This window comes from Uranotaenia lowii, chromosome 2 (genome assembly GCF_029784155.1).
Source record: "Uranotaenia lowii strain MFRU-FL chromosome 2, ASM2978415v1, whole genome shotgun sequence".
Lineage (NCBI taxonomy): Eukaryota > Metazoa > Arthropoda > Insecta > Diptera > Culicidae > Uranotaenia > Uranotaenia lowii.
Genome location: NC_073692.1, coordinates 51,331,655 through 51,402,952, shown reverse-complemented (window position 1 = coordinate 51,402,952; position 71,298 = coordinate 51,331,655). Strand labels below are relative to the sequence as shown.

Sequence of the window (71,298 nt, the reverse complement as noted above, 5' to 3'; positions counted from 1 at the left end):
GATTAATCCCCCTACAAGTGAGATAAAATTTCTAACTTCTCTGTTATAGGTTTTAGCTCTTTGATGCCTTCAACAAACTTGTTAAAAATCAAATTTTCTACAACTTTGTCTCAGATGCCAAGTTTCTAAAATAAATATTATCCGAGATATCGGCCAAATAAGAAACTTAACCTCTAAAAATCAGTTTTTTAATAATAACTTTTTTCAGTAAATTTTAAGTTTAATAAAATGTTCCACAAAGTTATTTCTCTTACTAAAAAACACCACTTTGTTGAACATTTCAAGTTTGTAAAATGTGATACTGCAGAGCTATGTTAAAAATATTACCGAAAATAGGGCTTTTTCACGCCTTATTTTACAAACATCGGGCAACATCGGGCAGCCCGCTTTAGATGCAAAATAAAGTCGAAGATTTCGTCTACAAGATGCAGGTAAAATCGTCAGTATCCACTTGTATCCAAGCAAGATACATCAATTTTACTTTTCCATGTTTGCATTAAAAAACAACGATTTCTATGAAAGCACATACAGCGCATTCTACTAGGTACGTGTGTTTTTCTTCTAGCTTTTCCCTGCGCGATGTCAGAAGAAGCAAAGGTTTGGAAGCGCATTTGTATTATTAGTACAGGTTATTGTGTGTTCAATTCAAATAGATATCCTCTACAAGCTGGAGATGCTAATAATACAAATGCGCTTCCAAACCTTTGCTTCTTCTGACATCGCGCAGGGAAAAGCTAGAAGAAAACACACGTACCTAGTAGAATGCGCTGTATGTGCTTTCATAGAAATCGTTGTTTTTAATGCAAACATGGAAAAGTAAAATTGATGTATCTTGCTTGGATACAAGTGGATACTGACGATTTTACCTGCATCTTGTAGACGAAATCTTCGACTTTATTTTGCATCTAAAGCGGGCTGCCCGATGTTGCCCGATGTTGCCCGATGTTTGTAAAATAAGGTGTGAAAAAGCCCTATTTTTGGTAATATTTTTAACATAGCTCTGCAGTATCACATTTTACAAACTTGAAATGTTCAACAAAGTGGTGTATTTTAGTAAGACAAACAACTTTGTGGAACATTTTATTAAACTTAAAATTTACTGAAAAAAGTTATTATTAAAAAACTGATTTTTAGAGGTTAAGTTTCTTATTTGGCCGATATCTCGGATAATATTTATTTTAGAAACTTGGCATCTGAGACAAAGTTGTAGAAAATTTGATTTTTAACAAGTTTGTTGAAGGCATCAAAGAGCTAAAACCTATAACAGAGAAGTTAGAAATTTTATCTCACTTGTAGGGGGATTAATCAGAAAAATAATAGTTTTTTATTATAGAGCTGATTTTACAGACAAACTTCTCCGAAGACACTGATATGCTAAAATGTGACCTTAAAAAGTTATAAGCAACGATCACGTTTTTCGCATTTTGGACCACTGTGCAATGGAACCAAATTGAATATGATAGAGTTTTTGAGTACGAAAAAATGAGTATGATTATTAGAAACGCTTAAATTTTTCAAGTAGAGGGGGAGGAAAAATGGAAAACTAAATTTAAAGATGAAGTTTCACAAAATAAGATGAAATCATCTTTGCATTGTAATTTGAAGCTCCAGCTTCAGTTCCCGTTCTAATATGCTGAAATTAAATACATTTACCATTTTTTCTAGATGGTGTAGCAAAGCACACCGGGTCAGCTAGTTTGTATATGAAAACGAATTTTCGGTAAAATGGACTATAAATTGTTATTAACGATTGATATTCAACTTACATTACCTATCATTTTGCACACTAAATTTAATATTTGTGGGCTTTAAAAGGACTATTCATTATTTTTTCAGCCCTTCAACGCAAAGTTACTCGCTGGAGTAAAAGATCGCAATAATTTATTGCTTATTAATATGAAAGTTGCAGGCACCCCCATCGGGACAAGAGAAACTGCGATGTGCGTATATCGATCATGGAACAGATGCCAAATCGGGTCGAATCCTCCAATGGCTGCTGGGTTCGTCGAGATCATTTTCCCATAATGCAATATAAGGTTCTCGTTCCCGAACGAGTTTCGAAATTATTTAACAAAAACCAAAAGTACCTATCTCGTTAAGGAAAAAGCGGGTATCGATTACTAAACAACCAAAAAAGGGTACAATGTTGTTTTTGGATATAACGTTAATGAAAAGCTCCTTAAAGAACGGCAAATTTCAACATTAACTTTAAATCATAGCATCCTCACACCCTATAGCTATACTATAGATAGGCACTAATATTTCATAGATTTTTTAATCAATATTTTTTCTACAAAAATTCCAATTATGTTTTTAACGTTCCAAGTTGACTGACGTCTAGTAGCACAGACCTTTGGTTGATAGTCACTGAAAGTTTGGTCCAGGAAAGATCCACTCAAGCTAGCGGTCTATCAATATTGAGCGATGATTAAAAATTCAGTTTACCAAGTAGAAAATAAATAATTCTTGTCCGCAAACAACATTCGCGCACCGGTCGAAGACGGTTGTTTATTATTGTGATTGCCAGTCCAAACAATCAGCAACGTTCGGAAGCCAACAACTTCATTCCGCTGGTTTCTGGCTGCAGACTTTAAAGGTGAACAGAATATTTTTAAGTGATTTTTCTCAATAATGTATGAACATTAGGGTGTCCCAAAATTGTATGATGTCTGATACAGCTTGCTTCAGATAGAACTGGAACAAAAATAATTGCCTGTATTTCAGGTATTTTTTATTGAATTCAAGATCTTTTTTTATACAAATGTAGCATTTTCTCCATACTTGTAAGGAAAAATACGGATAAAATGTTGCACAGTATTTCTCAATAGGACGGAACTGGGGACATTTGGGTGGGTATAGGTTTTCCGGAACAAACTGGACCCCTTTCTCTGCAAACCATTCTTGAACTGTAATGACAGGTTGCCAAAACATCGTGGGATCGAATGAACGGTAAAATTCGTTTTTGGAGACACTCTTTTTGGTATAGTTCCGACGTCATTGTCTTATTCGTAACGAAAGCTTTCGATTTTTTTTTTTTACTACAGCTGCAAGTGCCCTGCCAAATCATAAATTTTTGTGAAAATTTGTCGGCAAAAATAAATTCAAACTTGGTTGGAATATCCCCCGAACCGTTACTAAGTAAAATTTCTGACCTGGGATTTGTCCGAAGTCAGCCTCATCTTCCATATGATTGATAAGGGTGTGAAGAGCAAACTTTTGTATGAGGCCAATTAAAAAAAATTATGTTTAGAGATTCCGCAATCGCGATTTTTGAAATAAGTCCACTTTTCCAATATTTAATTTAAAAAAAAATTATATCATAAAAATTTTACGAAATTTATAAAATTAATTTTCTAAATTTTACAAATTTTGTGAAAATATTAGGATTTACATTTTTTTCTTTAAATCAAATCTTTACAAAGTGGTCTTCTTCAAAAATCGCGTATGTGGAATCTATCTAGACATGATTTTTTAGTTGGCCCCATACAAAAGTATCTTCTCCACATCTTAATCCATACGAAAGTATCTTCTCCACATCCTAATCCATCATATGGAGGTTGAGCCCCCAGATTACCAGACATCATGCAATTTTGGACACCCCTATGAACATATATAGGTATGCGACAACTGAAAATTTAGTAAAAAAAATAGTCGAAAGAATATTTAGAAAATGTTTGTACAAATCATTGGAAAAATCGAATACCTGTTACTGTCTCATCTTTGAACACATGGCCAAGAAGTGTGAGCAAGTTTTCAAGTTCATGACCAGAAATGGCATCGGCTGGTGACTGACACAGACAGCGGAATCCCAGGCGATCAGAGTCAAAGCACGATTGACGTTTGATAGACATTATCTGACAAAGGTCTTCTAGCGCGGCCATATACGCAGAAGTAGCGCGCTTCCATCAACGAGGCAGACTCATGATACTTTCCACCTTAACTTGGAGAGCAGCCGTCAAGTCAGAGAGTCTCAAACAAAAGCTGCACGATCTTTTGGTGGGCAAATCCGCACCATCATCATCATCGTCGCCGCCATTATTATCGCACCTCTAGTGGGAGTCATTGAAGAAAACTCGGCTATGAAGTCTCTAAACGGAAAGGATGCCACTTAAAGTGAGAAATTTATTTTCAAAAAACATCATAACAATTGGACCCATTAGGGCTGTCTCTCAATGATTCACAATCAAGCGTGTGCAAGATTTAACGAAAGAGGGTCTATCGGATGCTCGGACCAACAAACTAACGAATGCCTATTTTCCCGGGTTTCTCAGCGGTTCGCGAAATAAATGATGTATGAATTCCTTCATTCCTTCGAGGCCGCGAAACATCATGAGCAACGAAAAACTCCTGCCGTCGATCGTCGCCGGGCCGGAACAGCATGACCTGGTGCCAGGCCAGGCGCGAGAAGAATCGCACGTTCAAATCAAAACCTCTGTTGAGCGCGGAGGCCAAAGTTTGGCGGCTCAGGTCGTCGTCGTCGCCATTTGGCGGCTCAGTCGGGGCTGGCGCCAGCAGTAAATCGCCTTTTTTTAAAGGTTCCCTCGTCCCGGTTTTGGCGGACGGGATCGAGGAAAGAAACGTCCGAAACGGGACTACTGACATTGCCGTGGGCTTATTAAGGTGTGTTTTTTTATGTTTTTCTTGTTGTGATTCCTTTTTGGCCCCCGCTTTGTGAAAACGATACTTCCCTCCCCCATTCATTTGCGCTACAACCGTCTTCCTGGCGCTCAGCCTTTAATCGTTTGTTCTTGAGATGGTGTCAATTTCTTTCGACCGGATCCATCCACCAATTTGGTAAGTGATTCGATTTTGAGTTATGTAATGATCTGCGAGCGAGCAACAAGTGCCTAATCGGATTACAAGTCAGATTTTCAAAACAAAGTCGATAAATCTAATCTTATGAAATTAATAGTCTGAAAATTATACTACCAAATCATACAGGGAGAAACATTTTTAAAACTAGACAAAAAATAAATAAATGTTAACTGTAAAAATGTAAATATTAAAATCATCGCTTTATAACCAATGCTCTATGTTACTATTGTACTGATAACAATACACTGATACGGATATTTGTTTTTAAATTTGGATACAAATGACTTGAACGACGACAGCAATTAGCGACGAACCCATCATAATTTGGATAGAAAAACCTTTGATATTTTTTTCCTTCCTATAATCTAGAATGCTTTGTTGCTATTGTTGTTGAATAGAAATTATTGTTTCTATGATAACTAACAGGGATAACTAAATTATATGTTTCTTGATTGAATACAATTGGATGCAAACTGTTTATCCTGCATTCCTGATGATCGATTCTCAATATTTAAGAGCGGTGTTTATAAAATTGAGCAAGAAACAATTTTCACCATTTATATTATATAATCTGCGGTCTTGTTTGTTTACAATTTTTATGAACAAATATGCGAATTTTTCGAATAAAATTAACATAAAAATTATATGATGAAAATATTCATTTTGAAAGTATTTTCATGTTTTCCAATAAAAAATAATTTTTAGAAACTTGACGTTTAAGACAAAATTGCATGAAATTTAATTTCAAGTTTTCGACAATAGCATAAAGATACGATCAATTGTCAAGAAGAAAAATGAGAAAAGGAATTAAAAAAGACAAAAATGACGAAACAAATTTAAAAAAAAAAGGACAAAAATTAAGAAATTATTATAAATATCAAGAAAAAAAAAAGACAAAAGAAGAGAAAAAAAAAATTGAATATAAAAATTAAGCCAAAGTGACAAAAATGAAAAAAGTACAAAAATGTTCAAAATGGCAAAAACGAAAAAAATTAAATTTTTGTCAATTTTTGTCATTGTTGCACTTTTTATGATTTTTATAGTCTTTTTTTATTTTTGTCGTTTTTGTCCTTTTTCCATTATTGTTACTTTTATAATTTTTCATATTTCACTTTTTTATAATTATTTCGTAATTTTTGTAATTATTTCTTAATTTTCGTCATTTTTTTCTTCTTTTTTCCGTCATTGATTATTTTAATTTTTTATTTATATAATTATCTAGATGTACCGCGACCCTTAATTTTTTATAGATTGTGATAAATTAACTTGTGCCAAATAATGAGAAAATCACATTTCAAATTGATAAAGTGTTATACGGTCAAAATTTGGTCAATATCAACTTGACGTATTTCTTTCAATTTTGCATTTAAAAAACCTGAACACCCCTCATTTTGAAGATGTGTGTGTGTGTGTAGAATGTTGCTCCTATTTTGATTTTGAAATTCACTCTTCAGTTATCAAAATGCCGTCCAAGGAAGAAAAGCAGCGTATCAAAATTTTGCTCGCGCATCGCGAAAATCCGAGCTACTCGCACGCAAAGCTGGCAAAATCGCTAAAAGTTGCCAAATCAACCGTTAAAAATGTAATTAAAGTGTTTGGGGAACGTTTGTCGACAGCCAGGAAGTCTGGATCGGGGGAAAACCGAAAACCGGAAGCCGCTGAGACGACAAAGAGAGTTGCGGGTAGTTTCAAGCGAAACCCTAACCTCTCTCTCCGAGATGCCGCAAATAGGCTGGGTGTATCGTCGACAACCGTGCATCGAGCCAAAAATCGAGCCGGACTATCGACTTACAAGAAGTTAGTGACTCCAAATCGCCATGATAAAAAAAAATACGACGATGCTGACGAAATTTGACTGCGTGGTAATGGACGACGAAACCTACGTCAAAGCCGACTACAAGCAACTTTCGGGACAGGAGTTTTATCCGGAAAAAGGAGGGGGAAAGGTAGCAGATATTATCAAACACATGAAACTGTCAAAGTTCGCGAAGAAACATCTGGTTTGACAAGCCATCTGTACCTGTGGCTTGAAAAGCAGCATTTTCATAGCTTCCGGGACTGTCAACCAAGAAATTTACGTGAAAGAGTGTTTGAATAAATGTCTGCTGCCATTCCTGAAGAAACACGGTTATTCCGTACTGTTTTGGTCGGATTTAGCATCTTGCCATTACAGTAAAAAGGCCATAGAGTGGTACGCCGCCAACAACGTGCAGGTGGTTCCCAAGGACAAAAACCCTCCCAACACGCCCAATCTTTCGCCCTTCGCCTTTCGATCTTCGCCCAATTGAGTACAATGAGATACAAATGTCAAAAAAAGAATTCAGTTTGTGCACTTATGTACCTTCAAATTTAAATGTTGCGGATACGACTCACACGGAGATTATCATGGTGTGCAAAATTGAAGGCAAGGATAATTTATTTCGTAAGGCTGCCCTCGTTTAACAACTTCTGTTTATAATTTTTGAAGCTGATTGTTTACTATTTTTCAGCCCGCCTACTTTTAAAATGATAACCCGTAAATTATTTCAAATGGATGTTTTAATTACCATTGAATCAGAAAACAGCTATGGTTCAAAGGTAACTTGCTCAGCTTTCATTTCACAGGTTCAGGTTCAAATCTACATGCAAGAAAATTTTTCAAGTAAGTTTTTTAATTGTTGATAATAGAAACAAATATAAATAATAATATAGCAAATCAGAATTAAAAGCAAAAAACAACTTCAGAACGCTTTATTGTTGCAAGATTTTTATTTTTTCAAAGTTCCATTTGAAGCTGAATAGACTTCTGCTCAGCTTTGTTTATGGAACTTGAAAGTATCAATAATAACTTCAAAAGTCAGCTGAGTAGAATGCTATGAAGCCTTCAATCAGGGCTGAGTAAGCTTCTAAGAGACCATTCTATGGAACTTTTGGTTACTTGAGCGTTACATTCGAAGTTATGTAAAAGTACTTTTTCTTTTAGCAAAATGTCATATTTTGAGCATTCCCTCCCTTTTTCCATTCTTCCCTGACCTATAATTTCGTTGAGTTAAGGTCACCTTCACTTATCTTGATGTGGCTCGATCCACTGTGAAAGTTCGAGTCGGTTCTTTCATGTGATTGGATGCATTTATCTCATATACTGCCCGATCCTACGCCAATCGCAATTACTTTTGGTATATATGATCTATACCAAAAGTCAGATAAAACAGGTTCAAAAACGCTTACTCAGCCCCATCATTTATACATATGAAGAACGTTTTATGCAGCTCAAAATTTAAGTTCTTTTTGATGCTTTCAAGTTTCAAATCAAATCTTAATGATCTTCTATTCAACTTCCAGCGGCCTTTTTATTCAGCTTCAAAAAATCCTTTAATGAGCAAAAATAACTCTCTCTATCTCAATTGCACCCTTGGCATCGGTTCATATCACCTTCTCTTATAACAAGTTCCGTTTTGAGCACTTTAGTGCCCTTTATGTGACTTTAAGTCCCTTACAACGTACTTATAGATCACTTTTGCAACTTTCAAGTTCATTAATGACTACATGCGTTTTTGGTTGCAACTTGAACAATTTACGGTTTATACTTACGGTTATCTTATTCGGAATAACGAGAATTTGATTCTGCGATTTTGTCAGACGATTTGCTAAATCTTCAATTTGCCGAATCTTCAACTCCAACGCCAAATCCGTATGGATGTACAGGTGTGAAACTTTGTGCACATATGCGGTGGGTGACGACGCAAAAACTGCAAATATTTGCCTGCGGAGTATCATCCGCGCTTGGTGGCCTGGCAACTAGACTTCAAATGAGGAACTTCATCGCCAGTGTCATCAAAGGGCGCTAGAAATCGAGATTCGGGAACGTAAGTGGAGATGGATTGGGCACACGCTGCGAAGAGTTGAGAACAAAATTTGCAGAAAGGTACTTAGGCACAGATGAATCATCAGTGACTTAGGTACGTATATAACATAATATGCATCATATTTTATGAAGGTAGGACAAATATTTAAAAAGTTGAAAAAGTCTAGCCAACCTAAGAAACGATGTAAAAATTCTGGAATTCTCAAACTTTCTATGAAATAAAAGCTTTTTTTAAGTCTTCTCTTTTGGGCATTAGAGAAATTTTATATGAATAAGAAAAACCGAAATCTGTAAAAAAATTATTCCGATTGAAGTTTGTAAAAAACTAAAAAAAAATAAAACCTGCGTTAGCGAGACACAGGGCCGTAGGAAGAACCGACTCATGGGGGGGGTTTTGGGGACCTATGATTTTTTGCCCCACTATTCACGAATACAAAAAAACAAATTATGTTTTTAACTTTGTGATTATTTATTTTTAAGTACTTTGTATTTAACCTTTTAGTACTTAAGTACTTTTTAAGTACTCAAGTACTAAAAAGTGAGCAAAATTCGCTTTCATTGATGGTTAAAATCTTTGAATTTGTTTAAGAGCCTGGTAGATCAAACTTAGTCGATTTGGGCATAAAATAACCTTTTTTCAGGACCTTTTTTATTTGCTTTTAAAATATCAAATACTCAAATCAATATACTTTATCTCTCTCTTATCTATATTAAATGAGCAGAATTTGGTTTATTGATTTCTGAAATTAAATGCTTGAGTTTTGGTGAACTTAATAATGTTAAATAATACACTGGGAAAATATGAAATTTTGTGCAGATTTTTTGGATGAAGATGTTTTTTAACAGCAAATATTTATCATAAAGAATCAATTCCATAATGAAAATCCTGTGGATGATTCAAAAAAAATCGGGTTTTTCTGATAAAACAAAGAAATCAAATTCTCCCCTATATTTGTGATTTTAAATTGAATTGTGTTTACAAGCAAATTTTGTTTAAGAAATTGAAATCTGCAAATTGAATTGACACACAATCTGAACTCATTAATGACCACAAAGAAATCTATGAAGAGAAACACCGAAACACCGAAATTTGGCATTCTATATCTCAGAAACCTCTGGACTAAATTTTACAAATTTAGCATTTTTAAGTTAGGATAAATGTTGAGTCCAGTTTTGTTAAATGAAGTTAAACACTCAAATTCAGTTCATTCGGGTTATACTACGAAGTGTGGCACACTGTTGGCAAGCGAAAAGCGAGATGTTTCGTATTTATTTACACTATTCCGTATTACAAATTGAACCTTTTCCTGAATTTTGAATCTGCATTCTGAATCTAAATTCTGAACCAGAATTCAAAAATTGTGCCTTGAATCTGTCTCCGAATTTCCATACGATTTCTGCAATGTACAAAAACAATGTAATTTCCGAATTTTATTTCAGATCAGAATTTTATGAGCTAAGTTTTAGAGCCCTCATTCAGCTTAAATAGCAAAGACGACTATTTATTTAAGATCCAACGTTTCGATCCGATGTGGATCTTAAATAAATAGTCGTCTTTGCTATTTAAGTTGACTGATAGCCGAAAAATTTACTCTCAAAAAACTTATTAACAGTCGAAAATCGATACCGAGGAAATTATTATCAAAATATAGAAAATTCATATGATCTCAAAAAACAGTATTTAAATTTGATGGATGGATTTCATGGATTTCAAAGCAGCTTTTCATTTCTAATTTTTTATGATTTTTCGAACTGAAATCAAGAATGCTGAAGTGGTTACAGAATCCGAAATACAAAAATAGAATTTTGAAATTTTGGAATCAGAACCTCCGAAATGAGTTTAACTATATTCAAAATTTTATATCCAGACCAGAATTTCGATGAACAAGCGAGGAAATTCTGAAAAAGTGTTTCAAAATTTTGGACTTGGGATGGATTTTTGAGATTTTTGCATTAGTTTTGAGTCTAGTTTGTTATTCTTGATTAACATTGCTTTATTATCATAATTATGTTCTGAATTTAAAATTTTGAGTGTTGAGTGGAATACCTCGCTTGCTGTTTTGGATCCTCATGGGGGGGGTTTAACCCCCAAAACCCCCCCCGTTCCTACGGCCATGGCGAGACATACTGATCTATATGGTGGCTGCCAAATTTGGTCATCATATCGAATTTCGCAAACATTCTGTAGATTAGCTCCAAAAACGACCTGTGCCAAATTTCAACTCAATGGGCTTTTATGGGCTTCATATAAAGTTTTCAAATGGTCTCGTTTTAAATGATATGTGCTCACGTAAGAACTTTTATTCTAATTCTAACATTTTGTTGTCTTTAGATTTTTGATACAACAAAAATTGAATTTACTGGAATTTTTCAAAGTTGACTACTTTGCGCGATTTTTTTACTAATTGTCGAAACCGGTCTACGAAAAAGGTAACTTTAAACCCTTTTTCCGTTAATTAAAAACGTTAAGTGCCGTGTCTTGTAATACGTCGTGTGTTTTGTGTCTTTTCAAATGGTGTTTTATCATTAGATGGCGCAACTCATGATGCTTTTTTCCGTCTGTAAGACTATTTCAGAGGCAGAAGGGGAACATGCCTGGAGTTTCATGGAAATGTGTACCATATTTATAAAACAAACCAAGTTCCTATAACTGGTGCATTATCGCCTTACAATTGCAACCATATAAATAAAATATATGGAACCGTTTTCTGCAAATCTATTCCAAAACTGTCACAACAAATGCGATCACATCCTGGACGTTTGACTTTTTTCAACGGTTCCCACGGAACAACTTTGGCGACCTACCGAGGGACCGCATGCCAAGGGCTGAATTAAATCAAAGAAAATCAATTTCCACCCGGGTTTCTTTTCCCATGAATTTCGAATGAGAATTGCAAACAAACAAACCGGTATTGTCTCTTCTTGGGCATGGACTGTTCCTTATCATTGTTGGTCCATGATTGGTCGCAGCAATGTCACCACGGGTCCTCGGGTCTCGTTTGGTGCCGATGGGTTGATTAACCGCTCTAACGGAACCTGTCAGAGGGCCACTTTTTTGCACCATTGCGCCCAACAGGAATCAATCAGCCGTTGGCCTTAAACGTCCTAAGGGTACATCGTTCGGGGTTATTTTCTTCTCAGGAATAAAGGAATCAGCTCGCAGCCAGCATTTGTTAGCGCACACGCAACGCATCAACAATTCAATCAAGTTTCCCTTTGAGATCAATCATTGCTCACGTACAGAAGCGTGGACTGGAAAAGGGGTTTTTCTGTAATTATGACCATTCCTTTCCCATCTCACGTACCTATCATGTATCGGTGTGGCTACGATTGGTCCGAAGCGTATCGCGCCTCACTTCCACGTAGCCATGTTTTGCTATAATTAAGCTACAATTCAGAATGATCGATTAAGTTAATTCTTATTTTCTTCAAGGTGTTCTTGATTATGTTAACTTTAATTGAAATCCTTTTTTTTATCAAATCCTTTTAACCATGTTTTGGACCAGAACATCTATGACCATACGATTTTGTGAATTTTTGATGACCTTCCTCATTTCAAAGTTCCTCTTTTATGAGAAACAGCAATTTATGATGTTGTTTTTAACTTAACCAGCTCAACAATCGGTAAACCTTTCTCTTTTAATCGATATGTATTTTAACAATTTCTGCACGTCCTACGATTGTTTTGGCCCTACCAGACCGAGGTGGTTTCTTTCTATATTGATCGGCCCTGAGGGGATGATTGGCGCCATCTGTCCGCGGCCTACACCGCGACGTCGGAATATCTACAAGAAAATTAAAAAAAAAACAACCTGGCAAAAGTAAAAGGACCGCTGCCGGAGTTGTTGTTATTGTTGCAATTGCAGGTACGATCGATCTGCAATCCATCATATTCCGCGCATCATCAATCGACAAACATGTGTGATGATGTGACACAACTCGCAGAAGACTAAAAACCAGTGACAACTTGCAGCGGGGCAAATAACATCATTCCGGCATGTTTTGTCCATTGTAAAAGTTATAAATACTACAAGACCGGGTACATGATATTTCCTGCTGCATTGTTTGCGGGAATTGAACTGAACATTCCGTGTTATGTTCATGGGAAAACGATGGCGAAGCAATCCTTGGGATCAATGTAAGCAACTGAAAACTTACAAAACTAACCGAGCATTGATTCGAGACGAAGATTTTTCACAGCGTAAGACTACATAATTCATGGTTAAGTTTAATAAAATTTTGTTTCTCAAAAATTGGTCATTGCTGGATTTTCTTTATTCGTCAGGAAATAAACAAACAGCTATGTTGAATGTCTTAATTATTTATTGAGGATACTGAATTTCTACACTTTAATTTTCTTTCTATAAACCGACAATTCGTAATGAGGAAAAATTAAACTCCTGCTGTGGTAATTTTTTGCCAATGTCTAATGGTCTGATTTTAAAATCTATGACATCAAACGGAAGGAATAATAAAAAGTTTCATTACATTGAGTCCTTGTTTTGATTTCAATATTCCCAGAAAATCTCCTGGAGGCATGAAATTGATAAATTAATATCTTTCAATCAAATGGCTAAACAAATGCACAGAACAACAAGATTCCAAAATATTCTTTAGAAAAAAAAAACAATAGAAAAACACCAAAAATAGCGAAGCTTGCAAAACTTTTTTTTAAACAAATTCGACATTTTGTGTCATTTTTCTCAACAAGGCAATTTTTAACACTTTTTAATTTGCGTTATTTTTATAACATTTTTAAGTTATCCAATTATAATAATTTTTGTAAATTTGTTTTTTTTTGTTTAGTTCTTGTCAAGTTTATAATTTTTAAAATTTTGGTCATTTTCGTAGTTATTGTAATTTTGGTCAGGTTAATAATTTTTGGCATTTTTGTAATTTTTGTAATTTTCTATCATTTTTTACCATTTTGTCATGTTATAGTCATTTTTGTCATCTTTGTTATTTTTACTTGTGTTATGTTTAGCATTATTTTTGACAATTAAATTCATTTTTGTGATTTTTGTAATTTTTTTTTTCATTTTGGTGATTTTTGTCATTTTTGTAATTTTTATCATATTTTTAAATTTCTAGCTTTTTGAACATTTTTGCCATTATTGTTATTTTTTCCATCTTTGATATTTTAATATTAATTGTCATTTGTAATTTTTGTAATTTTTATTTATTTTTTTTTTCTTATATATAAAAATGGAGGCGCTATCTTTGTGTTAACATCACGTATGAACGGGCGGTCGGAATGAAGTGAAACTTGGTATCCGAGGGTTTTTGGGGCAAGAGATGGTTTGTATAATAGTTTCAAGAATCTCACTATTTATAGAAGGGGGGCTCCCATACAAAATCAAATTGAAACGGGACATAACTTGAACAATTTAAATGCGATTTTCATAAAAATTGGTTCACGAGATCGAAAAGACACAAGAAGTTGATTCATTATGCAGACTGCAATTGCTCGCTTTTAAAACGTGGGGCTCCCTTAAAAAAATGTGAAAAAATTTGAGAAAAAATATACAACCCATACAATTCACATGGGATATTCATGAAATTGTGTACACATGCATGTTTTGATGTGGAAAAACAATCTATTTTACTAAATAACACATCCTACCTTTAAAACCAGAGGCTCCCATACAAAATCAACGTGAGTTATAACATAACTTAAACAATTGCCAAGCGATTTTGCTTAAACGAGTCAGGCAGCCATGTTTTGACAGTAAAATATGATTTATTGTAATAAATAACGCTTTCTCCATAAACCCCCCCCCCCCCCCCCCCATTTTTGAACTAAAGGTGAGAGGAGGGGAGAGAAGTTTCATATAAATCTTATATGTGAAAATGAAGACGCTTCCTTCATATGAACGAGCGGTCAGAATTACATGAAATTTGGTTTATATTATAGTTTTAAGACTATCCGACTTTAGTGGGAAGGAGCTCTCATATCAAATCATTATCAAACATGACACATCTCGAGCAATTTTCATGTAATCTTATATATAAAAATGGAGGCGCTATCTTTGTGATAACATCACGTATGAACGGGCGGTCGGAATGAAGTGAAACTTGGTATCCGAGGGTATTTTGGGTCAGATATGGTTTGTATAATAGTTTCAAGAATCTTACTTTTGATGAAAGGGGGGTCCCCATACAAAATTATCTCTTCACATCTATATATATAAAAATGAATTTCTGTCTGTCTGTCTGTCTGTCTGTCTGTCTGTCTGTTCCCTATAGACTCAGAAACTACTGAACCAATTTACGTGAAACTTGGCAGGTAGGGGTATTGGAGGCCGGGGAAGGTTCCTATTATGGTTTGAGACCCCTCCCCCTAACAGTAAGGGGGGAGGGGCCTCCCAAACAATAGACTATTTTTTGCATAACTCGAGAACCAATCAAGCAAATGCTATCAAATTCGGCATGGGGTGGAATTTGGGGACGGGGAATATTTCTATGAATATAAGGCACCCCTCCCTCTTCTCAGTGGGATATTAGGAGGGGGGGAGGGGGGCTACCTTACAATTTTTCATATAACTCGAAGACTATTCAAGATATTGGAACCAAATTTGGCATGGGGAGGTATTTTGATACGAAAAATATTTCAATGATTATTTGAGACCCCTCCCTCTTTCCAGTAGAAAGGGGGAGGGGGCCTCTTTCATATTTTTATACATAACTCAAAAACTAATAAAGCAAATGGAACCAAACTTGGCATGGGAGGGTATTTGGATACAAAAAAAAATATTTCTATGATTATCTAGGACCCCTCCTTCTTTCCAGTAGGGAGATATAAAGGAGGGAGGGGGCCTCTTTAATAATTTCTTCATAACTCAATAACTAATTAAGCTAATGGAACCAAATTTGGCATGGGCGGGTATTTGGGAACGTGACATATTCTTATGATTGTTTGAGACGCCTTCATTTTTTCTAGCAGGGAGAAAGGAAAGAGGGAGGGAAGTTTCATACAGTTATTACTGCATATCTCAAGAACTACAACAGCAAATGGAACCAAATTTGACATAGAACGATATTTGGGTACGAGAAATGCTTCTATGAATATTTCGTATCCCTACTCCTTCAAAGAGGTGGATGAAAAGGGGGGGTGGGGTAGAGGTCTCCCTTACAATTTTCAGTATAACTGGAGAGTTGATCGATCAAATTGAACCATATTTGGCATGTGAAGGTATTCGGATACGAGAAATGTTTCTATTGTAAATTGGGGCCCCATCTTTTTTAGCGGAAAGGGGGGGCTTCCATACAATTTTTTTTGCATTGCTCGAGAATTAATCGAGCAAAAACCAAATTTGGCATCAAAAAGTATTTGAGTACGAACAATACTTTTTCTATGTGAAACAATTCCTTTCTTGCAGTAGGATGATAGAATTAGGAATATAGGAAGGGAAGAGGAGGCTTACATTTAACTTTTTTTTTTACAAAATCCGAGAAATTGACAAAACTTAACATGGAAAATCATTTTGGTATGATTCTATGATTATCTGACACACTTTCAGTGAGTAGGTACAAAGGAGGAGGGAGGTGAGCCCAATACAATTGTGTTAGCACGAGTTCTCAACGAATAAGTTCTAACGAAGCCAACAAAAGGACACATATATGACATGGAAAAGAACTTGGTTACGAGATATGTTCCTACGATTGTTATAGACCCTTACGCTTTACAGTGTAGAAAGGGGAAGAAAGGAGGAGGCTTCATATACATTTTGTTGTAAAGCTTAAAAACTTATCAACCAATGAAACTATATTTGATTATTAAAGATCACGACCTCCATACAGCAAGAGGTGAAGAAAAGGACAGGGGAGTGGGCTCTCTTATCAGTTTTTTAGCATAAATCCAGAATATATCAAGCAAAAACAACCATATTTTATAAGTTAAATTGTTTACGTACAATCAATTTGAAACCCTCCAGACAAATTAAAATTATCAGATCATTAACACAAATTCATAAAGCAAGATTCAGAATATTAGTCTAAGTTATCTTTGTGTTGCAATTCAAAACTCCAGCTGCAGCTCTCATTTTATAGCGGTTGCTCATGAATTATGTTATAATTTGATTTAAAATAATGCCGATAAAACTTATAATTTTTTTTAATAATTTTTTAAGATATAATTTGATTTTGAAAGGTGTAGCAAAGCACACCGGGTCAGCTAGTCTTATATATAAAAATGAAGGCGTTTTCTTTGTAACAACATCACGTATGAATGGTCGGTCGAAATGAAGTGAAATTTGGTATCCGAAGGTTTTTTGGGTCAGAGATGGTTTGTATAATAGTTTCAAGAATCTCACTTTTGATGAAAGGGGGGTCCCAATACAAATTCAACTTTATTTGTTACGATTTCCATAAGAATCTATTCGAGAGCACGGTGCAGTTAAGGACGTGTAGATGAAATTAAACATTTATTGCGATTTATACTTAAGAAGGTAAAACGAAGTTTACCGGGTCAGCTAGTTTTGTTATATTTTTCATTTTTGTATTTTTTTGTCATTTTCGTCATTTTTTGTGATTTTTACATTTTTTCTCCAGTTTTGTTATTTTTGTGATTTTAGTCATTTTTGTTGTTTTTTATCATATTTTGACATTTTTTTTTTTGTTATTTTTATCAATTTCGTCATTTTAGTCTTTTTCGTCATTTTCGTAGTTTTGGTTATTTTGATCATTTTTTTTATTTTTGGCATTAGAGTCATATTTTACATTTCAGTGATTTTTGTCAATTTTCCTTTTGTCATCATTGTTTTTTCAATTGCCATATTATTGGTTTGCTTATTTTTGATATTTTGGTCCCTTCTGTCATTTATCTCGTTTTTGCCATTTTTGTCAATTTTTGTTTCAACTTTGTAACTTTTTGTAAATCTTCGTTATTTGTCATTTTTGACTCTTCAGTCATTTTGTCATATTTGTGATTTATGCCATTTTTGTTTTTTGCCATCTATGTAATTTTAGTCATTGATAAAATTTTTAAAGTTTTTTTGTTTTTTTTTTTAAGTTTTTGTATTTTTTTTTTTTATTTTATTCATTTTAGTCACTTTTTTCTGTTTTTTTTTATTTTTGTCGTTGTTGTCATTTATGAAATTTTCGTCGTTTTGCCATTTTTGTGATTCTTTGACATTTTTTTTTATTGTCTTTGAAATAATTTCATCAAATTATTACGGACAGTCCTATGAAACAGATAAGCGAAATGAAAGAAATGTGATTGAAAAAAAAATCGAAGAATAATTACGATAATAATTAATGCATACGACGTATTGAATTCGTAGAAGTTTAGTTTCGTTTTTTTTTCGAATCAACCCGAACGAAATCAAAACAAACCGGTGGATTGGATACCAGAACCTCGTTAACACCCTTATTGTCATCCTACCGAGCCCTTCCCGGGGTTCCAGGTCAATAATGACTCCGAAACCGGATAAAGAGGATAGAAAATTATCACTTATCTGAGTGAGACACGATTTCTCGTCCTGAATTCAGCAAACAGCACCAAAACTCCCACTCGATGCGGCCATTTTCGAGCGCGGCTAATCGTGGATTCTGTTTTGCTTTTTTGCTTCGTAAACCAATTTGTGCTGTCAATTGACAGATGCACCGAAAAAAAAATTGTCGTAAAAAATGTAATATTGTAACTTGAATACTATTTTTTTATCTTAAATTTTTTCAAATCTCGCTTAAATTGTAATAAATAATGCATCTCCAAATTATTGTTAAAATTTAACTTTGATTTATTCATGTGATGGAATAAATAACTTTATTTTGGATATATTGAATCCATATCTATAAATGTGTTAACCTGTTCTAAGTATTTGATAGATTTTAGGTTACTTATTTGATTTGTTATCATGTTTAGAGCTGCTGTGGTTTAGTGGATAGGCTGGTACGAATCTGATTTTGGTATGCCAGGCGTAACAAGTTCGATTCCCGTTATCGGCATGAAAACTTTTGATTTCGTAATAAGAATGTTGAATCAGTTATTAGCTGGCCAGGTTATACACGGATACCGGAATATCTGTAATAAACTACTTTCAAAATATACCTACATCAACACACGCAATACTTTCACTCCATAACAGTTCATACGAAGCCATGGGGGTCCGGGTATAGTGTACACGCGATGCATTGGAGAATTATCGAACTTGATTATCTAAAGAATGCATGTTAGCACATACTTAGGCAGAAACTACGGTCAGGGTTGCTAGCGAATTTTCGTTTTGAAATTCCAAAGTTTTTCCCGGTTTTTTCCAGGTTTTTTCCCGGTTATAAATGATGATTTTCCCGATATTTTACTTCCGATTTTCCGATTTACACTCGTTTTTGATTTAAAATCATGGCGAATAAAAAAACATCAATATAAAAGGCTTCGAATTTCTAATAATTGTATCCTAAAACTTGTTAACCGATTAGAAATCATGACAAACACTTCGACATCTTGTAACACGTAGTCTTTACGTTTCAAATTTACAGGCTTTCATGATTTTTTTTAAAACAAATCTAACGAACTGGGCATCATTCGTTGTTTTGCTCCACAATTTCAACAATTTTGCAAAAAAAAGTCCGGTTAAATTGATCTTGAAACTTTAATGTAAGTACTTTTCAGCCAATATCAATTTTCTAGAATTTCTATAAAGTTCTAGAAAAAAAGTATAATTTTTATAGAAATATGTTAACAATACATCGAAGCATACTATAAAATCAACTTGAATGGGGATATGTCTTACAAAACTTAAAATCATCAGATTGCCGGAAAATATTTGGTTATTTTCTAAATCCAGTTTAATTTTTTCTGTACAAATCCAAAGACATGTTTTAAAAAAAAAATTCAAACAAAACAATGAATAACAGTAGTAAAAGTCATTTGTACTAAATATTCGTGAAAATATAGAAACCATGTATAAAACAGGGCTGAGGTTTAATTGTTTGAGTGTAAGATATTAATTTTTATCAGGGAGAAGACCTTAGATTTCGGAAACTATAAGCAACAGCTTTACGTAGAATGAATTAAAAACTTAACACTTGCGATGTAACGCTTCCTCCCTCAAGCCAATTAAAACAAAATACACAACAACAACAACATTGAAAATCCAATATTTTTTCTGATGAAAAGGAAGTGCAACTCTGCTTGAAAACGTCTCACGCTGCCAAATTATTTGCTTTTTGAATGAAATAATATTATTAAACCTCTTCAAGTGAGAGTGTAATACCTCCATAAGCTAGAGTCGTTTTCCTGACTAGACCAAGGAAGTTAGAGAAAACAACACTTTTGTACCATATTGAAACTTACTCAGAAAACTTCGAAATGATGCATATACTGGTGTCAGGTGGATTTTTATCAAATACATATTGAATAGTTGAATTCCTAGATCACTTTAATTCATTTGTATGTTGCTGACCCTCTATAAAAGAGAACCTGGTTGAGTTAGAAACCTCTTTTAGAGAGGAAAAAAATACAGTTTTGTGTATAGTTTTGTCGATAATAGTTTCATTATTAAATTAATATCATTTGAGTTATGCTTGTAAGTGTAGCACACTTGCGGAGAGCGAAAAAACGAGATAACTCATATTGCTCCGCAATTAGTGATAACATAAACGCTTATTTTACTTATGAACGAAAATAAGCGATTATGAGATAAATCTATATCGAGACTCTCAAAAATACTCTTAAATTTTGAAATAATTCTAAAAATATTTTTGAAACTTCGTGAAAAAATTTCAAAAACGACAATTTTCCCGGTGAGGTGCCGAAATTCCCGGTTTTTTCCCGGTTTCCCGGTGACGTGATGAAATTCCAAAGTTTTTCCCGGTTCGCTAGCAACCCTGTACGGTGAATTCGTGCAACCATGGAGGATAACCAACATACATGCTTGTTAAATTTGTTATCATGAATCTGCATAAACCAAAAGGTGCGAGGTTTTTTTTTTTCGAAAACATTAAATTTTTGAAAGTTTTGTAAGATTTCAATATCAGCAGTCGACAAACCGATTTTTTTTAATTTCTCAAACAAACTTATACGTATACAACACAACTCTATGCTAGACTTCGGCGACTTTGATTCAATAAAATGTAGACGACTTTCATGGTTGTGAATGATTGTTAGCTGTAGATTTTTGTCAAGGACGAAACGATACGATCCATTGGTTAAATCAATCTCTGCCATTCAGGAGGCTATCAGGTAGAGATAATTTCTTTCGTATAAAGTTTTAAATCGTTCATTTTTATTTAAATTAGTTTATTTAATATTCTTTCAAAGTGATACTTCACTTTTACAAATAACTCGCTAAATATGCATACAAGTATAAGTTAAGTGAAGATATTTATCTGTTCATGTTTTATTACTGTATAAATGGTCAATATTGTAATTTCGGTGTAAGCATAGCACGAATAAATAAATTGATGCATTTTGGGGCACCTGACTTTAATTTTCAGTTTTTTTTTTTTTTTGTTACACCAAATTAAGCTTCCTATTGACTAATTATAGTATGTTGACGATAATAAGTTTCTTTTGGATTAGTTAAATTTGTGTTGAGCTCGTTTTATGAATCGTTAACTCAAAGTACGATTTCCATATTGGGTGACTGTATTTTAGCACTGGGCTGCGAAATTGGCCATTCACGATACTTCCACATTTTTTTTAATTGGTTGCTATTTCTCAGGTTCTATGGCACTGCAGCTGTTTCTTAAAAGTTATATCTTTTTCATTAATGTGTGTTTAATATTCACGATTCATTGATTTTTTTAATGTGTTAACTATGAGTTAATCTACCGGTTATTTCAAACAGGTCAAAATCAAATGCAAAACTTCAAAAAAACACATTGTGTAAAATTTAATTTCTTTGAATGATAAACTTTTAAGACAAATACGAAAAACAAAATAATGTTTGAAATGTCTATTCGAAACATGCATGGAAATTTAGAAACATAAAAATAAAAAAAATGGCAAAGTTCTTCTCTTAACTTTAGGTAAATTAAACCCTATCAGAACATTTAATTTCATCTAACTTCTACCGGACGGCTGATTACCAGTCCTTTATCACACAGCAACGATTTTTCCAAATTGAAAAGGCTGCTGATAAGAATATATTGTTCAATTCTAAATGCAATGTCAATATGAGTAAAAAATGATTTTTTAAGAAAAATCGTTGTAAGTTTGATATTCAAATTGAATACCTACCTCAATCAGCTCAGTAAACTTTTGAAAGGGTTCTTCAAGTTATCAAATTTAGTAGTATAGGTCATTCATGTTGAAAATCGTCCCAATGCAATCGTTACAAAATGTTCGTGGGTATTTTGAGTATTTGAATCTGCCCTAAACTGAGGGCACGTAATACTAGCAAAGACAAGACGGTTCGCCAATTTCCTCGGGCGGTTCGATCTTGAAACCGTGTGATTCCAATTGCTGCAGCTCCAACCGAGAGCGATTCGATTCCACCAAGGTGTTGGAAATGTCTTGGAACATTTCCTCGATTCCCTCGCCAGTTTTGCACGATATCTTGTAAGTTGCGCTGATTAAACTGTGACACTGTTCGCAGAACGATTCCATATCGGCATCAGTAACCTCTCCGGTTTGTTCCAAATCAACTTTGTTACCGACCAAAAAGATCTTGGCATTCTCAGCGTAGGAAACTACATCGAGCATGTGCTGCGATAGCGAATGAAACGAGGCCGGGTTATCCAAAGCAAACACCAACAGGGCAGCCTCAGCGAATTTGTAGTAACTGGAGGTAATTGAGGCAATTCGTTCCATGCCACCGGTGTCCCATAATTGCAACTGATTCATGAAAAAAGGAAAAACTTATTGTAATAAAATGCGGTGGAGATGCTAATCGGAAACAAATTCAAGAAATCGAAGTTCCGTTCACCGACAGCAAAGCTTCGATCGTAATGGTCCAACCCGAGGGTCGATTTCCGGTCCGTTGCCGTTACGAAGCTATTGGTGGCGAACCGCCGGAATATGGAACTCTTACCAACGCCATACTCGCCACAGAGAATGATTTTTTGCTCCGGAACTCGCACAGTGGCCATTCGATTTCGGATAACAGCTACCGGTTGACGCCCAGTCGACTGGGCTAGCTGAGGCTGCTGAGCTTGCCGGGAGCCACCGAAGAAATCCAACTTGACACGGGCCCTGAGGGTGGTTTTGCAGACCGAGAAGCACTTTTTTATTTTGATTGGAGACAAAGGCAGGCTGCCGTGTTTTTTTTCTACACAGATGGGGATTCTGTTTTCCGGATTTTCCGAAATGTTTTTGCACTGATTTAATTAATTGCGCAGACTGTCAGAAAACTGCAATCAAAACAAAGATGATTGTTGTTGTTGTTTTATGGGTTCAAAATCAGCTGAAGCTTGCACAGGGCCGAATCCAGTGAGAAATTTTTCAAATTTTGAAAATAAGTTTTACAGGGACTAATTAAAAAAAAAGGCCTTGGACCTTTTTGTTCTTATATAGTCGTCTTATCACATTGCGGACCAAATACGAGATATCTCGTTTTTTCGCTAACCGCGCATGTAGAAGCATAACTGGAATGTTTATAAATCTAATAAAAACTCTATTCTACAAAAATGCTTAAATTCGGTGTTTTTCGGCTTAGATTTCTTCGCGGTCCCTTATATGTGTTAATTAACGTTAATAAGGACGACGAGTAAAAAAACTTATCAGCTATTTCGTAGATCAAACAACAATCTGGCTGGTCCGAATTCACGCTCTTATAAAACACATTTTCGGACAACGCACACAGTAAACGAAAATTACCTAGTTCGGTAATTTTTTTACCGAAATCCTAACATGTGTAAATTTGTTACACTGTTCGGTAATTTGTTCGGTAAAAAATAAACGAACATCGGTAAATCTATTCTTCATTTACCGTTCGTTTATTTTTTACCGAAAAAGTTACCGAACAGTTTAACGATTTACACATGTTTGGATTTCGGTAAAAAAAATTATCGAACTCGGTAATTTTCGTTTACTGAGCAGGTGCTCTAACGGCACGTTCGTAAACTGATTTTTTGGGTGATGCATCGATTTGTTTGGTAGATGTCAAATCACCTTCCAATGCTTTTGCATACAGTTTGTTTAATTTATGAACGCCAGCATCGATAAAAAAATCACTTCGATAGAAAAAATCAATTTACGAACATACGCCGTAAAAAGTATATTGAGTATTGTATAATTAAACAAAGAAAAATTTTTATTTTTTATTCCTCACTCTTGAATTAACAAGAAAGACGCATCGAGCACGCCATCATGTGCAGAAAGTTCTAAATTTTTTAAGTTTCCAAATGATGAAAACGAAAAGCTTCTATTTTGTTCCGAAAGATCGAATTTGAATACAACATTCCTTGAGTTTAATGCGGAGAAACTTGTTTTGTTACGTACGAAAAAAAGGGATATTGCATACTGTTTCTCCCCAATTTTTAATTGCACTCCCCTTAAAAACGACGCTCATGCGCTTCCTGCCGAAATATTTCCTCTGCGTTCCTTCTTTGCGTTTTCGACAACTGTCACTTGACGGGGTCGCCTTTCAAAGTTTGCGTTTGACCACATCCGCCGAAATGTCAAAACCAATCGACCGCCGTCTTCCTTTCCGTCACTTTAGTTTCGATAAAGTAGACACATTTTGTCAAGGTTCGTGCGATTTTCGGTTAAAATTTAGTGATTTGGAGGTTGTTTCTATCGGAATTGTTAACGAATCACCCGTAGAACCTTTGCTGTCGGCTTCCGTGAAAATTTGTTTAAAATTACGCTTGAAAATAGCGAGTTGAGGATCGTTAAAGATTTGTTGACGTTTGCTTCATAGCATTCCGGTTCCATGGGTGATTGTTTTGATTCGATGGAAGTGACTTCCAACTGTTTAATTAGCTGTTCAACTACTCGGATGTCCGTTTAATAGAACTTCTTTTGCCTTTCAGACTAAACGGTCACAATGGTACAGCGACTGACTCTCAGAAGACGCTTGTCTTACAACACCAAATCCAACAAGCGACGAATGTAAGTACCGAACACCGGAAAAGGATGCTGTCAATGTTTGAAGGATTGAACCGATGGGCTCATTACGCACAATGTTTGCTACCATTGGAGAGTTGTCTATCCTCTGACTCTTCAATGCTACTATTTGTGCAATAGTAAACGATATCCCTTTGCCTGTTGGACTTGTTGCTTGGGAAAGTCCGAGCTATCGAGTGTCAACACTTCCATCGGATATGACAGAAACTTAAAACAAAGAGAAAATGCTGTCGGTGAAATCCTTCAATCAGTGAATTTTTTGTATCGAATCAGTACTCAGGATATTCATTTTAATAATTTGTGTTTCCTCTCACCTTGTTAAATTGTTACATGTAACTAGGCATAAATTATTACAATAGTTCCTTTTTATATTTAATTTAATCTTATTTCATTTGAAGTATTATTGAAACATTCAAGCATACAACTTGTATTAAGTAGGGGGAAATTGTCTACTACCGGACACTTAAGGTTTTTAAGCAATAACTTCAAAAATAGATTTTTGTAAATATTGGTTCCTCTACTGATTTGAAGAGTATCAATATTAAGATCACTTAACTATATTAGAAAAAAATAAATTTACAACATATTCATGTGGTAAGAGAAGTCATTTCATGTTAGTTTTCGCTCATTTTCAAAAGTGTTGTCTATGGCCGGACACTACGAATTACTTCACCAAAGTTGTCACCAATGGCACAAAAACGTAGCAAAATGACTGAAATCACTTGCACAGATCTTGTGAGTATGTGTTTTCCAATACTGAACGTTCTATGAAGCCAGTCATAAAAGTTTTTTTGACAAACCAGAATAGAACATTTGTTTCGAAAAAACTAGAGAAAAATTCTCTATGACCGGACAGCAAAATCTAAAGTTTCTCAGAGGACCAAAATAGTTTCGTTATTGAATCCTTATCTTCTGCTAACCATTTAAGGGTGCTCTAGAGATGAAAAAATGAAAGTTTCAAGTTGAAATCATCTATAATTTTGAATATTTTCTTGTCCGGTCATAGACAACAACTTGGTGTCCGGTCATAGACAAATCGCATTTTTTTTTAATTTTCCTAATATTTCGTTTGAATTTCCGTTTTGTTATCTCATATCTACTGTAGTCGAAAGATAACCAATCAACGATGTCGTTCATGTGCAGTTCAAATTTGACAAGCCGAAAAAACTGACCACAATACAAATGCAAAGTTTAGACGATCCTCTCCGTACTACTAGGCAAAAGCTTTTGATGCCTATCATTGGTTTACCTTTTCAGATTGGGTTACCATATTTCTAACACCATATCAAGCTACTATTTACTTTATTTTCATGGTGTTAAAACATTATTAGAATATTATGTTTTCGAAAAATCTATGTTGTCCGGCCATAGACGATGTCCGGTCATAGACGATTTCCCCCTATAGATATTTTTCAACATTGATCTTAATGTAAAATATCCACTGAACGAAGTATACTAAGAACTATTGTATTTGTAATTGTTCTTTATTGACGTTTATTATTCTTTTATTAACGTCAGCACATCAATATTAAATCGTTGTAGGATCAAGGAATTAATTATTACAATTTTGTTAGAAACATCATTAGCTAAATCCTGATATGTTCAAAGGATGCAACCGAAACGAATCACGCACAATGTTTGCTACCATTGGAGAGTTGCTCAACCCTGACTCGACGATGCTACTATTTGTGCAAGAGTAAACGATATCCTTTTGCCTGTTGGACTTGTTGCCCGTGAAGACCCGGGCTATCGAGTGCCAACACTTCCATCGGATGTGACAGTTAATTGATAAAAAAAATTATCGGTGAAATCCTTTGGGCAGTTTTTAATTACTCATTTTTAATTTAATTTAATTTTATCCTTTATTTCAAATTTATATTGCATTCAATCGTATTTTACTTGCGATTTCGTCAGAAGTGTTGAAAATAGTTAGGATTACCGATACAGGAATATTCAATGTTTTTAACGAAAACCGACAAGTTAAAGTATAAAATTAGATGCGCAATTTTTGCTACCATTGGTGAACGAATCAAATCCTAGTTCATCAGTGCTACAAATTGTGCTAGATCAAACCGCCAAGACATTCTTTTGCCTATCGAACTTGCAAATTTACAGCATCGAGTCTCGATACTTCCATTGAATGTTACACCAATGTTTTAAGTTGGCAAACGATATACAATTATAAACCGTGAATAAGAAATATGTTAATGAAATTTTCTTTCGTCTTCTACCCGCAATACAGTGTCCGCACCCCGGGTGGCCGACTGGTGTATCTGTACGTCAAGAAGCAGCGTACGGTGCCGAAATGTGGCCAGTGCAAGGAGAAGCTGAGCGGCATTAAGCCATCGCGCCCGAGCGAGCGGCCCCGCATGTACCGGAAGCTGAAGACCGTCACCCGTACCTTCGGTGGTGTGCTGTGCCATCGGTGTCTGCGGGAGCGCATCATTCGCGCCTTCCTCATCGATGAACAGAAGGTCGTAAAGGTGCTGAAGGCCCAGCAGCTCGGCAAGCCCGTTAGCAAACCACCGAAGATCCCGAAGGCTGCGGCACCGGCCACCGCCAAGAGCAAGTAAACCTGCGGTAGCTGGTTTATTTTTCGTGAAGGTGTGTGTAATGTTTAAGGAATATCCAACAAGTTGCTATTCGAGGTTCAAAACAATAAAATTTGGATAAAAATCGGATTCTTTGGATTTTTGTTTTGTTTTCAAATGTCCGAAAACTTTGTCCTTATTCCAGAGGAAAGCGAAATTTACACGGAATCAAATTAGATAAGTCGGCATGGTACATTTGGTCATAATTGAAGTTTATTTTTAATCTGTTAAAAATGTCTCATTTTTATCAGTAGGGGAGAGTGGGGATACTTGATTCCCTTTTCTTATTTTCATTATATCTTTTTGCAAAAATTTAGCAACTCGCCGTCTTTGACGTTTTCTGACAGCTTCTAACTTCATGTTTCTATGCTCCAAAAATTATAACAATACTTGAACCCGTTGATGAACTAGAAGCATTTTCGTGGGAGTAAAAAAATTGAAATTTTTCTGAAGTTAGGGGAGACTTGATCCCCTATTGAAGAAGACTTGATATTTTATTCAGGAAGCCCTAATCCTTGTATAAAAATCAAACAAAACCCCAAGATATAATGTTAATTGACTATTTTGGTCATGTTTGTTCACATTTCACAATTTATAGCAGACATACGAAGAAAATTCTATAACTTGATCTCAACGCTTATAATATTGCATACTTAAAGGCGCTATTTTTTATAATTAAGAGAAAATTAATTTTTTTTGCTCTTTTCTTCAGACAATTGTTTGATAAATATTAGTTTTTGGATAAATATTAGTAATTTCGTGTTCAGTAATCATAACGATCAATTCAGAAGAAGAATATGCCATTTGGAAGGGGGATCAATTGTACCCAACTCTAGGGGATCAATTGTACCCATAATCAACATTTTAGAAAACTTTTTCTGAAAAAAGTTGAGAGTTTTCCATTGCTTTGAAAATATGGCATTATGAAGTTCACTTTACGCTCGAACGATTGATACAATGGAACAAATATTTTTATCATAATTTTCCCATGTAAGGAACATTTTAAAGTGATGAAAAAAGATCTTCAAGTTACATTTTGTGAAATTTTTCAAACAAAGTTCAATTACTCAAACAATTATTTTGTGAAAATTTTTTAAACTACAAGCATTGTTATTTTGCTCATTTCTGCACATTTTTCTAGAACATTTGATCTTTGTAAGACATTCCAGTTTCGAGATATTGCTAAGGAATCAAGTATCCCCAGGGATCAAGTATCCTCATTCTCCCCTATAGTATCAGTATTAGTATAAATCTTGAAATCCCAATGTCTGTTCATGACACAAAACTCCACAACCAGTTTTCGCTCATCTGTCCTAGGCTTGGCATTCGAGGTCCAGATTTTGTGAGCCAATTTTTGCGTTGAAGTCAGTCGCCTTATTGGATTTGAATTTTCACCCCGGAATTCAGTGAGCCAGCTTCCAACTTGGAATTTGCTTGTAAATTAACTACCTACATCTCATTTCATATCATATTTTACATTCACTCTTTTCCGAGATGCTAAAAATATAAGAGCCGATTTTGACTAATTTGGAACGTACGTTCATAAAGTTTTCATAACGTATGAAAGCATATCGTTCATAAAGTTTTTGAGATTCCAAAATTTTTAATTTTTTTTACTTTGATGGCAAAACTGTAAAATACCATGTATTAAGATAAAGGTTTTTTTTCACTAAATGATGAACATTTAAAAAAGTGAGAAAAAAGGAAAAAGTTTTTTTTCACTAAAGTAAAAAAACTCCAAATCTCTGTTTTCAAAGTATTTGGAGCTATTTTTAATCGAAGTGAAGTTTTGCTTTTTTTCTAAATTATAAATAAAAACTTTGCGAAGTGTTCATAGGAGCTGTTATAAATTACTTAATTCACTAAATTAAACAAGAGTTGGGTTTTGCGCCAAATTTTGCTTTGTCAGAAGCAAAAAATATATGAGTTAACTAGACTCTCATATATTTTCAAATATGAAAAACATCGATGAAATAGGAATAATTTTTTTTAAATTGGCAATGACTTAGTCAAAATCGGACACAAACTTGCTTGCAAACTAATGAAAAAAAAAAGAAAATTTTAAACCAAATTCATTTGATTATTCTGGGGAATGCTGATTTATTGTTCATAATATGATAAAATTTTGCACTTAATATCCATCCATTTACATACTTGGTTTTTCGCACTCTGGATACACATAAAAACAATTCATTTAGTATTTATTGAAGTACATAATTTCGATACTAACAGTTTTTTTTTCAACAATTTACGACAAGCAGTGTATAAACATCCTTTTTTCGCCTTTCTACTTTCTCGGTTTTTATATTGTTAGTCTATTACAAGACGTCTTACTAAAAATGGGAGCTACCTAGTGATTATGATTAATAAGGACAATTGAAAATAATTAACCTACATACTTGTAACATCACATCCTCCTTCCGTTCGGTAAAGTTTAGTCTGAGGAAACAGAAAAGTAAATGCTTAAAAATAGGACTAGAAAAATCGCAACACCAACGGCAATGAGAATGATTTTCTCTCTCAATCCGCGCAGTATCATGGAATTCAGCAATCTCGAGGAACGACCCAGTTCCGCGTCCGTTTCTCGAAGCTGAAAAAAAAACATAGTTTACCATCTATCAAACAAACCCGAACACAAGTCAACTCACCCTTCCCCGGGTCCGTTGAATGGTTTCCCGCTGTTCGCTCAGGTCCTGCAGTACCTGGGCTCCGATCTGTTCCGTTTCCAGCACCACCCGGTAGCTGTCCTTCAGATAGTTTCCGGTGCGCTCCAGTCGTTCGCTGTTGTCCAAAAGGCGCCGCTTTTGGTCCTCCTGGATTCCGATTTCGTCGAATTCGTCTACCGAGTCATATCCGCCTCCCCCCGTTGGTCCTCCCCGGGGCCGAGCGGTTTTAGCATTGCCGAACTCTTGCTGCAGTCGCTTCCACTCGGCTTGGTAGCAGTTCAGCCGAGAGGTGAACCCGGCCCGGGATGCCTGGGGAATGTCGCGAATTTCGAGGCCGATCTGTTCCAGCAGTTCCTGGGATTCCTCCAGCTGCCGATCGATATCCGAGATGAGCTTGAGTCGGTCCCCTAAAAAAAGTTTGGTGTTAACATTTTCTACCATATTTTAACAAATTGCACCTACCTGCTGCAGATGTAGCGGCTATTCGACCTATTTGAGCCGTTATTTCGGCGGTTAGTACCGCATACTGCTGCTCGTAGTCCTGGATTAAATCCATCGGAATTCGCTGAGCCTGATTTCGTCTTGCACAATGAAAATCGAAGTTGATTTCACTTTTTAATCAAAAGGAAGGCTGAAAAACAATCTTGTTTTGAAAATTCGACTGCTCCCAATCATCGGCAGGATTGCCAGAACTAAAATGTTAAAAAATTCTTTTCTGTAACAAAAAAAGCAAATTTGAAATACTTGGAAAAACTGATCAAATATTTATTATGGTGATGTTATTTTATTTTAATTCGCGAAATAATAATAATTTGTGAAGAATTCATTCTATACAGAAAATTCATAAACTAAAAATAAAATATTTAAAATATGCTGCTGAAGCGGTCTTTGGAGACCTCTTTTTATATGGAAAAACGAAGTATAATTTTATTTAATGAAAAATTTATAATTTCATTGTACAATTTCCTGAAAATCCGGCAAATTTTGAGAAGGAAAAATATTTTTAACAAATTTTATCCATGGATGCAATGCATTGCACGCACTTTGGCCGCCCACATTGGAAGCAGCCCTGCGAGCACTCTGCGGAATTAATAGGTGTGTTCAACAAAACTCAATCGAAACCAATTGAAATGGATTGACAGCTGATCAGCTGTTTTTCCAATTGACTTCGATCGGTTTCTATCAGGCTGCTGAATGAACAGCCAGACACTAATTAATACTAATGCGCTTAGTTGTTGTCAAAGCTGTATCCCAAGCAACCAAAAGTCGCATTCTCACTTAAAGATGGAACCCCGAAGTTCACATTTGGCTGAGAAAATGTTTTACGGGAATTTCAGGTGACTCATGTCACGTAGAAGTTATTCAGGAACTTCTATCGCCTTTTGAAAGGTTGAAATATCGATAACGGAACTTTTAAGCGCTTTGAATGGAACTTCTTTGAAGAAGGTCGGTAGCGTTCGCTAAGCACTTTCTAAGATAACTTCAGGTGTTCTAAGGAACTTATTTGGGAAATCTAAGATACTTCTAGGTATTTAAAGGAACTTATTAGGGAATTCTAAGCGACATGTCAAATATGTCTGTCAATTTTATGTCATGGTATTTGTTTTGTTTATATCAGTACTCATGTTTAGAATGGAGTTCAACGCAAGATGAAAAAAAATGTCTGAGGTTGAAACAAATATTTAAAGATTTTTCCGGATTTTTAACATTGAAGTTTTTATATTTTCAGAGCCTTTTCATCATCCACCGCTGCGATTGAGAAGAGTACCATTATATCGCTTGCTGCCTGTGATTAGCACCCCCACTGCATGCATACTTCAAAATGCAGTAGTTTCGGAAACATGATTTCTGCTGGAGGACTAGGCCGCTGACGTAGGTTATAGTGTGTCTAATTATGTTGTGTGTTGTGTTGTGTGTTAAAAGAGCGATTTATCTGAATAAACGTTTGATGATAAAATATTTGTAATTTCATATTTATTTGGTGTACCGAAAGTCCTTTAAAACGAAATGTATAAACTCCCAACCAACCCATTCGATCATCGCTCATACGCGAGTCCAAATAAAATTAGTTTAAGTACTAACTATTACAATGGCAATGAACTATTGCTGGATTGGTCGAGAGGCTGGTGAGTTTCATGGCAACCTAGAGAGCAGCGGTTCAATTCTCGTAAGCGTAAGTAGCATTTGTAATCAAAAAAAAATTAATTAAAATTGAAATCAATGAGATAGACCATGATAGACCGGCAATCTAGCAATCTGTCATCTGGTTGTCAGAGCAATCTGTCAACTGGATTTTTTTTCGGCGCGTAGAAGTTACTTGACATTCTCTTAGAAGCTGAATAGCGTTCTCTACAGCCACCTAAACGAACTTGAAAGTAGCTTTAAGAACTTAAATTTTGGGCTGATTAGCATTCTCTTCAGACACAAACGAGAGCTGATTAAGCTTCTATGGAACCTTTTTAAGGGAATTCTGGTTGCTTGGGATGTTATTCTGCTGTCAAAAAAATTGAATGGAAGAAAAAAGCATTTCCTTCACGGAAGATTTCGGAATTGCATCGACGAAAACCGTTTTCGATAATAAATAATATTCTTTTGACTTAGTTCTCGGTTTATTTTGTGTTTTTAATGTTAGCAACAGATGTAACTGGATCAGCGAAGTTGGTCGGATAAAAAAGCGAACCCCCTACCCCCGCTATGAGATTCTCCCGACGTTAATCATTTGATGTTGAAAAAAAAGTAGGTTTTTGAATTCTGTATGTGGTTTTATATTATTTTATTATGTTGTTTGTTTTTTTTTTGTTTTTAAGGTTTCTGATGTACCGGAAGCAGCTGCACTGAACCAAATCGGACGATTAAATATATAGAGTGTTTCTTTTAACTTATATCACTTGCGGTTAAATTCTTTTTACAGTAAAAAATGATACAATCTATCAAAAAGTATACTACATTTCATTGAATGATGAATGATTTTTATACAAAATTTAAATTGATTAAAATCAATAAATTATCTTTTGTTTGTTAAAAAAAATACTTATAGATTTTATAAGCAGGCTTTGAATATAAAATGCATTGCACCGAAATACGTTTGTTTATTCCATCAAATTCCATCATTGATAAATTTTAACAGAATTTCCAATAAAATAAATCTCTCGACTTGTTTTTGTTTTTGTATACAGTTAAAATATTTTCATCTTTTCAAAATGTCGGAAATGGCCGGTTGTAATAAAGACGGAAATCAACGGTGGAAAGTGCAAAGATTTGTATCGGAAAGTGATGGCACTGGTTCTAATGGTGAGTATCTTATTTGGTTTTGCATTTTAACATAAACTTTGCTTAATCAAAACAAAAACAACATTTTTAGGAGGTGGAAAAAACGCTCCAGGCGGCAGCTCGAGCATAAAAAAAGCGGCAGTAAAAGTTAACCCGTGCCTTCGGTACCTCCATTTAGGATGAAGGACAACAGCGCGTTCCAATGTGGTAGTCTGGAGTTTGGACGAGTCACCTTTGCCGGATGAGCAACTTTCCATCGCATCCTTGATTGCATCGCATTCTGATCCCAACTTCAAGGATAGCAATGGGCTCGTGGCCGGAATAGCAAATACATGGAGGACAACACATGCGGAAATGGTAATCATGTTTTTTTTTCATCTTAATCCTATCAGTTTTCTAAAACAAAATTTTTTCTTCCAGAATCAATTTTGGACGAAGGGAAAAGGCATGCCATAATTTTATATACCGGGCGGTGCTGTTCCCGAGCAATCCTCAGTAAAAATCTAGCAACCATCCTCAGCGGAACCCTCGAGAAAATCGCCGACCACGAAGAGCTCCTTTCGGATGGGGTTCAAAAATTTGCAATCATCAACAAGCTGGAACCAAAAGAAAAAATTCCGACTGGGCAGAATCGATCGTAACTTTGAAAACCCGGAAACGGTGCCGTTGTTTAGAAATATGTAAATAGTCCCGTTCCTAGCAAGTGGCTGCCCAGCTCCCAAGCGATTGTTCCTCATGCGTCATATTTTTGGCCGTCTGTCCAGGGAAAGTTTTCGAAGGGCTCGACTGTGCGGACCTGAATGGCAGAGCTGGGATTGTTAAGGATTTCCACCGCTCAAAGGCGCTCGGATCATATTGAGGAAAAGCACTTCTAAGACGTTCGGGCGCGAGAGAATGAAAATAGTTCAGGCGATGAGTGGTGGGTATCAGAAATATAATGAATTCCTTTAATTCAAAATTATGTATTAATACATTCTTTCCGATTTTCGTTTAGGTATTCGTTGGATACGTCCCGTGCTATAAATCAAGTCATAGGTCGTGACATTTGACAAAAAAATTATCACTGTGTGATTCTGATGTGCTACAGCCGTTTTCATAACCCTCGACAGAAAGCACAACTATTTACTGGATTCAGAGAGATCTGAGCGCAGTCGAAGTTTCCAAAGTTTCACAGTACCCGCCACCAAAGGCAGTGTAGTTTACGCAGTTCATCCCTCCAGTATTTTGCTGCTCGAATGGATTTTCTTGATGTGTCCCAAAAAACAACAAAAACAAAAAGTAACAGGGTTTGGCAGTCAAGTCATGATCAGATTTGACATAGGCTGGATCAGCCTCCAGCAGGCGTTAATGATAAGTGTAGGTAAGATATCCTTCATAATGATCCTTTGAAAATATTCATATGTGTTACCTTTTAAGAATCCTGAAAATTTCTGTCTCGAAATAGATATGTTTCAATGATGCCAGAAATTTAAGCTTTTTTAAAATGTTTAAGATTTTCAAAACGCTATCAGAAAAAAAAAATTTTGTAATATTTATACTTCTTTGTTAAATTGAATTGTTCGATTTAATTTGTTTTCAGAATTACACATAGAAGTATTTAAGATATACTTGATGATTTTTAATTTGAATAATATGAAATATTTAAATGAAAAAAAAAACAATTTATAGTTTACATTTCCGTTATTATATTATTTAATCTCTATGAAGAAATATCGACGAAATTCTATAATCATATCATCATGCACTTTCCCATTTGTTTTTATTCGCGCACAATCGGAACCAAATTTTCGTACAAATGTTTGTTATATTACTTATATTGATTAAATTATGACTTGTGTGTTAATAAATAATCATTCGTTTTTTTTTCAATGTGTTTTCAGATAACAATCGTAAGGATACTGTAGTCGGGTAGTATAAGAATATAATTTGTGCTGTGAAATTTCATGTTGTTAGATAGAATAAGAAAAAAATTTGTGATGTAAAAATGTTCGACCTTGTAAATCATTGTATTTTAATAAATATCATTCAATTGTATTCTAAAAAATCTCGATGCAAAAAACACATATTCATGAGAAATAAACTTTTTCAATTTCATTGATATGTTCGATTCATTTTATTCCGTTCACTAGACATTATTTATCACTAAACTTCATAATGGAACATATTAAAACGATTATTTTTTACTTTCATTAGAAATTCCGATAAAATCAATCGGAAATAATGATCACATCATTGCATGGCAATCTTTAAAAAGTATTGGATTTTCCTTTAGTGCAAAAACACTAGAATTCCCGATAATGCTTATAGCCCGATTTTGTTCAGTGTGCGAGCTGATCCGCTTGGCCGAACAACCTCATTGGATACGATTCCGGATACGATCTCGAAACATATTTCTACCGAGTAGGATATCGATCTACCCAGTGAGCTGAGACCTGATCGACGAAGAAAATTTTGAACAGAGAGTTACCAATTATCAAAACTATTTTAAAAAACGTTTATTTTGAATATACAATCTCAATAAAGCCCATTAGAGTAGAAATGCGTCAACTTTAACAGGAAAGAAAATATCCCAATCGAAAACGCAAATGTATATTAGGTAGATTAAAGAATTGTGTTAATATGAGCTATTTTTATAGGGACAATTTTAATAAACAAATATATCACGAATCGTTTCACTCTAGGTTTTTTTATATCATGGTATCATTTCTCAGCGTTCCCCCCATGTAAGAGTAAAAAATGAATCCATTATGAGAAAAAACTAAACATGTTATCATGATATTTAGATAAAATACGGTAAATGGATTTTGTACTTTATTTGATATCTTATCATATTTTACAATTTTTACAAATTCTTTCATTTTGAACAAATTCTTTCATTTTCTGTGGTGAGTCTTGAATTATTGTCACTTCCAATTTCCTGCTGTTCCTGGGTGTTTTTTTCTTAAGCGGTTCAACTCCCAATGCACAACCTTCAATTTTTCGGTGGCACCGATGTGAAGGGTTAAAACGGCGTAGAATCCGGATTAACCTGGATGGGGCCGACGGTCAGATGTATGGTTACTAACCAATGGTTAGCATCCAGTCCAAATTTGCATCGCAATGCTTGCAAAACTGCAGCAATTGCATCGACAGGTACCACCAACGCAGCGAAACCAACACAGCACCGACCGATACCACCAGCACCGCACCACCGACTCACACGGACCCTCCTGATACTACTTTGATTTTCACGGCATTTGTCCTTGTTCCGTATTTAATTCCGCTGACACCACACCACTGACACTGCACCACCGGCACAGCGCCACCGGTTTACAGCATCACTGACTCAGCTCAACGTGGCACATCACCACTAACTCAGCACCCGACAAAGAACACCGCACCGAATGAAACCACTTTAATTTATTCAGAAGATTATCCACAACAAACCCAATCAGCTGTATTTTGACATTACAAAACTGCATTTGTGTTAGTGCGATAGAAACCGATAGAAACGAATCCTGCTCTCGGGCTTGATCCATTTCGATTGGTTTCGATCGATTTCGATTGGCTTCATTGAACGTCAATTGGATTAGTTTCGATCACAACATTGGCTGAGTGAACAACAATTTACCAATCGAAATCGATTGAAACCGATTTCAATTGGCTGTTGAACGGGCTTAATGTTTACCACGAAATGTCATTTGACGCCCTGTCAGATTTTTTAAACAGAAATTTTGTGATTTTCATCCGATTCACACCGCTTTTCGTCAACCTGCCGAATTAGGTTCACGTTTTCAGTGTTAAGCTTCTAAAAATACAGTGTTTTTCTTACAATAAGTTGAATAAGTAAAAAATCTATTCAAGGTAAGTAGGGACCACGGATTTGAAGTGTTTTCAACAAAATTTAACTCGAAAACAAGAAATTCAAATCGTACATAACCTTACAATTTTATGATGAAATAATTAATTTTTTTACAATAATTACCATAAATTTAAATTACAGCACGTTTTCAAAGTCTAAACCGAACTATAATGGCCACACAATTCCTGAACAGAATCGGTCAGCTCGGGCTGGGAGTTGCCATCGTCGGTGGTGTCGTCAACTCAGCGTTATATAATGGTATGCCCCTCACCCGGCTTTGTTATCACACGCTTTCGAGTTTCGATTCGTAATGTTTCATCGTTTCCCCTCTTTGCAGTTGACGGAGGCCATCGGGCGGTTATTTTCGATCGGTTCAGCGGAGTGAAGCAGGAAGTTTCCGGCGAAGGGACACATTTCTTCGTCCCTTGGGTTCAGCGGCCGATCATTTTTGACATCCGCTCACAACCACGAAACGTTCCGGTTGTGACCGGTAGTAAGGATCTGCAGAACGTGAACATCACGCTGCGTATCCTGTTCCGACCGGTTCCGGATCAGCTGCCTAAGATTTACACCATCCTGGGTCAGGATTACGACGAGCGAGTGTTGCCTTCGATCACAACGGAAGTGTTGAAGGCCGTGGTTGCCCAGTTCGATGCCGGCGAGTTGATCACCCAGCGAGAAATGGTTTCGCAAAAGGTGTCGGAAGATCTGACCGAACGAGCAGCTCAGTTCGGTGTCATTTGCGACGATATTTCCATCACCCATTTGACTTTCGGTCGGGAATTCACGCAAGCCGTCGAAATGAAACAGGTCGCCCAACAGGAAGCAGAGAAGGCTCGATTTTTGGTCGAGAAGGCTGAACAGATGAAGAAGGCGGCCATCGTGTCGGCTGAGGGTGACGCCGAGGCAGCTGCCCTGTTGGCCAAATCCTTTGCCGAAAGTGGTGACGGTTTGGTTGAGTTGCGTAGGATCGAAGCCGCCGAAGATATCGCCTACCAGATGAGTAAATCGCGAGGAGTCGCCTATCTGCCGGCCGGACAGACGACCCTTCTCAATTTGCCACAGTAGGTTAGTAGAGCTTCCACAAAAAAAAAGGAGCAACAGAGAGAGCATTTTTAAAGTTTCCAAACCTCGACTCTCGACCTAAACCAACGTTGACAGTGATGGATGTTATTTGGGATAGCAATGACCCGTGTTTACCGGTTTGAATGATACATTGAGTTGACGGTTATTGTCAATTTGAACCCAGTTGGAAAACCATCGCTGTTTAATCGTTGGTCAGAAAACGGATTCATTTTCGAAATCAGCGCATTTTCCTTTTAAGTTTTGTAATTCACTACAAGTTATGGAACTTTTAACATCCATAATTTCTCTTGAATGTTTTCGAACATCTGAAAACAGTGGAAAAGAGCAGGAAACTAAAGAGGTAACATTTTTTTACACATTTGCTTTAGAAAAGCCTCCAATCCAATATATATGGTTCGGTTCTGTTAGATAATAAACAATATGTTATAACGACTTGGAGGAGTTAGTTCATGTTCGATGACCGTCCATGTATTTTAAACGACCGGAATTGATCGTTATTCAGTTTAATGAAAAGTTTCAGAATGAGTTTTTCGGGAGAATGTGACAACTTGAAGAAGATGTTTGCGAATGTTGATGTTAGTCCATCAAAAAAAAAAGCTCAAGTTTAGAAGAAATCCTTTCCGAGTTTTGCTGCGGATCCTCGAGAACGTGCTTAAGAACCAATGTTCCATGGAAATTGGAAGGCTAATGGATGGAACAAAACCTTGTGCAAAGTGAGCTTCGGACCATCAACAAACTCAAGTGACCTGCTAGCTGCAACCATGTAGACTTCCGAAGACACGATTACTTCTCACGGCACAGGTATCATCATCAAGGTAAGGAAAAAAAAAATTTTATTTTGATTAATTACATTTGGAATTTTAAGGAACAAGCAAACAATCATTCGAGGTACATGCTTTAACTTTGAGTTTTAAATACAGGCCTGGTTGATGCCACAATTCGTACACTTTGGGTAGCCAAAATTGAACCAATCAATTCTATTTCTCAGCTTTTTTATTCATAAGTTTTTTTTTCTCTGGCACCAGTCCTCCAGCAATTTATTTTTTTTGTTATTTTCCTTTTTCAAATCTTTTTGTCTATCATTTATTTTCCTTCCTCCATTCTTAATTTTTATACTTTTATAACTTTTGTATTATTCTGTCTTTTTGTCAAGACAATAATGTTTTGTATTCTTTGTTTATCATATCCATGTTTTATTCTATCTTTTTTTATCTATCTACATTTTTTTTTGTTTTATTTAAATCTGTTCTGGATTTTGTAATTGTTTTTTTTTGTCTTTTCTATCAGTTTTGCTTAAATAGTTTTTTTTTCTTTTTGTGTTTCACTTTCAATATTTTTTTTGTCGTTTCAGTCTGTTTTCCTTTTTTTTGTTTTTCTTTTTACCTTTTTTTGTTGTTGTTGAGTTATTAATTAGTCTCTTTTAAAACTTTGTATTTTTTTTTTATATTTTTCGTATTTTTACCTCCTCTTTTTAAGTTTTTGTTTCATTTTAGTATTTTAATTTTTTTTATTTTTTTTTATATTTTGATGTTTGTTTTTTTTTAGTTTATTGCCTCTTTTTATTTGGTTTTCGTAGTTTTTGCCTTTAATTGTTTTTCTTTTCTGTCTATTTGATTTTTAAGTGTTTTTTAAATTTATTTGTATGAGTATAAGTTTGTTTCTTTTTCTCATGTTTTGCTTCTTTAATATTTGTAATAATTTTAACTTTTTTTGCAATTTTTGCCTGACACTTAATAGTTCTGAACTTCTTCCCATTTCGTGGTTATATTTTTTTGTTTTTTTATTATAAAACTTTTCAGTTTTCACTGCTCCATTCCTTTGTTGCTTTTTTTTCTTTTTTTTATATCTTTAGTAACTTTTTTCTCTGTTTGTGTTGTGTTTTGTTTTCTTGCTTCCATTTTTATTTGTTTTTTTTTCCTTTTTTCGTTTCTTTGTATTTTTCTTTTGTCTGTAAATTTGTTTTTTTTTGTATAAACAGAAACGAAGAAAATACAAGAAAAAGACATGAAAAAAATACAAAAAATCTTATTTAAAAACTAAAATTGACTAGCCCAGACAAGATACAAAAGACGATAAAACAAAAAGGACAAGAAAAACAAGACAACTTTGAAAATAAGATAAAAAATCATAAAAACACGAAAAGTAGAAAAGGAACCAAAAAAGACTAAAGCACAAACTGAAAGATGAAACGACATACAAAAAAGGCAAAAGATTTAGTGTTTTCATTGTTTTTTTTGTTCTATTTATATTATTTATCAGTTTCACTGTTTTGTCTTTTCATTGAAAAGTTGAAAAGTTTTCAAATAGTTTTCGGTATCTTTTTGTTTTTTTTTTTATTTTTTTGTCCTTTCTGGTTTTAGCTTTGTCTAGTCTGATTTATAGGAAAAGATTTTATAATTTTTCTTGTCTTTTTTATTTAAATTTTATGTCTGTATTTAGCTCTCAATTTCTTTATACCTTTTTTTTTTAGTATGTTAGCCTCTATTGTTTGTTTTAGGACTCTTTCTCGTCTGTTTTTGGTTTTATTGTGGTAAATTTTACCGATCAACGCAAGAATATTTTCGAATGATTGTTTCACAAATTAACAACAAATTTTTAAACGATAATGTACCCCACATCAAACTTTATTTGCTGGCACCTATTTAAAACCATCTATTATTAAAAATAATCAACAAGTATTATAAACCCCTAAAAATATTTCGGAATGATCAACCCCTTCATCATGTCAAAACTGTTGCCATCGGGATGCACACAAAATGGTATGTCCCTTCCCTCGGTTGTAACCAAAAGATATCCGTACTCATCGATTCCTGTAATTTGCCCGGCCACTTCCTGCTGCCCGTCTTCCCCTTTTACCGTCACTTTTTGATTCTCGTGCAACCAACAGTCGTAGTAGCGGCGATATAATTGTTCGACGTCCTGGGACTGAACCCGGTCAAACAGAAGTTCTATTTCGTTGAAAATCATCGCTAGAAGTTGTTCGTGTTGAAGTTTTGGCAATGGATCTCCGTCCGTTTCCCTATTCTTTCGTTCGATGAGATCGTTTACGCAAACTGTAGGACGAGAGTTGCTTAGGTTTAGACCACAACCAACATTGACAATGGCTCGATCCGCCTGAACTTGCGAGTTAATGATCGAACCACCAATTTTGACCTGCCCATTGGCGTAAATATCATTAGGCCATTTCAATCGTACATCAAGCACCGAACCAGTTGCCTTGTGGATGGCCGATACGATGGCTACCGCAACCAGATGCTGTATCATGGGCAATCGTTGACCCAGGGGGCTGTTGAGAGGAACGTGTAGCTGGATGGAGAACATGGCGCAACCCTCCGGACTAAGCCAGGCGTTGTTGTTGCGCCCATTTCCGCTAGTTTGACGGCGCGGGATCACTACAAATCCGTGCGATAGGGTTACCGGTGTAACGATGTCCATGGAGCTCGTTACCACCGGTAGATATAGGGTTGGTCGACCCAAGGATGACGTTTTGAGGTGCGCTAGGTATTTGGCAGTTGAAAAGTTCGGAGGTGATTGATCTAGAAGAATAGGTATTAGACTTTGCGATGGGTCCGGCGGAACGTCTTCGTTGGAACAGAATTGGAGAGCGAAATTCTTAAGGCTGAGATTTTGTTTTACGATTTTTTCGTGCTTTAGGAACAGATCTTTGTCTTCGGAGCTACCGATTAAGAACCCATTAGTGAAAGTTAAGACTTCCTGGCATTTATGACTTTTAACGGTAATGTCCATTTCGTTATGCAAGAGCTCTTTGAACAGCTGGGTGTGAGCTTCATTTACCGATAAGCGTTCATGGTCAGTTAGATAAATTTCTGAGAACAGCGCCTTCCCGTTTGTTTTATAACTTTTGGCGGACAGCATACTCACGTGGTTTTCCTTATCTTCCCTAGCAATTATGTCAAAATTGAGCAAATTCGAGTGACCTTTCGAATCAACGACGATCTGTGTCCGATGATTTTCGAACATGTCCAAGTTTCTATCTAACCGTTGAACTACATTCAACGATTCCAAAGTTCTGTAAGCTAAAGGAACTGAATCCTCTTTTAACGGTGCATTGTAGTCAAATTCCTTCGGCAGCAGTGCTGATAGTAGATTGGTGCAACTCGCTAGTAGCTTTCCACCGTCCAGAAAAAAATCTACAAAAACCTTTTCTAAGTCTTTGGCCACGGGTCCTTGTAACAAAAGTAGAGCTGTACTCTCGGGCCATGCCTTAGCTGTTATCTGTGCCTCCGTCACTGGATACACGGTGTAGGTGTCGACAGCCAACACATCTTTCAACAAAGCGATTAGCTTCCGCTTGGCTGGACAGTCAGCTGAGTAAACCAATATGTTTGGAGGTTTGCTGTTGTTCATTTTGCTGGTTGAACATCTCTCGGAATTTATACTCCGAGACGGAATCTGTAGTACTGGTTCAGTTAAGACGGGAAATGTCGCATACTGGTAACGGGATAGCTGTTCACGAGATTTGCTCAACAAGATGTAACTTCGGGCACCTGATTGATTGATGAAAATTGATCAATTTATCGAAGAATCAATTATGAACTTATTGTATCATACTTTTGGTTGTCCAATAGAACATTCCACAGCAGCATCTGTCTGAAGAAAATGAAATAAAATTAACAGTACGAAAAATCGGGGAACAAAAATTACGATAACGAAGAGCACAGGTTTTTATCACTGCTAATCGTTAACTTTCCAGCTGTTTCACGAAAACAAACCCAACACGCTTGGGGAAAATAACCTATTTTATGGTTATTAAAAAAGAAATTCTTATATACTGAATTTTATACACGTAATATAAAAGCTCCATGGATATTTTGAAATGATAACTGTAAGCAAATTCGTTCCAAGGGCCATGGTAAAAAAGTGGCTCTGAAAAATTTAAACACGAAAATTTTTGATATAGAGAAATGCTTAGCTCTGATGCTTGAAATGTGCGACCTGAGAAATAAAACATGGGTCTTAAGATCCAAGACATGATACATGAAACATGAAAAATGGGGTTTCGGACTTGAGACATATGAGATGAAAAATGGGAATTTAGACTTCAGGAATGGGGTCTAACTGGTACGTCTCGGTGGTCGGGTGGTTAGCGTGGTAAGACGGTAATCGCTGGTCCACTGATGGCATGGGTTCGATGCCCATCTCGGTACTGGGTGTTAAATGTTAATCTTAAGTTGTCCACGTCTGAAAGCCTAAATCGGCTAAGACGGTGTATGTCTTTTTCAAAAAAAAAAAAAAAACTCCTGAGTTACGAGTCTTGAGATATTAGAACTGAGACCTTAGACATGAGACATGGTACGTGACACATTCAGCATGAGATTTGACAAGTAAATCATGAGGTCTCACGGCTCATTTTTAACATTACACTTCTCATCTCTCATGTCCCAAGATTCACGTACCACTTCTTACTTTTCACATCTCACTTCTCTATTCTAATGTCTCATTTTTCTCGTCTTATCTCTTACATCTCACTTCTAATGTCTCTCGTCTCAATTTTTACTTCCCACGTCTTATTTCTGACTTCTCTGGTCTTATATGTTTTATGTCTTATGTCTCAGGTCTCCAGTCGCATGTCTCTTGTATCATGTCTCATGTATGAGTGCACATGTCGGAGTCTTCATGTCCCAGTTTTCAAGTTTAGGTACAGATGAAGTTTTATGTCTCAGATCACAGATCTTAGGTCTCACTTTCACCGTAATGAAGTAACAAAAACATATTGAGATAAAGTAATTTAACGATTTAAAGTTTGTAAAGGTACGTACGTGTAGATCATTCAAATTCTGCAGCTTTGAAACTTGAAACAATAAGACATGTAACTTGACACTTAAGACCTGAGACTTAAGACATGACACCTGACACTTGCGAACTCGTACCTGAGACTTGAGACCTGGCAATTGAGACATGAGACCTTAGAACTAATACCTAAGACGTGGGACTTGAGACCTGAGACTTTCGACATGACACCTGAGACCTGAGACTTGAGACTTAAGACATGACACCTGAGACCTTAGACATGGGACTTTAGACCTGAGACATAAAACATAAGACCTGAAACATAAGACATGGGACATGAGACCTGAGACCTGAAACTTGAGACTTAAGACATGACATCTGAGACCTGAGACATGAGACATTAGATATGAGATATGAGACCTGAGACATGAGTCATGACTCAGGTCTCAGGTGTCATGTCTTAAGTCTCAAGTTTCAGGTCTCAGGGCTCATCTTTTAGGTCTCAGGTCTTATGTCCCATGCCTTAGGTCTCATGTCGCATGTCTCAGGTCTCATGTCTCAGGTCTCATGTTTCATGGCTTTTGTCTCATGCCTCAGGTCTCATGTCTTATGTCTCAGGTTTCAAGTCTAATATCTCTTGTCTCAGGTCTTAGGTCTCAGGTGTTGTCTCTCAAGTCTCATGTCTCGGGATTCAGAACTCGTGTCTCAATCTCAGAGCTAACATTTTCCCAACTTCAAAAATTTCCAAGTGTTTCCCATTCAAAAGAACTATTTTCTGTAAAAAACTGTGTTAATTCGCGAAATACGTGTAAAAAACCGTGATAATTCCCGCAAACCTTGTAGAAAAAGCCGTGTTGTAAAAAACCGTTTGAAAAAACCGCGTAAAAAACCTTGGTGGTTTCGAGGTGGTTCCCTTGAGGAATTCTCATAAAACTGAAACACTGAGAGACATTTTCCAACCAATCAAAAGTATTTTCAAAGTCACTGCTTTGCTGTTTATTCAGCCATTTCCATTTTGGAACTCTCGCCAAACGTGTTAAACTTCTCATCGCCCGAATCGTCGAAATCGTCCATGTCTTCATCCTCATCGAACGTCATCTCCGTCTCGTCCCCTTCGGTTTCTTCAAACTCGCTAGCACTGGTATTGGCGCTGGGTGCTCCTTGTTTCCGGAAATTCGCTACCACTATTCCCATCAGTATGTTTCGACACTGTTCGTCGAATCGCAGCGGCAGCCAGCCTGTTTTTTCGTCGCAAGCAACCGGTTCGGTCATGTCCTGTAGCATTTGCTGAATTTCTGGCACCTGTACATCGCAGTACTGGTAGAATATAATGCGCATTTGTGGTTGAGTGTCCACGGTAAAAATGCAATCCGTTTTCGAGCTGAGCTGTCGGCTTTGACTTTGATTGTCCTTTCCACGATTAAGGTTCACCGGTGGGTTGGAAGACCGCATGCACGGCTTGGTGGGTTTTTGCGATCGTTTTATTTTAACCTTATCATGAAGGGCTCCAATGGAACGAACGCGGAAATCCAGCAGCTGGTAGTAACGCGACTCAAAGTGCTTACGGGGATCGTAGCTAAATATGAGAAATTAAAAATGTACTCCTAATTGAATGATCAATATTACAAACAGTCATGTCTTACCCGAATCGACACCAGGTTCCTCGCCATGGACCTGTTAGAAAGTAGAATGCAACAATTGGCAGAATGAATTTTATGTCTTCTTCATTTAGTTGCAGAATACATTTAAGCGCAGTTTTAGTCCAAATGGGCCGATCTTGGAAGCTTTGTCTGACGGTTCTAAGCGTATTGGATTCCCCTTCGGGACCACCTAAAATACAAAAAGAAACACATTTCAATGAACGATTAACTCAATAATCAAAAGCATCCAGATAGTCACCGTGCATCTTCCAAAAGGCTGTCTTGTTTTCCATGGATAACGGATGTGGTTCCGTAGGGAGTTCATCGGTAAGATTAAAGTGTTTGTAAATTCCATGTTTGGTGCGCCGGGCACGACCCCTTTCGCTTCTGCCCATGAGATCGGCTACGTTTTCCTTTGTTTTGAAAATGGTCAGCTGCGTGGTATCGAACCGGCTGAATGAAATCGGTGGCAGGAAAAATGGAACCTTGCCGGGCTTATCAACTGGATTCGAGGATGAAACACCACTCGGGACAATTTCGTCGTACAAACATTCTACGGTTCCAGCACTGTTTCGGAACGCCGGCAATAGCTGGAAGTCGCACATGCTCTCGAACTTATACTGAGTAGATACATGGCCAGCGATTTTAATGGAACGAACTTCAACTTCGCTGAGGTCGCTTCTTTTCCGGCGAATTTTCAACTTCAGCAGGATTCCGGTAGTTTCATTACGATCGCCGAATGCCGGCTTCGAATAAACGGAATCCGGTCGAAATCGAAGTTCCAAGCGACGCTTGTCGGAACAAATTGCCTAAAAATTGAAATTATTAGGGAACTCCACAATAAAATTAAAAAATCAGCCAATCATACCGTACTGAGCTGCACTTGACCGCCAAAGGAAGCTATCATCCGATCTGGATTGCGAACGCGACCGGGATACTCGATGCAGACCAGTTCATTGTGGAGCGCATGATGGTGAGCATTCAATTCATCGAGCTCCATAGCTACTTTTTTCACTTATTTTGTAAGCTTAATTCAATATTGTAACTTAAAACATAAAAAATTAGTTTTTAAAATCCGTCTACGGTCACCAAAATACGCATTCGTGCTTTTTCGTTTTGTTTTGTAAACAACACGCTGAAAACTAATTAGTTGATAGGATTTATTTTTAAACTTTGACCGACAGAATGAACTTATAATGAACAAATCCAAATGAACACTTTGACACTTGTAAAAATTGAATACACATTTCAAACTTGAAAATTTATTGAAGAAATTTGTTATCAATGTTAAAAATGATTTTGTTTATCTAGATTTATTGTTGGCAAATCGCTGAAGTGTCTATTAGAATTAGAAATTAAAAGCAATACAAGCAATTTTGCACTTCAGGGAGAGTATTTATTATATAGAATTAAATTTTTTTTCTTCAAATTTTTATATTTTTTTTATTTTTTCAAAATTTTGGAATTTGAAAATTATGATGATTAACAGTTATGAGATAGAAGATTTTTTTTAATTTAAAAATGTTGTTTGTTTGGAAAGATAAACGAGTTCGACTCTGCATATTCTGAATATTCATAATAAAGAAGAGTTTTAAATAAAAATTAAAGGAAATTTAATGGGATTGTGATATAAAGCTTATTTGGCACGTCAGATGCCTTCTGAGTTCGAACCCAAGATCAATATCGAACACAGTTGTACCGGATAAGTTTTACAATGACTGTCCGCCAACTTGTTTTAATATTTTCTGTGGAAATTCGAAACTTTTTTAGTTCTTGGAACTTTTTTAAAGGAATTACAAATACACATAGGGGAAGTTGTCTATGGCTGGACAGCTTCTTTGATCGGACAATATTGATTTTTCGAAAATGTATTATCCTAATAAAGGACGAACACGAAATTATTGCGACACCGAAAATGTCATGCCAATTTTCTTATACTGTTTAGAATCAACCAAAATTTTAGGGTAGTTTTATACATATATTTACTTTACAAATCACTCGAAAAGCTTATCGATGGAGTCTTGAGTGTAAAATTTAACTCATTTTCGCTTGATGCCCTCCATCAAAGTCTTCACAGTGTCATCCGGTACCAGTTTCTCAATTTTTTTCCATTTTATTGAGATGTCCTTCTCGTCTCTGACTATCTTCTTGCTCTTCAGAAGTTCCGGCTTCATTATTGCCCAGTACTGCTCCACCGGGCGCAGTTCCGGACAGTTCATGTCCTTTGGAAAAAAGTTGGCCAGAATTGGCCTAATACCACTCCAGGACACATTAAAAATAGTGGCTTGATGCCAAATCTGACCAATATAGCGGAGTTTCGTTGTGCTCCGGCGAACTTCGGCATTTTATTCTTCTTAAATTTGTCGACCACATCGAACTTTCTTTTGCCGGTGAAAAACTCCAACCCCGGAATTTTCTTAAAATCGGCTTTCATATACGTTTCGTCGTCCAACACACAGACGCCATATTTCGTCAGCATCTTCTCGTAGAGCTTCCGTGTCGGAGTTTTAGTCGTCGATTGTTGCCGCTCATCGCGGTTTGGGAAGTACTGTTCCTTGTCTCCGGTCCCGGTTTTCTTCCAGCACTCTGAAGACGGTTGAATGGTGAATGTTCAATATTTTTCACAACTGCCGATGCGACCGGTCAGGAAATTCCAGGTGTTTGGATAGAATTTGTTCTCTCGACTCGCGTTGATTTACCTCCATTTTACGCCGTGTTCGTAAATTGATTTTTTCTATCGAAGTGATTTTTTTATCGATGCTGGCGTTCGTAAATTACAAACAAACGTATGCAAATGCATTGGGAAGTGATTTGACATCTATATAGGGGAGAACTGTACAAGACGCACCAGTTAAGCATAATCGCTATTTACAGCGATATCAATCATCTAAGAACCAAATCGAAAGTTTACGACGATTCAGGAATCAGATTTACGTATTATCAAGAAGAAAAAATATGACAAAATCACGATTTTTATTATATTTTTGTAAAAAACTTAAACAGCCAGAAAACAAACCGCGGGGTAGAACGCCAAAACTAGTGGACAGTACGCACCATACCTAAAGGGTGGTAATAAATGAAACAACATTTATAAGTAATTTAATGACTGAAACATAAAATGTTTAATTACATGTTCATCGTATTTTTGTAAACTAACCATACTTTGGCAAAAAATCATTTACTAATGCTAAACTTATCGAAAATTTCGCTTTTCAAAATACATTTTTTAAAGCCTTATAGATAAAACGCCTTCAGGTAGGCAACGAAATTCAATTTATTGGCTGCTATCACGGCAAACATGGCGGCAGATATTTTTTTCGGGTCGAATATTAGTGCACCTTTTTAACTCGAACAAGGACGAAATTTGTTATAATTATGCATTGATATCGTAATTTGGGAGTCAGCAAATATAAAGAATGGCATTTTGTTTTGATATCTGGGTTTTCTCAAAAGTAACCAGCATTCAAAATTTGAACCTAAAACACGTGGTCTTCTGGGCATTCTGCCCCAATTTTGATATGATTGATTTAAGTTGAATTTTGTATGAAGTTAGTAAAGTACCACAAAATATTCATAGTCTTCCGAAAGGGCATGCGAGTGGAAACACGATAAGGTATAGTTTCATCAGATTGCCCAGGCCAGTTTACCATAAAACCTTAAATGTTAACCATGAAAAATAACAGCTTTCACGCTGACTCCATTAATCCTTCTGTTTCTAAGAACTTAAGTCGTTTTTGAGAATTTTCCATCTAATAAATGATGAAAAAGCTTGTTTGCTGCAATATAAATGAAGAAAAACATCATTCGAAGCCATAGGTTAGTGTATTTTTGAGAAAGAATGACATGGGCCATTTTACCTCGCTGGTGCGTCTTGTACAGTTCTCCCCTACCAAACAAACTGCGTACACTCGGAGTATTCGAGCGACGAGTGTTAAGAACCATCTTTGGCGGCGTACAGGAGAACGGAGTGTGGAGGCGAAGGATGAACCACGAGCTCGCGCGACTCTACGGCGAACCCAGTATCCAGAAGGTGGTGAAAGCTGGCCGGATACGCTGGGCTGGACATGTTGCGAGAATGCCGGACGACTGTCCTGCAAAACAGGTGTTCGCTACGAATCCGGTAGGAACAAGACGAGCGGGGGCGCAACGAGCGAGGTGGTTAGACCAAGTGGAGCGTGATCTGGCGAACGTGGGGTGCCCGAGAAATTGGAGAACGGTTGCTATGAACCGAGTGAATTTTAGGAATTATGTTCGTCAAGTTATGTCGTGAGACGGAATACTATGTAAAATAAATAATACCAAACAAATCGATGCATCACCCAAAAAATCATTTTACGAACGCGCCGTTAGTTGAATCGAAAAACATGTTTGCACGACTCCGAGTTTGACAGCATGTAAACAATACACATTAATGAGAAAATGTGCAAAATTTGGTTGATTTTTACCCAATGGTAAAAAAGTTATGCCTGAATGTGTCGCAATAATTTCGTGTTCTCCCTTTAGAATATATTGGAATTTATTATGAAATAAAATAATTTTTACAACATTTTTTCGGAGTTTATTTCAGAGTTTTTTTTCCTTAATTGTGTGAAACATTTTTTCAGATTTTCGGAATTTCCTTACATTATCAGTGACAAACTTGTTGTATGAAAGTTGAAGATTGGCATATCCTTCGGATAACTTAAAAAATTTAATATTCAAGAAGTCTCCGTGCCAGCTCCTCAGTAACGTGATAATGTTAAAGGGACAACATTTTGTACTTTTATGCCTATTACGACGACTATCGATAGAAGGTATATATGTATGCACATAAGTTAGGGTGGCAATGTAAAGGAAAATTTTCATGTTCCAATTTTGAAAACCAACCATATATAAATTTTGTAGATTGGCCCAAAAACTTGACCTGTGCAAAATTTCAGCACAATCGGTCTTGATTTATGGGCCTCAAAGCGCCTAAAAATCGAAATTTTAATTGTAGTGTCAAATGATTTAAAAATGAATGAAATGTCGAAATTTGGTGCTGCATATAAAGAATTGTTTTTTAAATTGACTTCTAGGATTTCGGAAAAATACGTTAAAAGGTGTGGTAACTCTCATTCGACATACCTGTTTCTTTGCTTGTTGTACCTTCTATTTTTAACAAATCTGCCACAACACCAACCTCACTCGAAATCCCATATGCACCTAATACTGGACACATCTTTGCTCCAGAAATTTGGAATACAGAATGACCATCAAAACTCATTCATTCGCCAATCTCTTTTGTTCATTCATTCTGTTACTCGGAGAAGCTCAGTGGGTGGGAATTTAAGGGATAGAAACAAACAGGAACTCAGGGTCGTTTATGCGTCACAGTACTTTCTTCGGAGGAACTCACCATAGGGAAAGCCACAAGCGCCGAGACAACCAAAGGCGTAGGCGGGTGAGTACCTCGCATGTCCCCAACCGGTGCAACTGAATATTTTTCAAAAGGGCAGAGTTGGTAATTCCCATAGGAGGCCGATCTGGAGGGAAGAGACAGGGTGGGCCTTTTCAGCCGCAAACGGAACACGAACAAAGTTGGTGTAAAAGAATTTAAATTACTCCACTATTGAGAAGCTTTTAGGGGTTCATTTTACAACATTATTTGGGGTTTATTAATAGCTATTTTCCCTAGCGACGTCACATGACATTGTTTTTATACTTGCGGTAAACATTGTGCACAGATAGGTTAGGATTTTCAGCTCTCGATGACCTCGATGTACGGCAGATGTAGATGATTCCAATCGGGAACGGCCGGGTAGGTTATTTCCGGCAAGATTATCATTGGCTCCTTACCGGCGTCCCGGAAGGGCCCACGACAAGCACCGAGATGTCCACGGCCTCGTCGTCCTTGTACCCATGAACAAACGGGTAATTTGATGAATTCGTGGATCGATCGGTATTTGGCGTTCTGATCTCCTCTTTCTGTCCGTTCTGGATTTGAGCCGCGTCGTGTGCTGTGCAACAAGCAAATAAACAAACAAAAAAAAGGCCCTCTTGGACCTTCCAAAGAGGTTATGATATCTGGTGACGTCATTCAATGTGCACGTGTTTTACAATATACATGTTTTTTATAGTTTTCAGTAAATTTACCTTTTTTTTATGTCGTATTTGTACAGAATTGTTCTTTTCACTAAATGTTGAGTGAATTTTAACCGCTTTTAGCTATTTATATAAATACAAAAATTTTAACGTGTTTTCTTACAAATGTAACATTTTACAACTAACCGTACTACTTTTTATACATTTTTAACGAAACCGCACACTTTTAACGGTTTTAACTATTTTTTTGTTGATGCTTACAGGTAATTTTAGCTTATTTAACCTGTAAATAGTAAAAAGTAATTTTAAACACTCTTACACCACATTTCACAAAAAAACAACGTACTCTAGCAACGACGCGCACTTCCGACTTCTAAAACGGTCACGAACAGAAAGAACTTCCTCTGCGATGCCGATTTGTAAAAAAGACGTCGGCAAGATTTGAGAGAATTACAAGGTGCGTCGCTCTCCGGGTGGTGACACTTCCCCGTCACGCCAATGGATGACCGACGCCCATGGATAACCCAGAAAGAGAGTGACTGTGCGCGATGACAGATAGGTGGGATGTCTGCCGTTCTGTTTTCGAACGACTGTTGTAGCGTTCTCCATAAAGGACAGGGATTATTGGATTTTGTGACGGAGTCCACAATAAAAAAAGTAACCACGGTTACATTACCCCATCGTCCCTTTTCAAAATGAATGGTTACCCATTCATTTTGTCCCAAGAGAGATGAATGAACCCGTGTTTTTGTCTAAACTTCATTTTGATTAAGCAAAATAAAGAGTCAAACGATTGAACCATATTTATTCACATTTCACATGTTTTCAAATCACCGTGTGATTGAAACAGCCCGTGATTTCAGTTCAGTGTTATTCGCTTTGAGCGACCAATATTGACAGTAACTCACGAGAAACGTCAATTCAGAAATAAATCTCAATGAAGAGGAATTCAAGAAGAAGAGTATCAAAACATTCAAGTGGTGAAAGTAGAAATTTTGAAAGCTTTCAAGTATCAAAACCTTATAGTGGCTGCTCGATTTTCAAAGGTAAGTCCTATTTTTCGCAGTATAAGTCCCCAATTAGCGCTAATTTGGCAGATTCTAGTTTAATGATTACGTTTTTCTATCTCTCTTTCGTTTCAGCTAAAACTGCAGTGGAGAAATACCCGGAAACAGTGGAATACTTTAGGAAACATCGTCAGGTAGGTTTCGGTTGTTTCGGTGATTTTGTTTGCTTTGTTCTTGCAGAACAGTTTCGCAACACATCCGAAATGGTTGCTGTGCAAAAGTCGAGGAAAATAATCTTGTTTCTGTGTCGTTTCAGCTCTTCGCATCACCAACTAGTACTGGCCGAGATGGAAGGAAATCAACATAGAACGAGCTAACCGGTGAGTTTATGTATCGTTTTAAATTAAGGGTAGTAACTTTTGGTGTTTTTTTTTTGCTTTTTCTTTTTCTTAGGTACCAGGTTTCAAGTCGGCAGACGAGAAGACACCGATTGACTTCCCGGATGCATCGGCCAACTCGTAGGAGCTTGTTCCGAGCCGAGCAAGGACCGTACAAGGAGTGTAGCAGGGGCCAAGTTTCGCGTTGTACTTGTCGACGGCTGAAGATTGGCGAAAATTTCGCTTGAAAACTTGTTGGCCAACTTCATAAATCGGTGCAGCTGTTTTATACCGTAAATCGTAAGTCTTCTTCATTTTATTATAACTTTTTTTTATATTTTTAGAAACTAGATCTCGAATAAACTTGTTCGTTTGAATATGTTGCGTTTGTCGATCATTATCCGAAATTTCAACTAGATCTCTATCGACGCGGTGTTCCTTACCGGAATTAACAATTTCGTGCCCGAATATAGTTTTGTAAGGGGAAAATCCCGTGGCACTATGAGGCGTACTATTCAACGCGTGTTCAATTTCGGAAATACGCGAATCCCACTGCGTCTGATCAGTCCTCACGTAAGTCCTGATGCAGGCGTTTATTGTTCGATTCAGCCTTTCTACCGGATTAGACTGGCTGTGGTAGCGGGAGTTGGTCCAGTGTCGAACATGGAACTTGTCGAGAAAAGCCTTGAAATCTTTCGACAGGAAAGTCGAGGCGTTATCAGAAATCAGGCATTCCGGTGTGGAGTAACGTCTAAACCAGTTTTCTTCGAGCAATTTGCAGACAAGTTGAGTGGAGATTTTCTTCACCGGAAATAAGAGGCAAAATTTGGAAAAAATGTCCATCACTACAAAGAGGTGAATATTCCCTAGCTTACTCCTGGGGAGTGATTGGATGAAGTCCAGACCGATGATTTGGAATGGCTTCGTGGCAATCCTTTGGTTGCCCATCGGGGGGTGTTGAGATTGATTGGAGGGTTTACATTCTTTACAAATCATGCATTTCTGAATGTATGACCGTACCTGTTGTGCCATTTTGGGCCAGTAATATAATTTTTTGATTTTCGCGAGGGTTTTTTCATATCCTAAGTGTAACGAGTCGTCGTGATTTTCTGTTAAGATTTGTCGCTGTACATCTTGTGGCACGCAAATTTTCCATGAGAATTGATAGTCGGTAGTTGGTTCATGAGAAGACATCAGTTTTTTAAGTATGCCGTTTTCTATTCTATAATCCTTATAGTTTTCAGGGTTTTCATGGACTTTTGCGACCATGGAGAGGTACCAGTTTTGCTGACCCGGTGAGACATGCAGTTCTTCAACCGCTCGAGATAACGCGTCCGGCACGATATTGTCGGAACCACGTCGGTGTTTAATCTCAAAGTCATATCTTTGTAATTCAATACTCCACCTGCACAATCTGGAAGAGGTTCGCCAGCTACTTCGTAAGATATACGTGAGAGCTGATGCATCAGTATACACTGTAAATTTCGACCCTTCTACGTAGCATCGAAATTTCTCAATCGATTTGAGAACGGCCAGTGCTTCCTTCTCGGTTGCGCAATATCTTTGTTGGGTTGTTCCCAGCTTCTGAGAGAAGTAAGCGACGGGTTTTTCGACTGTGTCATAAAACTGAGTAAGCACTCCAGCTATGGCCAGGTCGCTTGCATCGCAATGTATACAAAAAGGCCTGCTGAAGTCAGGGTTTGCTAAAATAGGTGTGCTGATCAACAGTTCCTTTATTTTAACAAACGCTGCTTCAGCTAGGTCGTTCCACTTAACCGATGTGGGCTTGCCTTTGAGAAGGTCCGTTAGGGGCTGTACAACTGCACTGAAGTTCTCAATGAATTTTCGGTAGTAGTTGCACATCCCTAAGAACCTTCTCACGGCACGGAGTGATTTAGGCCTCTCGTAGTTGACTATTGAGTCGACCCTCTCAGGGTTGGGTCGCAATCCCTGTGGACTTAAAATGTACCCCAAATATCCTACCTCAGACACGTAGAATTGGGATTTCGAAATATTAATTGACAGATTAGCCATGTTCAACCTGGATGCAACTTCACGAAGGCGGGCTAGGTGTTCACCGAATGTGTCGCTTACCACAATGATGTCATCAAGGTAAACGAACACAAACGGTTCTAGCTCGCCTCCGCCCAGTATGCGATCCATTAACCGGGCTAATGTGGCCGGGCTGTTGACCAGTCCGTAGGGCATCCGGCGGAATTGGAAGAATCCACGGCCTAGCACTGAGAAGGCTGTAAATTTTTTTGATCGGGGGTGTAGAGGAACCTGGAGAAAAGCCTTAGATAAATCGATCGTGGAAATGAACTGAGATGGACCGAGACGACTGAGAATCCTGTCGGCGTGGGGAAGAGGGTAGGAATCTCTAATGGTTAGTTCATTTAGCTTTCGGGCGTCGATACACAGTCTAACAGTGCCGTCTGCCTTGTCGACGGGAACCAATCTCAACGACCAATCGCTGTAGGATCTTTCTATGATCCCACATTCCAGCATTCTGTCCAATTCGGCATTTATTTGGACTTGTCGCTTCGGAGATACTGGAAAGGGGTTTACGCGTACTGGTGACTTGCTTTTGGCTTCTTCGGTCAGCTCAATACGGTGGGTGATTAGCGGGGTGGCATCTAATTTGTCATTAACGGCTATTTTAAATAAACTCTTCACTTCTTCCAGTTTATTCTGTTGTTCAGGTGAGAGATGAAACCCATCCTGTGAACACTCAACTTCATCAACCGAGATTGGTAGAAGTGATGGTACGATTCCAAACGTGACCCAAAAATCGACTCCTAAGATCAATTTTTGTTTCAAGGATGGAATAACCAACAGATCTATCAATTTAGTTGAATCGTTAAAAGTCACAGGAGTGCTCACGTAACCTACAACTTTCAAATTTTGACCGTTTGCCGTTACAACATCTAGATCGGCTGGGAGGACTTTTAACCGACAGATTTGGATAAGATTTTCGGCTCCTTGGCCTAATATACTTTTATTAGCCCCACTGTCGAGGAGACCGATCAGTGGTAAACCGAATATTGTCACTTTGGCAAACGGCCGACTGTCATTTTGTAAATTAAGGATCAATTCATTCACTTCTGAACCGTTAGAATCAATGTAGTCGGTGGGGTTAACGATTTGGTACCCAGATTGGACCAAATCTACGGTGGGGTCGATTTCTTGTAAGGGATTTTGATCATTTTGGGAAACTACTTGCCCTTTCAAGCAGTTGGTTGTAAGTTTTTTTTACAATAGGGGCAATCATTGGTTTCGAAATTCATGAAACCACAATTTCGACAGAATACGTGGGGAGGTTTTTTACAATTTTTGTAATGGTGACCAGGAAGCCTACAATTGTAGCACCTTCCTTCCGGCAACGGTAGATAGTTGGACAGTAAAACTTCGAGACCATCAGGAGGGGGATTTTTCCTACGGGATTGATCTAAGAAAGACTTCTCTGAGCCACGATATTGCTGCTTCGGTTTCTGAATCTCTTTCCACGGTTCCGGTTTCGAACTCCCATAGAAGTAACGCGATTTTTGATTCGTTGTTTCATGATTTTCGCGAGTTTTTGGTTTCGCGCCGGTTTGAATTTCGTTCACCTGATTACGTACACGCGGAGTTTCATCGATAGCTTGAAATTTGTACCAGAACGTAGCATCCAACTGTCTACCAAACGTTTTGAGATCAGCCAAATTGTCGATCTTCGATGCTATTGCGTACCCGCGATAATCAGAACGCATGTTCCTGAAAATAATCTGAAATTTGCGTTTTTCAGATACCGATTTTGTAAAGCCATTAAAAATTTTCTGCATTTCAATCAGGTAATTTTGGAATTTCTCCTTCGGACCTTGTTTACGCGCGATCGCGCGCATTTCGCTTACATGATCGTGGTCCGGTGACAAAAACTCATTTTTCATTTCACGGACCAATTGTTTCCACGACGCGAATTCCTCGTTTTCGATACCGGACATGAACCAAGTTTTTGCCGGCCCACGAAAGAGATTGATTGCCGACCGGAACAGTTCTTGCTGGGACATATTTTCCGAATTCGCGGTAAATTCGATTTCCCGGATGAATCGCATTAGGCCTTGGCCATTATCTTTACCGTCATACCATAAATTCCAATCCGAGACGGGTCGGCCCCTACGCGGAGGAGGCATCACATCGTGACGTGACCTACGTTCGCGACGACGAGGAGTAGGAACACTAGAATCCGAATCCGTTGGTAAAACCCAATCTTCATCTGAGTCAGATCGTTGGAGGCGCGGTGGAACCCGATTATTTTTCTTCATTTTAATGCGCTTCACGTAACGTTCTACTTCTTCCGAATCCGATAAGCGTGCGCGATGCCTTTCAGTGGATTTCAATTTTCGCGGCGAAAATCGCGGTTCGACTGGATTTCGACCTACAGCTCCTTCTTCGCTACTTTCCCTCTCACTCATATCGTCCGACCTACTACTCTCTCGCGGAGATTGATGTTTTGGTTTCCTACGGGAGGATTTATTCTGCGACAAACTTAGATTTGACAACGATTTCGCAATGTTCACCAACAGTTCCGACTGAACTTTCTGTAAGGTACCAATGGGAGAAAAGTGGGCCTGAAAATATCGGAGAATCATTGCCTGTAACTGATCCAGAACTTTTAAATCTGGCTCTAGCTCAGCGACTTCCAGAGCTCTGGTGCATCTGGCGAAGTAGTGCGCTAGTCTGGTTTTTAAAGTTTCTCTAATACCATCAAAGTGCACCCTGTGCTCGAGAATATCAGCAATATTTTTCACTTCGCAATCGATCAAGTATATTTCCTCTTCTACAGTTTTGTCCCAACGAGAATATTCAATATCCGGGTTTACTTCATTCTGTTCTGACTTTAGACGATCTTTCAGACGACGAAGAAGTGCAGCCCTCGAATCCTTTTGAGCAAAAGGAACTGCTCTGATGGTCAATTCATATGCCATTTCTTGTATTGATAAATGGTGAGCCAAAAAATTAGCGTAGATACTTTTGATTTCTGAATCCATTTTATATTTATTAATGTTCTAAAAATATGAAAAAAATATAAATGTAAATAAAGGTAATTTTTTTAATTTGATGATACTATCACGAGTTCATTAATATTGAACACAAATCTATCAACAGCAAATAAATAAATAAATTTTTCACCACTTTCACAGTAACTTTAAATACTAAATAAATAATTTGTATATTAAACTATTCACAAATCGTTTGGAGGACGATGCAAATCCAATCGGGAACCGATTTTCATCCCTCTCCGGGGGATGCGAAATGTAATCCGTGAACTAATTTTTAATGCGGGCGCCAGAATGTTACTCGGAGAAGCTCAGTGGGTGGGAATTTAAGGGATAGAAACAAACAGGAACTCAGGGTCGTTTATGCGTCACAGTACTTTCTTCGGAGGAACTCACCATAGGGAAAGCCACAAGCGCCGAGACAACCAAAGGCGTAGGCGGGTGAGTACCTCGCATGTCCCCAACCGGTGCAACTGAATATTTTTCAAAAGGGCAGAGTTGGTAATTCCCATAGGAGGCCGATCTGGAGGGAAGAGACAGGGTGGGCCTTTTCAGCCGCAAACGGAACACGAACAAAGTTGGTGTAAAAGAATTTAAATTACTCCACTATTGAGAAGCTTTTAGGGGTTCATTTTACAACATTATTTGGGGTTTATTAATAGCTATTTTCCCTAGCGACGTCACATGACATTGTTTTTATACTTGCGGTAAACATTGTGCACAGATAGGTTAGGATTTTCAGCTCTCGATGACCTCGATGTACGGCAGATGTAGATGATTCCAATCGGGAACGGCCGGGTAGGTTATTTCCGGCAAGATTATCATTGGCTCCTTACCGGCGTCCCGGAAGGGCCCACGACAAGCACCGAGATGTCCACGGCCTCGTCGTCCTTGTACCCATGAACAAACGGGTAATTTGATGAATTCGTGGATCGATCGGTATTTGGCGTTCCGATCTCCTCTTTCTGTCCGTTCTGGATTTGAGCCGCGTCGTGTGCTGTGCAACAAGCAAATAAACAAACAAAAAAAAAGGCCCTCTTGGACCTTCCAAAGAGGTTATGATATCTGGTGACGTCATTCAATGTGCACGTGTTTTACAATATACATGTTTTTTATAGTTTTCAGTAAATTTACCTTTTTTTATGTCGTATTTGTACAGAATTGTTCTTTTCACTAAATGTTGAGTGAATTTTAACCGCTTTTAGCTATTTATATAAATACAAAAATTTTAACGTGTTTTCTTACAAACGTAACATTTTACAACTAACCGTACTACTTTTTATACATTTTTAACGAAACCGCACACTTTTAACGGTTTTAACTATTTTTTTGTTGATGCTTACAGGTAATTTTAGCTTATTTAACCTGTAAATAGTAAAAAGTAATTTTAAACACTCTTACACCACATTTCACAAAAAAACAACGTACTCTAGCAACGACGCGCACTTCCGACTTCTAAAACGGTCACGAACAGAAAGAACTTCCTCTGCGATGCCGATTTGTAAAAAAGACGTCGGCAAGATTTGAGAGAATTACAAGGTGCGTCGCTCTCCGGGTGGTGACACTTCCCCGTCACGCCAATGGATGACCGACGCCCATGGATAACCCAGAAAGAGAGTGACTGTGCGCGATGACAGATAGGTGGGATGTCTGCCGTTCTGTTTTCGAACGACTGTTGTAGCGTTCTCCATAAAGGACAGGGATTATTGGATTTTGTGACGGAGTCCACAATAAAAAAAGTAACCACGGTTACAATTCTTCTCCAAGTAACTCATCCTTCCAAATAGTTCATCCGTACAACATGAACACTTAGACAAATACACGCTCTCAACTTTGTAATCATGTATAGTATACTTTTAAATCATCTTACTTTTTTTATTTTTTTTTAAACACCGAATGAATAATTTCTCCGTTTACACTGATTATGCCAAATTCTTCAGAACAATTTAAATCTACTGATAGAAGGCTGGTCTTTTTAATGACTGTTCCTGTCCTATTACTTTTTTTATGCTTTGTTCAATACAAATCTTCTCCCCATGACATATCTACCACAAAAGGGACCAAAGGAAATCGTTAAAATCGTAATTTTAATTTTAATGCTATATGGAAATGAAATGTCGCGATCTGGTACGTTTGCTAAAAAAATTTTTGGCCAAAAAAATTTTCGAGATAACACCAGATGTCGAGGTTTCATGCATTTTGAATTTTAAGTCATTTGACATCAAAATTAAAATTTCGATTTTCACGATTTATCGATTTTTTCTTTGGTGATTTTAGCGGGTGAAAAACCCGAAACTTTAAGCGCTTTGAGGCACCCCTAAATCAAGTCCGCTTGAGCTGAAATTTTGCACAGGTCAGTTTTTTGGGTCAATCTACAAATTGTAAATAGTCTGTTTGCGGAATTCGAAATGACCCAGTAGGCTGCCACCCTAATGTACATAGGTACAGTATGTAAAGTCTAGAAACAAGCCATCAACTGATGACCAGTAATTGAAAAGTACCGACTGTCCTCGAGGATTCAACGATTGGTTCGTCGTCGTAGGTACCTTCTATTTGAGTTGATAACCATTAGCCGTGTAGTTAGTGGAAAATAATCCTTTCCAGGATGGACAACCCGAAAGTTTTTTCCCACGCCGGAAGGTGTTTTTAGAAAGGCGTGTCGAAAAAAATTCTTTTTCATAACTTGGAAAACTTTGAAAATGTTATTTCCAGAATTGGGAAAAAACTAAATAATATCCATATTATTTCTGTGAAATATGAAAGTCTTTCTTTTTTGAGAGATATTAAATTTATTGAACAAATATAAGGAGTAAATTGAAACGAGCGCTGGTGTGAGATCACATAACTTTTAAAGACTCATCTAATACAAATCAAGTTTGATTAAATTTCATGAAATAATTTTTTGTTTAGGAGTTCAATTTCCAACATTTTTTTTGTCATCTCGTTCCCATCAATGAAGGACCAGATGTCAACAGTTGATTTTATTTTTCCCTTTTTTCGATCGGTGGGACCCGTGCTAGACAAACGTGAATAATAGATGCCTTAATAGTTTTATCATTGCACTTGTTGTTCCATTTAAACACTTATGATAGTGTGGGTTTTTCTAGTCACTGGGGGGCAATGAGAGAAGAAAAAAAAGCCAGTAGCTAGAAAACTACGAAACTTTTCCGGCTCAATTATTAACATTCCAGGGAAGACGAACACGTGTTTTAAGGAAGGATATCCTTCTCCACGACACGCTCATTGGCTTACAGACTCATCATACAGTAAAAAGTGTCATTTGAATGAAATTATTGAATTTCATCGATTTTCCAGGGTCAGCTAATTTGGTGTTCCTAGTCTGGTAGAACTTAAATAATTTACGTTGATTTCGATTCAATCAAAGTGATTTTCAATTTCCTTTTCTGTGGTGTGTATCTTTAAATTTGTTTAAATTAAAGTTAATGTGGATAACATTTACTGTAATATTTGTTTGAATATTTCTATTTTGATAAATTTCAATTTTCGATTTTCGTCATCCACCTTTTAACAATTTGGTTTGAAGTTGTTTCCAAGTTGTTAAAAGTTTATTAATATTAATAATAAACGTAAATCCAAATTGCGGACTACGAACTCCAAACTTTAAATTCCCAATTACAATTTTTTGAAATTGATTTCTAATTTCAAATTATTTTACGAATTTCAAGATTCTTTTTCTTAAATTTGATTAACAATATAGTGTAATTAAAGAGTTTTTTTTATAGCTCATTTGAATTTACGGGATAAATAAGTACGCAAAAACTTATTTTTTTTCATACACTTTTTTATACAAAATCAAAGTTCGATGTGCTTATCTAGGAAATAATCGAACCATCTCATATTTCAAACTTATGCTTGCTGGCCTAGAAGGTATAAAAAACATATGGGAGCGAAAAGTCAATTTTTGCGGCGTCTTTTTTATATATTTCTGGACAAAAAAATGTTTAAAAACTCTATCAATGTTAAATTCGAAAATACAAAAAAAAACAAATTTTCAGGATTAGATAGAACGTTTAAAGCAATTCAATTCAAATTTATTTTGAAATCTCTAAATTCCTAAATATATAATTCTAAAATTCTGAAACTTTCAAACTTCAATCGCGAAGGCAAAAGTTGAAAAATGTCTATTCAAGTTTCATACACTTGTGATAATGATGTGATGATGAAATTGTTGTATTTCTTGTAGAAAGTTTATTTATTTTCAAGTAGTTTATATGCAGTCCTTGAAAATATAATTTATAAGGAATATGCTTACCCAAAGTCAATAATTTCGATCAAGTGATAGTCCTTAAGGCATCGTTATAGAACGTAATACTAAGCTTAAATCGAGTTTTTTGTTTGTTGTTTTTATTGACCTTTTTCCGCGAGAATTAAAACGAAATTACTTGCCAGGTGGTCCAATCGTTTCGGGCTACTTTTGGCGTTTGAGGAGAACAGTGGATCTTAAAACTAAATTTATCAATTGTATAATTTTCCACTTTAAAAGAAATAATTATTATGCTTTATCTACCGATCTGTGTACTGTTATTCGCTGTCTGTTGTTTTTTTTTTATGTTATGTTTATATTGATCTGTTAGTATCTTAAGCTTTGGTAAAATGGAGTTGTAAGCTGATTTGAAATTAATTGAATCTTTGAACTTATTTCAAATCAACATAATACTCCGTTTTATCAAAGATTTACCAGTTGATAAAATTGAGTTTGCAACAATTTACAGTACTTTTCTCCATTTTTTTCATTTAAGATACTCTCTCTGGAGCCACCCACATTTTTAAGGACTCTTTGAACTTTATTCAAAATTTAATTTCAAGTGAGGATGGTTTCAAATAATTTTTGAAATTTTTGAATAATTTGACATTTTGTTTTCTTTTTCTTAAATTTAAACAAAAAAGATCGTTCTTAATAAATATATTTTTTAAAAACGATGAACTTAAAAAAATCTTCCATATGAAGTTATAAATAAAAAGTTTAGTGTTGAAAAATATTTATTATTTTCATACAAAACAGAACAAGTTCAAAATTGCGAAAACATCCTTTACAATATAGCTTATTTAACAAATTAATTCATATTGAAAAAAAAACGAACTCATATTAAATTTAGGAATAAAAGTAGGCAAATAAAGTAAAATTTACGTTTTTAACAAACAAGGCTCATACAACCCGAATCAGCATGCATCTCTCAATTAAGTATTTCGTTTTTCGAGCCACTGAATTTTGCTAGAAACAATTGTGAGCTATGTGGCTAATAAGATTTATTCAACTTGTTATCCTGTACCTACCTGTTATTTATTCAAGTAAAAAAACTCTCTGGAGCCACATTGATTTAAATCGTCTGAAAAAAGTTTGACAGTTATTAGGATTTTTTTTATGATTGATATTTGTAATCATTCACAAATATCAATCTTTTTTTGAAAATTCTGAATAACTTTCGAGTTTGTTTCAGACGATTTAAATTAAGGTGGCTCCAGAGAGTTTTTAGCTTGAATGAAAAACAAGTTAAACTGTCATTTGTTGTTTTTTAATAAATTGGAATAGGAAGACGTTATTTCAAATAATCTCCTCCACGTAGTCTCATGTAACCCAAAACAGCAGCCCTTAAGGCCAATCCAATTCATTCAACTAACTGAAATAGGGGAGTTGAAAACGTTCCGTAATTTTGAGGTTCATGGAAGGACATATGTACATACACGTAGCAGCACCCCACGAGAAGATGCTCCCATTTTCACCTGGCTGTCGTCTATGATTTTCACTATCCAATAAATTACAACCAATCGGGTGGACAATAAATAATTATCTAAATCGATGACGAGGCTTCCGCACCTGTATTAAGTAGAAGATCGAACCGGGCGAGAGGAACCGTGCTCGAGGACACAAAATCAATGCCCCTGCCGGCGATGTACGATGTACGATGTACGATTTTTTCTGCCCCGATTGGAACAACTTTTCGTGACTCGATGGATAAAGATGTGATTATCGTGTATATGCGACATTAGTCGATAATTATTGTCTTTGTTGGTTGTGTTTTTTACCGGATTGTAAGAAGACGATTGTCAATTTTATGATGACTAACGCATCGAAATCTACGTTGTGAAATTGAAAGCTTCGGCAATCGAGAACGTGAGAGTTTGTAGATGAGGGAATTCCATATGATTGGTTCGTTTTAGGTTATTCAGAACATGACAAAGATGACATTTTCCAATGAGTTTAACATTTATTCATGAATTTTAATAATAAATGACGCATAGATTATTTGATCGTTATGACAAACAGTTGACTGCTAGTTAATGGTCAGGCAGCAAATGAAAATTTAAAACTGCAACTGCAAACATTTGATGTTTGAACTTTTCAGCACAGAAAGTTTCAGCAGATAGGAAAGATAAACAGAAAACTGGAATCCTTGGCCTCTATATAAAACTAAATGGTACGATTCGATAGTTTCCATAAGACAGTTGAATTTGAGTAAAATTGTTTGAAAGTGAGAAGACTCGAATAAAGTTGGATAAAGTAAGTACAAGAAATATAAGAAACAATAAGTTCTTGAAAACTCTTCCAAACCATTTTTAATACGAAATGGTGGCTCCAGAGAGTGGAATAGCGATTTCAAGTTCAATTTAGAAGTGCATTCAGAGAAAAACACTTATTGTTCAATTTTTCAGGCAATTTTGGATTTGAAAAGATCTTAGACAATTCCTAGATTGAATGGCCTAAGTATTTTTTTTTTGTAAACAAGTTTCCGCGAAAGGTTATAAAGATGGATTTCTTTTAGGGAAAAGACCATTTATGATATCACATCACTCAACGGGTCAGTGAAGTTCGGGGAATACTCAGCCGGTAGTTACTGCAGAAATAAGCACATATGATGTTGTATTTATTCAAAATCCTGGTCAAATCGCCCATTATTTTTTGTGGTTATTTTACTTATGCGTGTTTACCTGTCGACAACTTTTGCTGATTCAGATGTTTTTTACTAGGGAAAAAAATCAAATCAGACACCATCTGCATTATCAGATTTATTGGTAAACAGATTTTTGAACCGATCGATGGTTAGGTGTTGAATTTTTACGCGCTCGTCAAGAAGTGTCACCCACTACAAAATATGTTCAGCTTTGAATAGCCAAAAGAACGACTGGAGACATCGTTTTGGCTTTTAATGTCTGCTAGAGAACAATGAGAGATTTAGTGATAATTTGAGATTATCTTGAATTAAAGCAATGGTGTATTGATGTTGTAACTTTTCACATTTGGATGTATTTTGTAGTGGGTGACCCTTGGTGACCAACGTGTTAAGAGTAAAAGTAAACATCGACTAAAGAGTGGTACGGTCAAAATTTGGTTAATATAAACTTGACGTATTTCTTGCAATTATGCATTTAAAAAACCTGAACACCCCTCATTTTTAAGGTGTGTGTGTGTGTGAAGAATGTTGCTCCTATTTTGATTTTGGAATTCCCTCTTCAGTTGTCAAAATGCCGTCCAAGGAAGAAGAGCAGCGTATCAAAATTTTGCTCGCGCATTGCGAAAATCCTAGCTACTCGCACGCAAAGCTGGCAAAATCGCTGGCTAAATCAACCGTTACAAATGTAATAAAAGTGTTTGGGGAACGTTTGTCGACAGCCAGGAAATCGAAAACCGGAAGACGCTGAGACGACAAAGAGAGTTGCCGGTAGTTTCAAGTGAAACCCTAAGCTCTCTCTCCGAGATACCGCAAATAAGCTGGGTGTATCGTCTACTATCGTCTACAACCGTGCTTCGTGTCGGACTATCGACTTACAAGAAGGTAGTGACTCCAAATCGCGATGATAAACAAAATACGACGGCCAAAGCGCGATCCCGGAGGCTGTACACGACGATGCTGACGAAGTTTGACTGCGTGGTAATGGACGACAAAACCTACGTCAAATCCGACTACAAGCAGCTTCCGGGACAGGAGATTCATACGGCAAAAGGAAGGGGAAAGGTAGCAGATATTTTCAAGCACATGAAACTGTCAAAGTTCGCGAAGAAATATGTGGCTTGAAAAGCAGCATTTCCATAGTTTCCGGAACTGTCAACCAAGAAATTTACGAGAAAGAGTGTTTGAATAAACGTCAGCTGCTTTTCCTGAAGAAACACGGTTGTTCCGTACTGTTTTGGCCGGATTTGGCATCTTGCCATTACGGTAAAAAGTCCATGGAGTGGTACGCCGCCAACAACGTGCAGGTGGTTCCCAAGGACAAGAACCTTCCCAACACGCCAGAGCTACGCCCAATTGAGAAATACTGGGCTATTGTCAAGCGGAAGCTAAAGAAGGCCAAAAAACTGCTAAGGACGAGCAGAGCAGCAGTTCAAGGCAAACTGGCTTTCTGCGGCGAAGAAGGTGGACAAGGTGGCTGTACAAAATCTGATGGCAGGGGTTAAGCGGAAGACCCGGCAATTCGGATTTGGAAAAGCGGAAGCCTAACTGAATTTTTTTTTCTGAATTTTATACTAATTAAACTTGAAAAAGAAATTTAATTTGATTTTTAAAATAAACGATTTCACCGATTTACACGCGTTTTCCCTTGACCAAATTTTGACCGTACCACCCTTAACGTGAAGCTGACAAAATCCGTCCACCAGGAGCGCCAAAATATAAGTTGTTCCAATTTCAAATGAAGCAAACTTTAGTAGCCACGCTCAACATTACCAGCCTATTTTACAACTGATTTTCCAATTATAAAAGGGTTCTTAGGACGACCATTGCCATCTATTCCCCGAAGGAACATGTAATGTAAATGACCGAATGATTTATTCCGGTCCATCCAAACAGGGATCAACCTATCTGGACGATCACCGGGAGATGGGGCTATGGCCACGAACTTTTTTCTTTGAACCGCACCAAAACTAAACAATAGGGCCTCGAAAAAAAAACCAAAATTTAAGTTGCCACCCGTTGTTCACTCAACTGAAAGCAGTTTTAAAATCACCAAAAAGAAATACCACTAAAAAATTACACATAATTATACACGAACAAAACATCAAACTGGTAGCTACGTCGTGTCATGTTCTGGCTCATCGTGTTTCGAACTGGTTCAGTAGGACCTATGTACCTACCTATGTAGCAACAGCAATCATTACCAGAATCAACCGAAAAAAAGGCAACACGGACCGCGCACGAGGGACGAAACGGAAACGCGCGAGTAATGGCTCGTCGTCGACGGGCATCCGTGAAGGCATCGGAAGTTGCTGATCAATTATTAATACGCGCTTTTTCCCTTTCATTTCCGTGTGTTGTTGTTCGGGTGGTCCTGTTGTCTGCTGTTGTAGGTGTATGGACGTATGTTGTTTGTATTTACCATCGTTGGTTGCATGAGGAGTTTGGTTCCTCCACAACCGTAGTAGTTGTTGTTGTTGCCAAGTTTCCATTCCACGAACCATTCATAGGGGAATCGGTCGGCCGGTAGATTGGGTTAAAAAAACTACTGGCATTCGTACCGACATTGACAGTGAGTGGCGGCATTCAGAACGGTTAACATGTGGCGCTCGGTCGGTTCGTCGTAAAGACGCTTCGGTTCCTCTTTCCGGTTCACTATATCTGTAATAGTTGCCTACATTCGGGCGAATGTTGTTTTATTCCTATTTTCCGGTCGCGAGTGACGTATCCCGGTGCCCCCTTTTTTGGATTACGGCGGTAGATCATCGGTTGGAGACCATGTAAAACTGTGTGAAAAAAAAACTGTCAGTTGATTCAGGGAATTTTGGGCTCCGCTTGAGGTTGAAAGTTCAGGTGCAAGGATAGTGCGCTAGACAAACATTCGTTTTTCCGTGTGATTAATGGCAGACATGCATTGTTTGGATCAAAACCACGCCCGTTGATAATAAAGATGATGAGGATAATTTTTGTTTTGACCACCATCGTGACCACGACCACGCATTCGCCACCAATCGGACATTATCTTGTCGCGTGGCACGAAATAATGGGCCCAATTCTATAGGCCATGTCATCTACCAGATCGACTAACATGACTCTGAGGACAAATGCACATAAACCCGGCTAATTAGGCTTGTTTGAGGGGTTCGAGTTGGCTCATCACTCGTTGATGGAAACTTGCATCGAGGAACAACACACAACATGATTCCGGACATATTTTTAGATCCATGTGGTGCGATAAGTGCAAACCGAGATTGGGTTACCTGGTTTTATGGCTGTGCCAATCGAAGGAAGACCACCTAGTCATGATTGACAATTTGAGCGGGATTTATTGATTTTCAAGCGGAAGTCCGGGATTGCACTCTACATGATTGGTGCGGTTGGCAGACTGACATGATGGAATCATTCCTATGGACCATGTGTTGATGATCCTAACATGAGAAATATGTTTGCATTCGATTACGAGATATTTTTTCAAATAATTTTCGAAGTTCAAAAGTTTCAAAGTATGGAGACTACAGGTCGTTATTTGCCTTAACATATATGCCACAAATTGCAAAATGTAGTTTTTTTTTACACGAGATGTCCATTAAGCCAACGAGACTTGCGGAGTTGGCTAATTATGTTAAATCGAATTTGCAACGAAAGCATACACACTGTGTATTACACAGTTTTTTGATACTCTAGTAGGGGAAAGTCGGGTAAAACGGACACCCTAAGGTAGAATCGCAATAGAAAATCAGATATTGCTCTTTTCATCACAGTTTTCGTGCAGATGGGCAGTTTAGGTTGTTTACTAACGCATTAACCGTTGGAATTAGTAAATTTCCTTCATCAAAACTGTTTTTATAGCTATTCAAAACATGCTTGCAAATTACACTTTTCAAAAATGGTCGGGTAAAACGGACACTGCTCAGAAAAGGTACATTTTGCCGCAAAAATTGCTGAAAAATTAGATATTTTTGTGAGTTAAGCTTTTGAAAACGTTTTTCAACCAAAATGAAACCAACAGGTCCGAGTCCAGAAGCGAAACCGTGTGGTTTCGGAATTTCATATTTTATAGGCGCTTTCTTCACCGGAGATCATGTTTTTACATTTTTTATGGCCTGTTTGAGATGGTGAGTGCTTTTCGACCGACAATTGCTCTTGCCAAGGTCTTCTGAAGGCATATGGAGGAACAAACCGATGAAAAAATTAAAATACCTGGAGAAATTTATGTGTCCGTTTTACCCGACCTTGAGGTGTCCGTCTTACCCGCCTTTGCTACTTTTTTTTCAAAACGTTTGTTGTTTAAGCCCTTGGACTGAAATTCGCAGATTTTCCTCCGAATGGTTAAAAAGAAGCCTAATAATCACTCTACCTTTGGAAACGGTTGAAATTTTCGAAAATTTTGTAAGTTATGAACTATTTTATGAGGAGAGAAAATTACATCAGATAATGGATCCTCAAAGTTTATGTTTGTTTTGTTTACTATTGTGGGACCTTGCTTGCTATAAATAAACAAAGGGTCTCGAAAGTGTTGATGCACTTAGACGAACATATTCCCATCATTAGATTTGTGCGAAACATTGTAATTTTCGAAATATTGAAAGTGTCCGTTTTACCCGACTTTCCCCTAGTACTTTTCGATACAGTTTTCAATAGTGTGAAGAGTGCTACTTTTTGGTATTGTTTTGATTTTCATCCATAACTTAATTTCCGCAAGGGAATTTTCTAGCTTCTCAAAACATAGTGTATCGTTTCAAAACTATATTTTTTCATCATTCGTCGTAATTTAAATAAACATAAGATGTTTGGAAATTTATCACCAACAGTTTATCATCCGATTGGAATTGTGATGGAAAAACCAATTTTTTTTTCAATTTTAATCTAGAACAGGGGTGAGCAACCTTTTGAAGCAACGGGCCACTTCTAATTTGAAATTGTTTCGGCGGGCCGCATTAAAATAAAATTTTGGTAATAATAGTTTGCAAAGCTTTATGTTATTTTTTTAAACGACAAATTTTTGACAAAAAAAAATGAAAAACAATGATAGATAAAACGAATTCAGGTTGCATGATGTTTTTTTATGGGGATAAATCAGCTAAAATTGAATCGGTTCATCCTAAATCTTTATAATTTTTCAATAATATTTATATTGATCTGAAATGTTTAGCTAATATTCATTTTTTTAAAAGGAAACATCATTTGCTTTTCTTTTATTCATTAAAAACGAAAAATTTTGAAAATCTTTCTATGGTTCGTTAAAAGATTCGAACCGTTTTCTAAGAAAACCCCTTTTTTGTTTGCACCGATACGATGGTATTTTTCGTCATCACTACAATTTCATTTAAAAGTTTCATGAAGCTTAACCATAGCCATTTTTCTTTGTGCTTATTTTCGAAAATTTTTATTTTAGAATTTTATCAAATTTTATCGTGAAGCCACAGTTTTTTCCGATGATTTTTTTTTTATTTGAAATCCGTATAAGATCATTATAATGAGCGAGGTTTCAAAATCATTAAAATTAAAAATATTACAGATTTTTACCCGGATTTGTCAATGTTACAGGTTACATTTTTTATTCTAGAAATTTTTTAGAGATTTCATAAATTATATTATTTTAATTTAGATACCCCTGAGACAGCCTTTCAAAGACTGAATCATGAAACAATGTGGATTATTAATTTTGAAGTAAAATGACTCAATTGCATGATTTTTTGCTTGATTTGCCTGTGAATTTTCACAAAATATAGCACCACACATAACACAAGAAAACCAATTTCACATTTTTCCAAGGTGCAAAGAGTTTTAGAAATGATTTTGACTTATTTAGGGGCGCTGAATCCACATATTCAATAAGTTATTTTGTCAGCTCTAGTTGTCGAGATAACCTTTTAAAATAGGTAAAAAACAAGTTATTTAATTTGTGTACTTTTTTGACAAAACTGTGAAATACAGACCGCGAGTAATTTTGAATTCTGAGAAAAAAGTTTTCTTTTTGTTATTTTTTTCCAAACCTGCAATAAACGGGAAATTCGACGAAATTTTAAAGAAAAATAAACTAAATTAAATCTTTGATATTTAAAAAACTGTATGTTAAATCATTTCCCAGTCTTCAACTAAGTCGTTGAATAATATGAAATGAAATAAAATCTATAATCTCCAATATTCAATAACTTTATTTATTGATGTCAGAAGAAGTCGTAATCATATTTTTGGAATATTTATAAATATTAGAATTCAAATTTTGAAAGCGTTGTATCTCTGATACAAGAATATTTTGGCAATATTTAGTCCCTGATTTAGTGAAGGGACATGATGATTTCACATCATCATACAATTTTAACTTTGCTTGAAACGAAAAAAATGACTAAACGGACTTTTAAATAACGTTTTCCAATAAATAATACTGTAT

At 36.6% G+C, this 71,298-nt stretch overlaps 7 protein-coding genes and 1 long non-coding RNA gene across 8 annotated transcripts in view; 4 read left to right on the top strand and 4 right to left on the bottom strand.

Moving 5' to 3' along the window:
- Positions 1–21,250: 21,250 nt before the first annotated feature.
- On the bottom strand, positions 21,251–22,979 carry LOC129746567 (ras-related protein Rab-30). The gene is made up of 2 exons (XM_055740270.1): positions 22,515–22,979; positions 21,251–22,440 (listed from the first exon to the last, which is right to left on the bottom strand). Exons 1-2 carry the CDS (start codon positions 22,688–22,690, stop codon positions 21,996–21,998), a joined length of 621 nt encoding a protein of 206 aa, XP_055596245.1. The 5' UTR covers positions 22,691–22,979; the 3' UTR covers positions 21,251–21,995.
- A 1,224-nt stretch (positions 22,980–24,203) lies between these two features.
- On the top strand, positions 24,204–27,349 carry LOC129745834 (60S ribosomal protein L34). The gene is made up of 3 exons (XM_055739190.1): positions 24,204–24,290; positions 24,575–24,653; positions 26,911–27,349. The coding sequence occupies exons 2-3, from the start codon at positions 24,589–24,591 to the stop codon at positions 27,239–27,241; spliced, it is 396 nt and encodes a 131-aa protein (XP_055595165.1). The 5' UTR covers positions 24,204–24,290; positions 24,575–24,588; the 3' UTR covers positions 27,242–27,349.
- A 1,998-nt stretch (positions 27,350–29,347) lies between these two features.
- Positions 29,348–30,614, bottom strand: LOC129747176 (vesicle transport through interaction with t-SNAREs homolog 1A). The gene is made up of 3 exons (XM_055741224.1): positions 30,388–30,614; positions 29,908–30,332; positions 29,348–29,849 (listed from the first exon to the last, which is right to left on the bottom strand). The coding sequence occupies exons 1-3, from the start codon at positions 30,479–30,481 to the stop codon at positions 29,694–29,696; spliced, it is 675 nt and encodes a 224-aa protein (XP_055597199.1). The 5' UTR covers positions 30,482–30,614; the 3' UTR covers positions 29,348–29,693.
- A 2,514-nt stretch (positions 30,615–33,128) lies between these two features.
- On the top strand, positions 33,129–34,020 carry LOC129749597 (uncharacterized). Its single transcript, XR_008738098.1, has 3 exons — positions 33,129–33,216; positions 33,287–33,552; positions 33,616–34,020. It is a non-coding gene; the product is annotated as an uncharacterized LOC129749597 (long non-coding RNA).
- A 2,880-nt stretch (positions 34,021–36,900) lies between these two features.
- LOC129746165 (protein l(2)37Cc) lies at positions 36,901–38,554 on the top strand. The gene is made up of 3 exons (XM_055739684.1): positions 36,901–37,038; positions 37,178–37,294; positions 37,374–38,554. The coding sequence occupies exons 2-3, from the start codon at positions 37,207–37,209 to the stop codon at positions 38,102–38,104; spliced, it is 819 nt and encodes a 272-aa protein (XP_055595659.1). The 5' UTR covers positions 36,901–37,038; positions 37,178–37,206; the 3' UTR covers positions 38,105–38,554.
- A 2,192-nt stretch (positions 38,555–40,746) lies between these two features.
- LOC129745735 (biotin--protein ligase) lies at positions 40,747–42,834 on the bottom strand. The gene is made up of 2 exons (XM_055739056.1): positions 42,695–42,834; positions 40,747–42,630 (listed from the first exon to the last, which is right to left on the bottom strand). The coding sequence occupies exons 1-2, from the start codon at positions 42,714–42,716 to the stop codon at positions 40,811–40,813; spliced, it is 1,842 nt and encodes a 613-aa protein (XP_055595031.1). The 5' UTR covers positions 42,717–42,834; the 3' UTR covers positions 40,747–40,810.
- Positions 42,835–44,824: 1,990 nt separating this feature from the next.
- Positions 44,825–46,661, bottom strand: LOC129746431 (general transcription factor 3C polypeptide 5). The gene is made up of 4 exons (XM_055740082.1): positions 46,382–46,661; positions 45,773–46,322; positions 45,517–45,703; positions 44,825–45,449 (listed from the first exon to the last, which is right to left on the bottom strand). The coding sequence occupies exons 1-4, from the start codon at positions 46,511–46,513 to the stop codon at positions 44,870–44,872; spliced, it is 1,449 nt and encodes a 482-aa protein (XP_055596057.1). The 5' UTR covers positions 46,514–46,661; the 3' UTR covers positions 44,825–44,869.
- A 20,803-nt stretch (positions 46,662–67,464) lies between these two features.
- LOC129741383 (uncharacterized) overlaps positions 67,465–71,298 on the top strand; it is an 18,613-nt gene continuing 14,779 nt past the window's right edge. The window contains exon 1 of the mRNA XM_055733108.1: positions 67,465–68,422. The gene's annotated coding sequence lies outside the window, so the exon portion shown is untranslated. The remainder of the gene's footprint in view (positions 68,423–71,298) is intronic.

Coding starts and splice junctions, on each gene's coding strand:
- LOC129746567 (XM_055740270.1), bottom strand. CDS start 22,690: ATGGCCACTGTGCGAGTTCCGGAGCAAAAAATCATTCTCTGTGGCGAG. Junction 22,441..22,514: donor GCTGTCGGTGAACGGAACTT/CGATTTCTTGAA, acceptor TTTTTTCATGAA/TCAGTTGCAATTATGGGACA.
- LOC129745834 (XM_055739190.1), top strand. CDS start 24,589: ATGGTACAGCGACTGACTCTCAGAAGACGCTTGTCTTACAACACCAAA. Junction 24,654..26,910: donor AAATCCAACAAGCGACGAAT/GTAAGTACCGAA, acceptor CCCGCAATACAG/TGTCCGCACCCCGGGTGGCC.
- LOC129747176 (XM_055741224.1), bottom strand. CDS start 30,481: ATGGATTTAATCCAGGACTACGAGCAGCAGTATGCGGTACTAACCGCC. Junction 30,333..30,387: donor AGCCGCTACATCTGCAGCAG/GTAGGTGCAATT, acceptor AACTTTTTTTAG/GGGACCGACTCAAGCTCATC. Junction 29,850..29,907: donor TTCAACGGACCCGGGGAAGG/GTGAGTTGACTT, acceptor TTTTTTTTTCAG/CTTCGAGAAACGGACGCGGA.
- LOC129746165 (XM_055739684.1), top strand. CDS start 37,207: ATGGCCACACAATTCCTGAACAGAATCGGTCAGCTCGGGCTGGGAGTT. Junction 37,295..37,373: donor CAACTCAGCGTTATATAATG/GTATGCCCCTCA, acceptor CCCTCTTTGCAG/TTGACGGAGGCCATCGGGCG.
- LOC129745735 (XM_055739056.1), bottom strand. CDS start 42,716: ATGTTCTATTGGACAACCAAAA. Junction 42,631..42,694: donor GTTCTATTGGACAACCAAAA/GTATGATACAAT, acceptor TCAATCAATCAG/GTGCCCGAAGTTACATCTTG.
- LOC129746431 (XM_055740082.1), bottom strand. CDS start 46,513: ATGGAGCTCGATGAATTGAATGCTCACCATCATGCGCTCCACAATGAA. Junction 46,323..46,381: donor GTCAAGTGCAGCTCAGTACG/GTATGATTGGCT, acceptor TTCAATTTTTAG/GCAATTTGTTCCGACAAGCG. Junction 45,704..45,772: donor AGCCTTTTGGAAGATGCACG/GTGACTATCTGG, acceptor TTTGTATTTTAG/GTGGTCCCGAAGGGGAATCC.